Source organism: Theobroma cacao, chromosome 1 (genome assembly GCF_053813885.1).
Source record: "Theobroma cacao isolate CCN51 chromosome 1, ASM5381388v1, whole genome shotgun sequence".
NCBI classification, from domain to species: Eukaryota; Viridiplantae; Streptophyta; class Magnoliopsida; order Malvales; family Malvaceae; genus Theobroma; species Theobroma cacao.
Window position 1 is genome coordinate 22,486,157 of NC_142639.1, and position 72,089 is coordinate 22,558,245.

At 34.0% G+C, this 72,089-nt stretch overlaps 1 non-coding gene across 1 annotated transcript; it reads left to right on the plus strand.

Annotated features, from left to right (window-relative positions):
- Positions 1–16,169: 16,169 nt before the first annotated feature.
- On the plus strand, positions 16,170–16,276 carry LOC148764660 (small nucleolar RNA R71). Its single transcript, XR_016024391.1, has one exon. It is a non-coding gene; the product is annotated as a small nucleolar RNA R71 (small nucleolar RNA).
- The last annotated feature ends 55,813 nt before the right edge of the window (positions 16,277–72,089 follow it).

Sequence of the window (72,089 nt, forward strand, 5' to 3'; positions counted from 1 at the left end):
ATAATACATTTAACACGATTAACACGTTTAACACGATTAACACAATTAACACGTTTAACACGATTAACACGTTTAACACGATTAAATAAAAATATTTATAATTAAATATAATTTTATTATTTAAATTTAAAATCCATAGTTATAAAAATAATTATAACAAAAAAATAACAATAATAACATCATATATAATAAAATTTAATATAAATAACACACATCAAATTCATTATTATATATAAGGTTAAAATACACATCAAATAAGTATTAAAAATTATTTATATAAAGTTAAAATAGTTTTTAACTAGTGATGTTTAATAGGTTAATAAACGTGTCATGTATACACGTTTAAACACGTATACACATTTAAACACGATAACACGATTAAGTAAACGTGTTTAAACGTGTTTTAAACGTGTTTGTTGTGTCTGACACATTAAGACATGAAAATTTTCATGTCTTAACATGTCAGACATGATTAGACACGAAACACGTTAAGGGTAAACACAAAACCTGTTTAACCCGTGTCTTCTCGTGTCGTGTTAACGTGTCGTATCCAAAATTGCCAGATCTAACTACAATGTAATCTTCCCAACAATCACATTCCTTACAATTATCACTTTTCCATGTTATACCAAACATTGCAAAGTTATCTTCATAGCAATCACACTCCCAACAATCACATTCCTTGCAAAATACCAAACGCCACCTTAATTCGACAACTTGGCATTCAAGCCTAAATTAAGGAAAACATTTGGTAGAAATTTTGTACCAATCCCAAAGCAGCTGTTATTCAACTGGTAAGGGAATTTTATGATGGGTTTGGCTATGGATGGCATGCTCAAAAAACATAGCAGAAAAAAAATTATAACTTATAACTAAACAACCAAAACATGCCTCCACCCATGGATCACCTTGGTGATACTTAACACATAAAAGCACAAAATAAATTATTATTCTAAAAGTTAAATTGCTCCAGGTAATTTCGTAATTGCACTAGCACTCCCTGAAGCAATCCCGCGAACACCACAAGGAGCAAAAACCCTAGCTATCAGTTAAAATTCCACTACGCAAGTATACGTATCGAGTAGATATTATAATAGCAAGCAGAGTATCGATCCCTCAGGGAATTGATTTAAAATTACTAAGTACTAAAATTATAACAGCTTAATCTTATCCAAACAATCAAATTCGAATAACTAAATTAATTAACTAAATCTAATTAACCAAAATTTATACTAAAAAGAAAAATCAAAGCAACAATATAATTGGGTAAAAATCAAATCAAACAAGTCTAGGATTACAATATCCCTCACACTTCATCTAAATCTTACCTCTCTTACTTAACTTATTTCAATGGGTTGAATTGCTAACCTAGACTCCTAAATTATTTATAAGGGTCTCCCGACTCAACCTATAAAAATTTATATTTTAACCAAAACACCATATCCCTATATGAATTGAAATTAAAACAAACTCATTAAGTTCAGGCTCTAATTTGGCTACGTATGGCCTATAGGTATATCCCTATCCTATATGCAAATCAATTAATATGATCATATGCTATCCTAATTTTAGTCTACTCTAAACTCCCTCTCCCAAGTTTGTTTAGGTTCCTAGATCAATTTAATTGGTGGCCAAGTAATTAAAAGCATTAAGAACAAATTGAAATAAACAATTCAAATCCCATAAAAGATAAGTAAGAAAGAAATTAAAAATTTAGACTACATGTGAGTTCAATTACAAACCTAGAAAAAGAAAATTAACCACTCATAATTGCAAAAACAAATAACATTATAATAAATTTAACCATTGAAAGTAACAAGAAAATTAAAAGCCAAGGAAGAAAACCAAACAATAATTGCCGTCTTGATCTCCAAGTTTCAGCCTCAACTTCTAACTTCTTGAATCTCTCAAAAGTTATGTCCCATGTTGTTAAACATATCCTATTTATGCTAATAGACTTAACCTAAAGTTCTTTAAGTTGACCTAGGGTTTAATTGGGCTTAAAAGTGTAATAAAAGGCCCAAAAATCAATTATTAGTCTTTACAAATCTCCATTCCAGGCATAGTACGTCTAGCCATTTTTCGATGCGATTTTCTCTATCTTTGAGGCATAACTGGGCAAAGTGATCTTCATAAAAGTTATAACTATATCGCTTAGCTTTCCAATGGTACAAGAATCGTATCATTTGGAGTTCTGTAGCTTCAGATATGGCCAAAATACTGAAGCATATATACAAGCAGATTCTAGGTCTTTCAACACCTTACTTTCCAAAATTAAGCCCAATCACTTTTAATCCTACAAAAAATATAAAAACTAATAAATAATAACCAAAATAAAAAGAATAACATAAAATTAAAATAACTAACTTAAAAGTAACCTAATTATAAAAACAACTAAAAATAAATAAATTATAATTAAAAATTAAGGACTTAGATAATATTTCATAACAAAATTGGACTAAAATAATTCTATAAAATAGAATTATCACACCCCCAAACTTGAGATTTTGCTAGTCCTCTAGCAAAAGAAAATCACAAAAAGAAAACTGAATCAATAAAAAAAATCTTTGAACAAGAGATAGAAGTACCAAATCATGATTTTCCAATTTTTCCTCAAAAATTAACTCTAATTCAAGCATAAGGTAACATACAGCTAATCCTTAAATTCATGCATCAATTCAAGTGAAAACTTATTTTTCGAATGGACTTCTTGCGTGTGTGAATGTGTAATGCCTCGTACTTTGATATGGTGACTAATAAAGCTTATCGGACGCCAATTGAGGTTAATTATAATGTTTAGAAGTGATGAAAGATGAAAGGAATAGTTTGGGATAAAATATTTCGCACGCGAGGAAATAATAATAAAATCATAATATTTTTATCAGAAAAGAATTTGCTAAATAAAAAGTGATTCGAAAGTGAATTGAGGCATAATAAGGTATTTTGGGTACCAAGTAGACAAGAGAAAATTTTTAGAATAAAATAATATTAAAATATTAATATTTTATTCAATATCGAAGCATGAAGGAGGAGTATATGGTCAATCTAATTGGGGGAGAAGAGGAATGAGAAAATTTTGGAGAGCAATGACATTAATGGGGCCACATGTCTTTATTAAGTAAAGATAGTGCGGGTAAATAAATATTTTAAATATTATGGAGACACCGCGTTGGAGTACAAACTTTATACTTTATTTGTACATTTGTAGAAGAAGATAATAGAAGGAAATTGGAGTTAAATAAGTGTTGGGAGGACTAAATTAAAAAGGGAAGAAACTTGGAGGGTAAAACGATAATTTTACACAAAGTTTGGTCAAAGCTTCCAAAGAAAGCTTTGACTCTCATCCTTATCAGCCCAAAGCCGTCCTTATCTCCTCCAGCAAGATGTTTCTTCTTCATTCTTGAAGCTTCCAACACCATTCTCTCATTCTTCCATGGAAAGTTAATTTTTTTTCATTTTCTTTCCTTGTTTTCATTTCATTTCCTTTCTTTTCTTGCTTTTTTCTTCTCCCAACTCCTTGTGCACCAAAGTTACAACTTCTAACCCCAATTTCCAGCACTTCTAAACCCAAGGAGAGAGAAAGAAAAATCTCTCTTTCTTTCCTTTATTTTCTATTTCTACTTCACTTTCAACAACACTTAGATTTTTGGCTTCAAATATTCATTTTCAAGGTTGAAAGGTATATATTTCCAACTTTTGGAATTTTTGAATTTATGGTTATATTTTCAGATTTATTTCCTAATTTCTTCAAATCATTTTTCTTGGAAAGATTAGGTTTTCCATTGATTTTCATGCCTCCGAGCTCACCAAGGTAAAGAATCTTTACATTTGGAAATAGTTGGTATGATGGGTTTGAGAATTAGACTAGAAATTTAAGTTAAATGTTTGGTTAGAGGGTAGATTACCTAGTGTAAATTTATTAAAATTATTAGATTTAAATTTATGACTTAATTGAGGTTGTTATTGGTTATTGATAAATATAGGTTTTGATGGTATTTCGGGACTACTTGGATTAGAACCTTGTCAATGTTAATTTTTCCAAGTGAGTGAACTTGCATTAAAATGTTTTGGGATATACACATTTATGTTTGATTGAATCCCCTAAAACGTTTTATTGGTTTTTCTGCAAAAGCTTGCACGGGAACAAGCCTTTATGAAATGTTTTTATGTTATGAAATGGATAGTGTAATGAATTCATATGTTTCTGTATAATGTTGATATGTATATACTATGTCATAAATGGTACCATTGTATGACAAATGCAATCGTGCATGTGCGGGGTGAGTGTGCACTTGCCGGTGATGACGGTGGTGAGAGAGATGGATGGTGATACTGCTCGTGTGCATGATGTGGGGGGATGTACATGATGGCATTATCTGTGCACGATGTAGGGGGATGCATACGATGACTCCGACTATGTGCATGATGTGGGGGGATGCACATGAGCTGGGTGAGACACGATGACTTCGGCTATGTGCACGATGTGGGGGGATGCACATGAGCTAGGTGAGATGGGGTGTCCGACTATGTGCACGATGTGGGGGGATGCACATGAGCTGGGTGAGATGGGGTGTTTAGCTATGTGCATGATGTTGGGGGATGCACATGAGCTGGATGAGATGTGGTGGTATACTAATTGATATATGCTTAAGTATATGTATATGCAATAGAAAGATCATGATTATAATATGTGATTATATGGCATGATGAATCTTGAAAACTTCCCATTTACTTGTGAATTCATTTTATTACAGCGAGAAACATTCTGTTTATACTGCCTTGCTTGGATGATTGCTGAAAATTTCCTCTCTTTCCAATTTCATGTTGAATATGGTTCCTTCATCATTAAAGGATTTAATAACTAGGGGTTAAATGGAGGTATTTTTAATAAGAACTTGAACTAAGTTGCATTATTTTCAAACTTAAATGCATCATGATTTCTAAACTTTCCTTAACGTTGCTTGTTCCCTTCCTATGTTCACTCACTGAGTTTATACTCATGTTTTTAAACTTCATGTTTTAGGTTTTTTCTTCTGAGTCAAAGGTGATTGGATCCTAGGATGAGGTGTTCCTCCCCATCCATTGCTCGGTAGGTTTACCATGACATTAGATGTTAGCAACCGTGCCCAGAGTCACTCCGCTGATGGTCAAGGTCCAATTAGGTGTATATGAATACTTGATGTGAAATGTTAAGATTCATTTGTTAATCTATATATGTATATAATAGTTGTTGATGCCATTATGAATGTATGATTGGGTTTTGTGAGTTGTTTTCAATGGAACTATATTTGAACACTACGAATTTTGGATTTTAAAGAAACGTGGATCAATGTGTAAGATTATATAAATAGGCTTGCTTGGGCTAAGTGGGCTGAGCCCTTGGGCCCTTGCGCCGGTCATGGCTCAGAAATTGGGTTGTGATAGAATGCTCTCTTACAAGAATATCATGCAATTCGGATTAGTTTATGCCAAATCTAAGCATAGATTAGTACTAGGATCCCATAGGTTTGCTTTTCATCTCTCTCTCCACTAATGTAGATTAACACTTATTCAAGGATCAATAGGTCTTTATCAAGCTTGTAATGTATGGCTAGGGTCAAGGCATGATAAAGCATATATTTAGGCTCAAATTCACTCTAAGCACTTAATCAATCTAGAACATATAAAGAGCTTAAATTTTTTTTTTAATAGCACCCCCAAACTTGAAGTAAACTTTCCTTTGTACAACACATTTATTTCTTTTCTTTTTTTTTCAACCCCCAAACTTATTTTTAACAATTATAAACAAGGGGTAATTTTTGCTAACAATCATCACTTTTGTTTTTCTTTTCTTTTTTTTTTTACTTTTCTCCCTCAATTTATCTTTAAGCTCAAACAATTCCTTAGAAAGATTAAAATACTTAGAGGGTGAAAGGTTCAAATTGCTGGATTTAAATAGAAAGGCTAAGGCTAACATAATTGTGTAATTACAAAGAAAAGGTAAATTAGGCTCAAAAAGGATGACAAAGGATAAATATAACAAGGTAGGCTTAAAAAGGCTCAAACGATCCAAAGATAGCCTAGATCACTTCCTATCCTAAGTGTTATCTAAAATTTCACCTCGAGAGAGAATCAAACAAATTCTAGAATTCTTGACTTCACTATACTTTTTCATCAACATAAAATTTCTCTAAATTACACAAAAACTTTAAGTAAAAGAGTATAGTGCTCAAATTATTGGAAGTCACATTCTAAAATAAAGCTAACACAAGAATATCACATAAAATTAAATCATAACTATATGCTCCTCAAAATCTAAGAATCAAAAGATAATTAAAATATCATCCTAGGAATGGGACAATCATGAATGAGGCATAACTATCTCAATTTTTTTTTGAAACACAACAAAACATGCAAAGCACAAATAAAACATGCTAGATATATCTTAAAATAAAACTACTAAAAATACACTAACAAAATTCTAAACTACTCCCCCAAACTTGGAATGAACATTGTCCTCAATGTGATAAAAGAAAATAAAAGACAAGGGACAAGAATACTCCCTTTACTCCGAATCTGTAGTCTACAAGTCCTCTGCATCATCACCACCAAAATCATCTTCAAAGTCAGAATCCGTAGGTAACGAAGGAAAAGTAGACATATCCATCCCAATGGGTTCAGCATAGGCTCTCATAATCTGTTAAATCACCTGATTCTGCCTTTCCTGACGATCTAATTGATGATCAATGCGCTCCATCCATTGAGCAACACTATGTGTGGGCGCTGCTTGTGAAGGTGGAGGAGTGGCTTAGGAAGAACTACCAGCAACCGGTGCAGATTCCTTTAATCTCTTAAGAATGCCCATGGTGATAGGAATTTTTGCTTGTTGTAGCTCCTCTTTATCACTCCATTGCACACCAACTTTTGCACATAAAGCAATGATCAAGGAAAGAAAACCGATACCATCTCGTTTAGTGCGACCCGTATGTAGGATGGCATGAGAGATAACCTTACCAACATCAATGGATTTATGTGTGACAATGGCATAAATAAGCATTGCACGATCGCTCGTGACATCATTAATATGAGTGGATGGGAGTAATCGTGCCGCTACAAAGTGTAACCAAACTTTCAGCTCCTTTTTCATGGCACTTCGTTTGAATGAAACTAGCTCACCATGCGATGTCTTCCATTGGGCTCCCTCAACACACAGCGTCGAGATAATCTCATTGTAATCCTGATGATCACTCAAGTGCTGCCCATATTCATCATTTTCAATATTGGGGGTTCCAAAGAATTCATTGATAGCTTGGCTATGAAAAGGAACTTGTTTGCCACGAACAAACGCCACACCATCAACATGCTCAACCACATTCGCAAAAAACTCTCGGACTACAGGAATCACTGCTGCTTTAGGTTGGTCATTAAATCAATGCCAATATCTATCGCTAAGCATGTCATGAATCTCCTTGTAAGGTAGAATATGGATATCTATTCCTCATTCGGGAATTGGGACTTTGTTGATCAAGGATGTATGATATCGCGCAGAGGCTTTGGCAGATATGAACTTTGATCTATCAAAAGATCCACTGGAACTTGGTTTGGATCGTTTTGGAGCCATTCCTACAAAAGAAATTTAATTATCAAGACAAATCCAGAGGAAAACTATGCAAGTAGTATTGTGTGAACAAGCATGAAAATATGAAAGATTTACAAGCATGAGTTTCATTAGTTCTTGTCCAATGCAACAATTCAAATTCAAGATTTCCATTGACAATCTCACTTCTTAAGATGCAACATAAATTCCTTATGCCTCACAACATTAAGACAACTTTCTCATAATCATAATTTTCACAATGCCACAATCCAATGAAAATAAAATAGAATAAATCTATGACAATATACTCATCCAAAATTATTAGATATGGCATGTGTTGCCCCAACAATTTTAGCATTTATTTCTACTTGCTCATCCAAGCATCAAAAATTAAACAAACCCATCATTTACCCAAATCAACAAAGCATCTATCAATTATATTGGCAGCAAATAAAAATTCATGAATCCATTAGATAGGTAACAAAAAAAAAATTTTACACTCCAAGCATAAATCATGAGGAAGTAAGAAAACCCATTAACAAACATGCACAAAGGACTGATTCATCATGAAAAAATTATAAAATTTGTCATTAATACCAACCTCATCCTCTCTCTACACAAAACAAGTGAAAACTAAAAATTGGGAGGAGAGGAAGAGGGGTGTTTACCTTAAGAATGCAATGAGTGCAATGGTTTTAAGTGAAAATAGAAAACAAATCCAAGTAAAAATAAAATGCAAAAATTTTGAATGCAAAGAAAGAAGAAGAAGGCAGTAGAGTTGAAAGGGAATTAGGAATAGGGGAGGGTGTTTGGCAGCAGGAGAAGAAGAAAGTGAAAGGAGAGAAAAAAAAACAAAGGGTTTTTAAAGGGTTGGGGCTAGGCCCCGACCCAGCACCGCAGCCCTCATGCACTCAACTTTACTAGCCCGAAGCATCACATTTCTGGTTTGAGCATCGCGGTGCTCAAGCATTCTATTTGCTTGCTTATTATTCAGCACCGCGGCTCTCCCTTTGAAGACCGCGGCACTGAAACATTTTGTTTTAGTGGCTATTTTTAGCACTTTCCAAGGCCATGGCACTCAATTTGAGGGCCACGGCTTTGAAATTTTTTTTTGAAATTTTTTTTTTATTTTATTTTTGAATCCAATGACTTGCAAAAAGGAAAAAATACATTAAAAGAAATAAAGTAAAAAGCATGAACTAAAATAAAATAAAAACAAGGTTAAGGAAATTGGATTACCTCTTAAGAAGCTCTTCATTTATAGTATTCGGCTATATTGACTTGCATTCTAGGCTGTGTCAAGCAAGTGAATTGAGGACTTTTGACGATTAATTTCGCCTCCCCAATAATGTTTTAATCTTTGTCCATTAACTTTAAATTTTCGACCATCTGTCCCTCTGACTTTGATCGCTCCATGTGGGAATACCTCATTGACAATGAAAGGACCAGACCACCTTGATTTGAGCTTTCTCAAGAATAATTTCAAGTGAGAATTATAGAACAACACTACTGGTCGTGGCTCAAAGCTTATTTCCAATATCTTCTTATCATGCCATTGTTTTGTTTTCTCTTTGTAAAGTTTGGCATTCTCATAAACTTGAAGGTGAAATTCATCAATTTCATTTAGTTGCAACAACCTTTGCTCACCTGCTACTTTTAGATCAAAATTTAACTTCTTCATAGCCCAATAAGCATTGTGGTCAAGTTCCACCGGTAAGTGACAAGCTTTGCCAAAGATCAACTTATATGGAGACATACCAATTAGGGTCTTGTAAGCAATCCTATAAGCCCACAATGCATCATCTAATCTCTTTGAGCAATCTTTTCTTATGGGACATACGGTTTTCTCCAAAAACTTCTTGATTTCGCGATTCGATACTTCCGCTTGGCCATTAGTTTGAGCATGGTATGCAGTGGCAACCTTGTGTTTAACTCCATATTTTGCCAGAAGTGCATCAAAATACTTGTTGCAAAAATGACTTCCCTTATCACTAATAATTACCCTTGGAGTGACAAATCGAGTGAAAATATTCTTCTTGATGAAATTCATTACCACCTTCAAATCATTATGAGGAAAAGCTGCCGCTTCAACCCACTTGAAGACATAATCAACAGCAAGCAAAATGTATTTGTTGTTATATGAAGATATGAACGGACCCATGAAGTCAATACCCCATACATCAAAAATTTCTATCTCCATGATATTGTTTAGAGGCATCTCACGTCACCTTGAGATATTTCCCACCTTTTGGAGCTTGTCACAATGCAAAACAAAACTGTGAGCATCCTTAAATAATGTAAGCCAATACAAACCTGATTGGAGGACTTTAGTAACAGTCCTTCTTCTTTCACAATGTCCTCCATAATCTGAAGAATGGTAATGGTGAAGCACACTTTGAATCTCTTCTTCTGGGACACATTTTCTGAACATCTGGTCTTTACACTGTTTGAACAAGTATGGCTCATCCCAAAAATAAAATTTAACATCATGCAAAAATTTCTTTTCCTGATGAAAATTTAAATCAGAGGGAATAATATTGCTTACCAGATAATTCACAAAGTTGGCATACCAAGGAAGTGATTTCTTACCAACTTGAAGGATTTGTTCATCAGGAAAAGTCTCCTTGATTAAGGTTGAATCTTTACCTTGATCTTCAATCTCTAATCTTGAGAGGTGGTCTGCCACTTGATTTTCTATTCCTTTTCTGTCATGAATCTCTAGATCAAACTCTTGTAGCATGATAATCCACTTTATCAATCTTGATTTAGCATCCTTCTTAGCAATCAAATATTTGATAGTTGAATGGTCAGTGTACACTATCACCTTTGTCCCCACGAGATAGGAGCGAAATTTGTCAAAAGCAAAAACCACAGCTAAAAGCTCCGTTTCTAGTTGTGGTATAATTTTTCTGAGCCTCATTCAAAGTCTTGCTAGCATAATAGATGGAATGGAAGATTTTATCCTTTCTTTGTCCCAAAATAGCTCCCACCGTAAAATCACTCGCATCACACATCAATTCAAAAGGGAGAGTCCAATCGGGACTAATTATGATAGGTGCAGATATTAATCTTTTCTTCAATTCATCAAAAGAAACAAGAAATTCATTATCAAACTTAAATGGCACATCTTTCTCCAATAAATTGCAAAGTGGTTTAGAAATTTTTGAAAAGTCTTTAATAAATCTTCTATAAAAACCAGCATGATCAAGAAAACTTCTAATACCTTTGACATTTATTGGAGGTGGTAGTTTCTCGATTGCTTCAATTTTTGCTTTATCTACCTCAATGCCTCTACTAGAAATTTTGTGCCCAAGAACAATACCTTCTCACAGCATGAAGTGACATTTCTCCCAATTGAGCACCAAATTTGTTTCTTCATATCTTTTGAGTACCCTAGCAAGATTTAAAAGACAATCATCAAAATTATTTCCAAAGACAGAAAAATCATCCATAAATACCTCCAAACATTTTTCCACCATGTTTGTGAATATGGCTATCATGCATCTCTTAAAGGTGGCAAGTGCATTACATAATCCAAATGGCATTCTTCTAAAAGCAAATGTGCCATAAGGACATGTAAATGTAGTCTTTTCTTGATCTTCAAGAGCAATAGCAATTTGCTTATAACCAAAATAACCATCTAGAAAACAATAATATTCCTTACTAGCCAAGCGATCCAACATTTGATCAATGAATGGAAGAGGGAAGTGATCTTTCCTTATAGCTTTGTTGAGCTTGTGGTAGTCTATGCACACTCTCCATCTAGTCACAGTTCTTGTTGGAATGAGCTCATTATTGTCATTGGCCACCACAGTCATTCATCCTTTCTTAGGAACACATTGAACTCGACTTGCCCATGAGCTATCAGAGATAGGATAAATTATTCCGACATCCAACCACTTGATGATTTCCTTTTTGACCACTTCCTTCATGATGGGATTCAATCTTCTTTGCTGTTCAATTGTGGCTTTGTGATTTTCCTCAAGGAAAATTTTATGCATGCAAACAGAAAGGATAATTCCCTTAATATCAGCTATGGTCCACCCTATTGCTTTCTTGAATTCTCTAAGTGTCCTCAACAACTTCTCCTCTTGCATGTTAGTAAGAGCAGCAGAAATAATAACTGGAAGAGTAGAAGATTTTCTAAGAAAAGCATACCTCAAATGTGCAGGTAGAGGTTTGAGTTCCAAAGTAGGTGGCTCCTTAATGGAAGGCTTAGAAGCTAGCACCAAAGAAGTTGAAATATCTAAAGACTCAAATTGATGATTAGTTTTAAATCTGGAGTGAGCATTCAACAAATTTGAATATTCAATAAATTCATCATCATCCCTATCAGAGTTAGCAACTAAACATGCTTCAAGAGGATCATTGGGATTTTCTTCTAAGAAAACATCATGTGTAAAGTTATTTACCACACTCATAGAAAAACAGTCTTCATGTCACCACCCGAAACTCTCATCGGGCCCATGACAACTGCCGCGACGTCTCGATAAGCACTTATTACCCAGAATGCCGATCGGAACCCCGCAAGGCTTAGCATCAACTTCCGCATCTCCCTGGTGAGCGATAGTTATTAAATCTCACATTTCAAGAAATCATAAGTCATTTCCAAATCAAAACAATATAATATTATTTTCTAGCTCACAGGGGCATTTTCGTCATTTTCTTCGAAAATACCGAATCTCGCCAAAAACATGATGTGTGGGTGAAGAACACATGTTTCATAATTAAAGTAAATTTAGATGTCTAAAATAATTATTTGAAATGAAATTATAATTGTTTGAATAAAATACTTATATTTAATAAAATATTATATTTTCTAAATTAAAAAAAACATTATTTATAGAGAAATCCGTAAATAATTTCTGTAGTGTAAAAGCTAAATATATTCATACGTACTTTAAAGCAGATAACTGAAGTATAAAATTTCTTTTATAGTGACATGTGGGCCCCCAACTGACCAAGAAGGTGTAGGGCTACGAACCCTTACTTTCTAGGATGCAACTCCGAGATTAATTCTCGTCTTAATCAACTATCAACAAACTGTCCTGAGCTTGAAAAATGGATAGGAAGAGGGGTGAGATTTCATAATCCCAATGAGTAAACAGATACCATCTAAACCATCTAAAGTCGAGTAAATGGAGACAAGATATTTTGTTCCAGTATGTTTTTCATAACATCAATAATCAATTTACTCAAATAATCAACTTGGCTTATGTATTTCACAAAACTTGGCTCCTACCAAAATCATTCCCGGGGATGCCTTGGCCTAGGCATCTGATCGACACCGTCAAGGCTGGTCAGTGTAGTACACACATGAACATATTTTTACATTTGAAAATCTAGCCATGCCTTGGCGTTGGCTGAGTCTTACTCTCACTCGGTGGTCCATGTGAAGTGCACTCAAATCTTTAGCTCCAGAGACACCCTCCACACGGGTCTCCGATCGAGGTAAGGTATATCTGATTCTGTGCCCCCTCTCTTAGGCTGGTCCACAAAACCTCCACTGCAGGGATTATGGATTATTTTATCTACCACCTGATTTATAAAATATTTTTCTGCATGACATGGCAATTTATCGCAATCTAGCCTCTCAAGGCTGAATACATAGTATATATAATTTTGATACAAACACCGACTTTGCCATTCATGCTCACATATTGCTATAAGCCATATAATTTAAAACACAATTTATAACAAAAGCAGGCAGTCTCCAATTACTCTATTTTCAAAACCAGTATTCAATTTTCCAGAAAATTTATAAAATCATTTTATAAAATCACAATTTCTCCTAAAACATATCAATTTACCATTTAAACCCATTTTTCATAAAATCACACAATTGTATAAAACTACTCTAGATAATTAAGACGATAATAAGTTTACTTACTGTTCTAGGAGTCGATGTACTCCTAATCCTAGTCTTTAAGCACAATCTTTGTACTTTTACCAGTGTAATTTGCTCACCACCTATCCACAATGTACATACATAATTCACCACATTAATGCTTGACCATTATAAAATCAATTCAGGCTCGGTGTATATGCATGATATGATATGCAACTTATCCAACTACCGCTTAAATGCGGTACTGACCTAATTCGGCCTATTACCCGATTAAATGACAATTGTGTCCGATTTGGTTCCAAATTGCTCCATTTCATTTCTAATACCTCAATTCACCAACCATTATTCAAATAACACCAATTTAAGCATCAAAACGTTCCCATTTCTTCATGGAAAAATTCAGCCATTACAGTGCAATAACACCGTGATTTTTCCTACTTAATTTTCTCACCATTATTCATCATTTTCTAAGTCATTTCTCTTGAAATTCCTCACCTAGAGCTTGTTCTTCCTTTCTTTCCCTCTCTTCCTTGCTTGGCCTAATATTTGGAGAGTAATGGGCTAATTTATGCTGATTTTTAAGTTAAATAATAAAATATCCTAAGCTTAACACATGGCATTTTCTTATTGGTCCCTTTTTAAAACTTTAAAAATTTTAAACCTTTTATCTCCACCACATGATTAGTCAAAGGTCAAAAATGAGGATAAAGGAAGACCATGTGCTGGACAAATGTCCTGGTGGTGGAAAATTATAATTTTGCCACTAAGGTGGCAAAATTACCATTTTACCCCTATGCTCCAAAAATATCGAAATTACAACTTTTTCACTTATCAACCTCAAATTATACTCCAATGAGTCAAATGTGATCAATCTTGATCAAAATATTCTTCCAATATTCCAATTTTATCCTCAGGTGGCAAAATTACCAATTTGCCCCTAGATAGTGAAAATTTCGGTTTGACTCCAAATTGATCCTCGAACTCCGAATTACCATTTTGAGTCATCACTAGACCGTGAAACTCTTAATTTCACCTTAAAATTCCTATTTGAATTAATTTGAGGCTTAATCGACTTAATGATACCATTAGGGGCAATATCGTCTTTTAACGATTTTCTCAAACTTCCTAAATATCAACCATTCTATTGAACATGTAAATGACGTTGTAATTATTTTATAGATCAAGGTTTGACACTTCAGATGTCACAGGCAATTTTAAAGCTTTGAAAATATTAAATGTTACTTGTTGGTCTTGAACTCTCAAAGTGAGCTCACCTTTTTCAACATCAATTAAAGCCCTAGTAGTTGCTAAGAATGGCCTCCCAAGGATGATTGGAATTTGCCTATTTTCTTCCATGTCAAGAATTATGAAATCAACTAGAAAAATAAATTTATCTACCTTGACAAGAACATCTTCAATAATTCCCCTTGGGTACACATAAGAACGATTAGCCAATTGCAAAGTAACAGAAGTGGGTTTGCATTCCCCCAAACCAAGTTTCTCAAAAATTGACCAAGGCATTAAATTGATACTTGCACCTAAATCACTCAAAGCTTTTGCAAAAAATAAATTACCAATTACCAATTGTGCAAGGGATTGTGAAACTACCTGAATCTTTAAGTTTTGGTGGCAGTTTATTTTGGAGAATTGCACTACACTCTTCTGTAAGGGGGACAGTTTCAAACTCACCTAGCTTTCTCTTTTTGGAAAGAATGTCCTTCAAGAATTTGACATAGCTGGGCATTTGTTCCAAAGCTTTAGCAAAAAGGATATTTATGTGTAATTTCTTGAAGACATTGAGGAACTTTTGAAACTGTTTTCCAAGCGTTTGCTTTTGAAGCCTTTGGGGAAAAGGTGGTGGAGGATGGATGACTTGAGAAGCTCCTTGATTTTTAGCCTTGACATCTTCTTCCTGTTCGACTTCACTCTCTTTTTCACACATTCCTTCCTTATCAACATGTTCATTCTCAAGTTCAACTGTTTTTCATTCACCCCTTCAATCTCTTTTCCACTCGTTAAAGTGATTGCTTGGCATTGTTCCTTACCTTTAGGATTAATTTGTGTGTCACTAGGTAGGGAACCTTAAAGTTTATTGTTAATGGAATTTGCAAGCTGTCCCATTTGGGTTTCAAGATTTCTCAAGGATGCTCCAAAGCTTTGAATTATCACATCATTCTTTGATATATATTGCAAGAGAAGTTCTTCCACTTGGGACTTCTTTTCGGGAACTGGTGGTCTAACTTGTTGTTGAAAACCAGAGGCATATTGGGTTTTGGATTGGAAGGCCCTACATTGTTATTCCATGAAAATTTTGGATGGTTTCTCCAACCAGGATTATAAATATTGGAATATGGGTTGTTTTGCTGTCTATTGAAGTTCCACACAAACTGGATTGATTCATAATTATATGGACATTGATCATTTGAATGCCCATCCCCACACATCTCACAAACTACAAATGAATTTTAAACTGCATGGACTCCTAGTGTGTCAAATTTCTTGGACAATGCAGCCACTTGCGTAGCTAAGTTGCCAATTGCATCAATTTCATAGGCTTTAATAGCATTTCTCAAACCCAACGCTTCTGAAGGCCATTGATAATTATTTGAAGTCATCTCCTCTAACAAATTATAAGCATCAGCAACATTCTCACTCATCAATGCCCCATCAACAGCAGCATCAATTGTGGTTTTAATTGACCCAACCAGCCCATTGTAGAATGTCTGAACTTGCAACTAATCAGGAATCCCATGATGTGGACATCTTCGTAGTAGTTCTTTAAACCTCTCCCAAGCTTCATACAAGGATTCACCATCAAATTGTGTGAATGAGGTGATATCGTTCCTCAACTTTGCAGACGGAAAGAACTTTGCGAGAAACTTTTGAGCCAGGTCCTCCCATGTAGTGATAGACCCATTGGGCAGTGAATTAAACTAGCTTTTTGCTTTATCCCTCAGAGAGAATGGAAACAGTCTGAACCTAATAGCATCATCAGTTACTCCATTGCATTTAAAGGTATCACAAATCTCCAAGAAATTAACTAAATGAGCATTAGGATCATCACTAGGTAATCCACCAAATTGGACTGAAGACTAGATCATCTGAATGTAAGTTGGTTTAATTTTGAAATTATTTGCATTGATGGAAGGTCTCCTAATGCTTTGGTGCAAACCTTGCAATAGAGGAACAACATAATCTTGCAGTGCTCCATTTGCTTCGGGAACCAGATTAATGGCATTGTTGCCATTGTTATTGTTATCCTCAGCCATTGTTTGATTTAAAACTGCAACTTGCAAATTCTCCCTTTGACGTCTTCTAAAAGTTCTTTCTATCTCAAGATCTGAAGGAACAAGATTCAAGTTGTTTCTTCTTTGCATACAATGACCAAAGATATCTACAAGAAAACAAAATCTAAAATTAAAACAAGGAAAATAAAATTTCAAGTAAGACCAAATTGCTTGGTATTAGTATTAGAAAAATTTTAAAAAACAATTCCCCGGCAACAGCCCTAAAAACTTGTCAGTTAAAATTCCACTACGCAAGTATATGTATCGAGTAGATAGTATAATAGCAAGCAGAGTATCGATCCCTCAGAGAATTGATTTAAAATTTTACGTAGTACTAAAATTATAACAATTTAATCTTATCCAAACAATCAAATTCGAATAACTAAATTAATTAACTAAAACTAATTAACCAAAATTTATACTAAAAATAAAAATCAAAGCAACAATATAATTGGGTAAAAATCAAATCAAACAAGTCTAGAACTACAATATCCCTCACACTTCATCTAAATCTTACCTCTCTTACTTAACTTATTTCAATAGGTTGAATTGCTAACCTAGAGTCTTAAATTATTTATAAGGGTCTCCCGACTCAACCTATAAAAATACCTATTTTAACCAAAACACAATATGCTTATGTGAATTGAAATTAAAATAGACTCATTAAGTTCAGGCTCTAATCTAGCTACATATGGCCTATAGGTATATCCCTATCTTATATGCAAATCAATTAATATGATCATATGCTATCCCAATTTTAGTCTACTCTAAACTCCATTTCCCAAGTTTGTTTAGGTTCCTAGATCAATTTAATTGGTGGCCAAGCAATTAAAAGCATTAAGAACAAATTGAAATAAACAATTCAAATCCCATTAAAGATAAGTAAGAAAGAGATTAAAAATTTAGACTACATGTGAGTTAAATTGCAATCCTAGAAAAAGAAAATTAACCACTCATAATTGTAAAAACAAATAACATTATAATAAATTTAACCATTGAAAGTAACAAGAAAATTAAAAGCCAAAGAAGAAAACAAAACAATAATTGCCATCTTGATCTCCAAGTTTCAGCCTCAACTTCTAACTTCTTAAATCTCTCAAAAGTTGTGTCCAATGTTGTTAAACATATCCTATTTATACTAATAGACTTAACATAAAGTTCCTTAAATTGACCTAGGGTTTAATTGGGCTTAAAAGTGTAATAAAAGGCCCAAATGTCAATTATCAGCCTTTACAAATTTCTATTCCCAGCACCGTACATCCAGCTATTTTCTGACGTGATTTTCTCTATCTTTAAGGCAGAATTGGGCATAGTGATCTGCATAAAAGTTGTATCTCTGTCTCTTAGCTTTCTAATAGTAAAAGAATCGCATCATTTTTAGTTCTGTAGCTTGAGATATGGCCAAAATAGTGAAGTATATGCAATCAGATTCTGGGTTTTTAAGCACCTTACTTTCCAAAATTAAGCCCAATCACTTTTAATCCTACAAAAAATACAAAAACTAATAAATAATAACCAAAAAAAAAAGAACAACATAAAATTAAAATAACTAACTTAAAAGTAACATAATTATCAAAACAACTAAAAATAAGTAAATTATAATTGATATTTGAGGACGTAGCTAATATTTCATAACAAAATTGGACTAAAATAATTCTATAAAATAGAATTATCACTAGCCAATCAAGTGCTTGGCCTCCAACAGGAGTACACATGATTGCACTTGGACCTTCAACAAAGGAGGGAGTTTTTTAACTATACTTTGTGCTAGCAAAGAGGAAAACAATTGCCCTTTTCTTCTTTTCCACAATCTTTGCCGAACCTCTCTTGAAAATTGCTTCATAAGCAATTTTCTCTTTCACGCAAAGGGAATGGTGGCAAAGAAAATTAAGGCCTTTATATTAAAATCAAAATTAATTTCCTTTATATTTTTCAATCAAGGCCTTATAATTATAACTATTTATAATTATGTCTAAAACTTAATTAAACTCTTTTAATTCAGTTTATAGAAGTTAATTACCTAGCATGTGATTTAAGTCTAGCTTAAATCATCACTCTCCCAATTTAATTCAAATGCAATCATTGTATGTGACCATTAAGTTCCCAACATGTTGGCAACGGAATTGATCAATGACTTAATTGATTAATATAAATTTCAATCAATTAATTTATAATCAATTCCATAGACCAAGATTGGCATCTAGCAATGCATCATGGCCACCCAATTATTGGGAGAGTCAAAGGGTTCTTTGACAACCTTTCAGTGTACAGTCTATCAGTGTAATTCATTCCCTCATCATATATCCCAGAGATCATAAGAGCTTGATACAATGTCTACTCTTATTGACCTCTATATTTGTTCTTGCAATTATAGCATTAGCTTTATAGAGAGTTATAAAACCTTTTTCATAATCTCCATGTTGCCTTGGCCAAGGAATTCAATAAGCTAATTTTAACGAAGAGCTGATACGATATGTCCTCTAAACACTTGAGGTGATGATTCCTATCTTGACCACTCATTTGCCTTCACAAGCTTCATACTATACCCAAAAGCATCCTGTTTTGGCATCCTTGGTTAGGCACCCGTAGGGATGAAATCAAAGCATAGCACTCCACACATAAGACAACTTGGTGTCTCAAGTCTATGGAGTATTTACACAACTGACAAATGAGAAGTGTTACATAGACACTAGAGTGTATTACCAAATGCACTTCTTATGGTGGGTCATGTTCAGTGAACTTGCTCTCCTAAGCAAGCACCTATATTCTAGTTCCAAGTATCTCTATACTTCAATTTATGAAATCGATTACTTACTTCCAAAGTAAGGAACATAGAATATACTAGTCTCTAAGCATCATTAATGTCAAGTCTCAATGATACATTAACTAGGAACATTTTGAGATTATGCTTTGAAGCATAGGAATCTCATAACTGCAACCCATTACAGTTTCCTTGCAAGGCATATTAATCTCATGGACTTCATCCAATTAGACTTATAACTCATTATAATTGATGTATTATTGAATAAGGAAAACCTCAATCATTCAACATAAATGATACTGTTGCGTGATTGGAATCAAGCCTTAACCAATCCCAATTGGTTGCAAGGCTCATCCCAACATTTTATGCCAATTTACCTAAACATACTAATGGGTTTGTGTTTATGCGAGGAAAACAAATGTCATTCTCAAGCCAAGCCATCAATGATTTTTATGAAGTGTTCGACATTAAGAACGATGGCTATGGACAGTATTTGGCAAAACATCAAGATTGGGTTGAGACAATTTCTGTTCATTTTGAATAAGGGGCTTAGTGGAAAATTTCAAAAAATAAATCAGTTTATTTTAAAATGAATGTTCTGAAACAAATTGCTAAAGTGTGGTGGTACTTCGTGGCAGCAAAAATGCTCCCTTGCTTACATGTTAGCAATGTTACGAGGGACAAAGTCATTCTTTTCTATGTCATTGTGACAGGAAGGTCCATCAACATTGGCAAAGTGATAAACCATGCTATGCTACACATTACTAGCACAAAACGGGGTGGTTTATGGCTCTTGTCCTTAATCATTGCTTTATGCAAGAGAGTCGATGTCTAATGGGATTCTAGTAAAGAGTTGTTGCACTCCAAAATGCTAATTGATGTAGGACTGATCTTTTGCTACTCTCAGCCTTCATCTGCACCACGTATTCAATCTCCTCAGCCTAGACCTCAACCTTTAACATTTCCTCAAAGGCTCAAACAGCTGAACCTACGGTTCACCCAACAAGCATCTCATCAAGTCCAATTCAATCAACAGATTGAGCAGATGCTAAGAGCCTATGGTAGCTTAATAGGCGTGGACATAGACTCTTTTCCCATCTTATCAGATCCTTTTAAGAAACTAAGCGATAATGAGGTAGATGAAGATGAAGAGAGAGACTAAAGCTTCTTCGAAATCATCTATCTACCATAGAAGTATTTACTTTTTCTTTCTTTTTGTAACATTAAGGACAATGCTTGTGTTAAGATTGGGGGAGAGCTTATTTTCTGGTGGTAGATATTTTGTGGGAATTTAAGATTTATTTTTTAGTTGCAAGTTTATTAAGATAGTTATAATTTGCTTTTTATTATGCTTGTTTGAAAATCTTAGGATTTAGACTATTGAGTGCCAAACTTTTCAATGATTTCCTTATCCAATGATGAGAATTTAGTTGTCATGTATCTTTAGCTATTGGTGGATATGGATATTGTTTGGTTCATCCTAAATTCTTTTGTTTAGTATCATTGTTAAGATGGACTTCCACATATATTGAGCATTATATCTTTTGCTTTGAATTATTGTGCATATCTAGAGAAGGTTTATATTGATGTGAATTTTTAAGATTATGTCAAGAATTTTAGAATTTGCTTGATTCTCTCTCGAGGAGAAATCTTAGGCAATACTTAGTTAGGGAGATGATTTAGGCCATCTTTAGACCATTTGAGCCTTTCAAACCAACCTTGTTATATTTTATCCCTAATATACCCCTTTGAGCCTATTTTTGCTTTTTTTTTTGGTTCAATCACATAATAATTGAGCCTAGCCTTAAAATAAAATTTCCAATGTTGCAACCCTCACTCCTAAGCATATATATTGTTTAAAGAAATATATATTGAGCTAAATGCATAAGATAGAAAAAAGGTGAAGTTGTTCAAAATAAATCACCCCACTACCTACAATACATAGAAATAAGTTTGAGGGGTGTAAAATTGTGATGAAAAAAAAAGAAGAAAAAGAAAAAATAAGTTGTTGAACAAAAGAAAAGCTCAAAGTGAGAAGAAAGGGTGTATGTGGAGAATGAAAATAAAGCTCTATTTAAGTCCTAGAATGATTATGTGCTTAAAGTGAATTGAGCTAAATTATTATCCTTTATCCTACCTTGACCCTAGCCATACATTACAAGCATAATAAAGACCTATTGATCCCTGACTTAGTATTAGCCTACATTAGTGGCGAGAGAGATGAAAAGCAAACCTATGGAGTTCTAGTGCTAATTTTGTCACGACCCGGAACTCTCATCGAGCCCGCGACAACCGCCGCGACATCCCGATAAGCACTCATTACCCCGAATGCTGATCGAAACCCCGCAAGGCTTAGCATCAGCTTTTGCATCTCCCCAGTGGGCGACAATTATTAAATCTCACATTTCAAAAAAAATCATAAGTCATTTTCAAATCAAAAAAATAAAATATTACTTTTTGACTCACAAGGGCATTTTCATCATTTTTCTTCGAAAATACCGAAACTTGCCAAAAACATGGTGTAAAAGCTAAACATATTCATACATATTTTAAATTAAATAACTGAAGAATAAAATTACTTTTACAGTGACACGTGGGCCCCCAACTGACTAAGAAAATGTAGGGTTACGAACCCTTACTTTCTCAGATGCAACTCCGAGATTAATTCTCGTCTTAATCAACTATCAACAAATTGTCCTGAGCCTGAAAAATGGATAGGAAGAAGGGGTGAGATTATAAAATCCCAGTGAGCAGACAGACATCATCAAAATAATCTAAAGCCAAGTAATAGGAGACAATTAAAATAATTCATCCCAACCCATATAAATAATTGGATTTCATCCAATTACTCAACATGGCTTATGCACCTTTCAAAAAGTTGGCCCTTGCCAAAAATCTATTCTCGGGGATACCCCGCGAAGGCATCTTACCGAGACTACCAAGGCTGTTTATTGTCACACACACAAACACATTTCACCTCTAACAACACAGCCGTTCCTCGGCATTGGTTGAGTCCCAGTTTCACGTGGTGGCCAACGTGAAGTGTACTCAAATCCTACCTCAGGAGTTATCCTACGCGCCTCTCCAATCGAGGTAAGCTCAATAATTGGGAACCGTGCCCCTCTAATTAGGCTGGCCCACGAAACCCCCGTCACTGCAGTGCCCACTTTATAATCCACCAACCAATAAAATCACAATAGTATGACATGGCTCACTTAACACACAGTTCACATATTCTTAAAATCATAAAAATAACCAGTCATACCCACATTTATCATAAGCCATTTAATGTAAAATCATAGATAAACAACACAATCATAGTATAGGTCTCCAATTACTCTATTTTTGAAATCATTATTAAGTTTGCAAAAATTTTATAAAATTATTTTATAAAATCTCATTTTCCCATAAAACACAATAATTTTCCAATTAAACCATTTTTCCATAAAATCACACAATTAAATAAATCTACTCTAGATAATTAAGATGATAGTAAGTTTACTCACTGTTCTAGGAGTCGATATACTCCTATTTTCAGTCCGCGGGTACAGTCCTTTACCCGTATCTAATGGCTCACCACCTAGCCATAATCCATGGCACATATTTCAATTAAATTGTGTCTAACAGTCATAAGCTATTTCAGGCTCGATATATATGCATGATATGAAATGAAAAATGCATAGGTAGCCATCTAGACCCGGTATTCACCTAAGTCGATTTTTATTCCAATAAATTGGCCAATGCGTCCAATTTCACTCCAACTTTCTCCATTTCTTTTCCAATCCCTCAATTCACCAAGTACAACTAATTAACACACGATTAGGTAAATTTATCTTCACTTTTCTTCTTGGAACTTTCGACCATTGAAGGTTCATGGGGAAAATGGATTCTTTTCTTGTTGTTTTGTTTCTAAACATGTTTAACTAACTCTAAACACCAACATAACTCAAAATCAAACAATTCCAACATCTTTCTCTCTCCATACCCATTTTGACCAGCCATAATTTCATCATGAAAACATGTAATTTAACCATGGAAATTAAGGAAAAATGCATGGGTAAGGTAAATCACTAGCAAAATCAAAGAAATTTTACCTTGACTTGATCAAATCCTTGAATTCCAACACTTTCTCTTTGATTTTTCCCACCTAGGGTTTGTTTTTCCTTGGTTTCTCTTCTCTTCTGGTTTGGCTGATCACTATGGGAGAAATAGGCTGATTTTTTGCCTTTTTATAAAGAAATAATAAAATAATAAAAACATGACACATGGCATTTCTTTATTGGCTCAAATTTTAAATATTTGACTTTTAATTCTTTAATTCTCCACCACACATTTCTCATGTTTATCCATTTCCATGATGAATAAAATCCCTTGGTCTTGACAAGTGTCGGGGGTGAAAATTTACCGATTTGCCCCCGGGGTGGCAAAATTACCATTTCACCCTTATACTCCAAATTATACCGAAATTAAAATTTTTCACTTCTAAACTTCAAATCATACTCCAATACTTAAATCATACTCCAATAAGTCAAATGAACCAAAAACAATCTTTTCTAAAAATTTCCATTTTGTCTCCAAGTGGCAAATGACCATTTTACCCCTAGATAGTGAAAATTTTGATTTGACTCCAAATTGATCCTTGAACTCCGAATTACCATTTTGAGTCATCCATGAACTGTGAAACTCTTAATTTCACCTTAAAATTCCTATTTGAACTAGTTCGAGGCTTAATCGACTCAATGGTACCATTAGGGGCAATATCGTCTTTTAACGATTCCTTGAACTTTCTAAATCTTCAAACATTCTATTGAGCATGTAAATGACATCGTAATTATTTTATAGAATAGGGTTTGACAACACTACCCCCCTTAAAATAAAATTTTATCCTCAAAATTTCACTTATCGAACTCCAAGAAAAGATAGGGGTATTAGCTTTTATCCAATGTTCAACATCTCATGTCATCTCCTTCGTTTGAGCAGTCTTCCACAATCCTTTAACTATTGAGATGTTCTTTTCGTTGCTCTACCTACATCGCTCATTATACATGAAATTTAAATCTTGAACCACTCAGGATCATTCTTCACTTTAGTTACCCATAGTACTAATCCCTACACATGTGGGGTTGCACTTTCATTCTCATCAATGCCTCAAAGATTCATCTTTCATGTCTTATGCATTTTTGAACTCCAATTTCCACAATACATTAAGAAAATTCCATAGCGATATTCTACATAAACTCATTTATTATATTATTCTTAAAAGCTTTATTTACACTCTCAGCACCTAGTATTTACATCTCTTATCATTATCTTACATTCCCACCTAACTTTTCATTCACTTTCTCTAGGTTAAACTCGTGCTTCATCTTCCATTACTGCAAAAACTTTTGTTGACGCACGAGTCTGTGGTCTAGAAGGTGGGTATACTGGGGTGCTACTCTCCACATCAGGCCGGATAACTACTCCCTGCCTCGGTTGTGGTCCAGAGGAATCTCTCATCTGCAAGTCCGTACGAGCTAATGAAGATAGAGTAGCTACAATGGCTTGTCCTAACTGTGGACAATTAGTTTTAAAGTGACCCGTTTGGCCACAATGAAAACATCGCAAAGGCCCCTAACACACCCCGCCATGAAATCTTCCACATTCTCTGCATCTGTTAGAACCTCCGGAACTCTTTTCAAAAGTAGTCACTGCAGATCCGCTGAATCTCGGAGGCCTTTACTGCATTTGTGAAAATGATGGTCGAGAGGATGTTACCGAAACAAAAGGAGCACTTTTTGAAATAAATGAGCCTTTGCTCCTTTTTAGTGGCTACTGGAGGACATATTCGGATTTTTCCTCTTTGCCAACTCAACTCACATTCTCCTATTTTCATTTGCGAGCTACTCAGCTCTTAAGGCCATTTGTACTACCTCTTTATGGGGCTCCCTACCTGTCATAGTCATTCGCTCTCTTATCTCATTGCGGAGCCCTTCCTCGAAATAATCGGCCTGATCCTGTTCAATCCTTACTAAATCAGGCACATAAGACAATAGCTCGTTAAATTGAGTCTCATACTCCTCTACAGTTAAATTCTCTTGCTTCAAACTCAGAAATTCTCTCTTCTTCTCTTTTTGATGGAAATGGGTATAATATTGACTATCAAATTCCCTCAGAAAGTCAAACCAAGTTAGGAGAATAGTGGAACGAGACTTCACCGAATTTCACCATGTACGGGTTCTCTTCTCCAGTAACCTCGTAGCCACTATCAGCTTCATCTCATCCTCCAATCTCATATCGGAGAGTGTCTTCGAAACCTGATTAATCCAGTCCTTCGCTGTCGTGGCGTCCAACTCACCCACAAAGGACACTCAACCCAGTTGTCTAGCCTTCTTCAGCTTTTTAGAAATAGAGACATCATGTGCCAATGGAACTGAAGGAGTAACTGGTGGCACTATAGGTGGGACCTGACTAGTCTGAGCTTGACTAGACATTGCGGTAAAGAAGGCTACCATTACCTGAATTACCTCAGGAGACATGGGAGGAATGCTAGTAGGTGGCGGAGGAATCTCGACCGGTTCAGCAGCAAGTGCCGCTCGAAAAGGGGACGCAGTCGATTCCTCTCCTCTAAGGTCTGGCTGACCCTGCCTAAGACGACCTCTGCCCCTCTTAGCTGATCTAGTAAGGAGTGGGCGCTCACGTCGAGGAGGCATGATAATCTAAAAAGGAAACGAGGCAAGTTTAGGTAATCTCATACTCTACATACATGCAACTTTACCTAACCCAACTTAACTTAACCTAGTTTAACTCAACCCGGAGCCACGTAGTGTCAGTGTGAACTCTTAAAATAACTATAAAAACCAAAAACTTAAAAACCATGCTTTGTTCACTAAAAGCTCTGATACCATTAAAATTATCACAACCCAAAACTCCCATCGAGCCCGTGACAACCGTCGCGACGTCTCGATAGGCACTTATTACCCTGAATGCCAATCGAAAACCCGCAAGGCTTATCATCAGCTTCTGCATCTCCCCAGTGAGCGACAGTTATTAAATCTCACATTTCAAAAAAAATCATAACTCATTTTCAAATCAAAAAAATAAAATATTACTTTCTGGCTCACAGGGGCATTTTTGTCATTTTTCTTCAAAAATATCGAAACTCGCCAAAAACATGGTGTAAAAGCTAAATATATTCATACATATTTTAAATTAAATAACTGAAGAATAAAATTAATTTTATAGTGACACGTGGGCCCCCAACTGACTAAGAAAATGTAGGGTTACGAACCCTTACTTTCTAAGATGCAACTCCGAGATTAATTCTCGTCTTAATCAACTATCAACAAATTGTCCTGAGCCTGAAAAATGGATAGAAAGAAGGGGTGAGATTATAAAATCTCAGTGAGTAGACAGACATCATCAAAATAATCTAAAGCCGAGTAATAGGAGACAATTAAAATCATTCATCCTAACCCATATAAATAATTGGATTTCATCCAATTACTCAACATGGCTTATGCACCTTTCAAAAAGTTGGCCCTTGCCAAAAATCTATTCTTGGGGATACCCCGCGAAGGCATCTTACCGAGACTTCCAAGGTTGTTAATTTTCACACACACAAACACATTTCACCTCTGACAACACAACCGTTCCTCGGCGTTGGCTGAGTCCCAGTTTCATATGGTGGCCAGCGTGAAGTGTACTCAAATCCTACCTCGGGAGTTATCCTACGCGCCTCTCCCATCAAGGTAAGCTCAATAATTGGGAACCGTACCCCTCTAATTAGGCTGGCCCGCGAAACCCCCGTCACTGCAGTGCCCACTTTATAATCCACCAACCAATAAAATCACAATAGTATGACATGGCTCACTTAACACACAGTTCACATATTCTTAAAATCATAAAAATAACCAGTCATACCCACATTTATCATAAGCCATTTAATGTAAAATCATAGATAAACAACACAATCATAGTATAGGTCTCCAATTACTCTATTTTTGAAATCATTATTAAGTTTGCAAAAATTTTATAAAATTATTTTATAAAATCTCATTTTCCCATAAAACACAATAATTTTCCAATTAAACCATTTTTTCATAAAATCACACAATTAAATAAATCTACTCTAGATAATTAAGACGATAGTAAGTTTACTCGCTGTTCTAGGAGTCGATATACTCCTATTTTCAGTCTGCGGGTACAGTCTTTTACCCGTATCTACTGGCTCACCACCTAGCCATAATCCATGGCACATATTTTAATTAAATTGTGTCTAACAGTCATAAGCTATTTCAGGCTCGATATATATGCATGATATGAAATGAAAAATGCACAAGTAGCCATCTAGACCCGGTATTGACCTAAGTCGATTTTTCATCCAATAAATTGGCCAATGCGTCCAATTTCACTCCAACTTTCTCCATTTCTTTTCCAATCCCTCAATTCACCAAGTACAACTAATTAACACACGATTAGGTAAATTTATCTTCACTTTCTTCTTGGAACTTTCGGCCATTGAAGGTTCATGGGGAAAATGGATTCTTTTCTTGTTGTTTTGTTTCTAAACATGTTTAACTAACTCTAAACACCAACATAACTCAAAATCAAACAATTCCAACATCTTTACCCATTTTGACCAGCCATAATTTCATCATGAAAACATGTAATTTAACCATGGAAATTAAGGAAAAATGCATGGGTAAGGTAAATCACTAGCAAAATCAAAGAAATTTTACCTTTGCTTGATCAAATCCTTGAATTCCAACACTTTCTCTTTGATTTTTCCCACCTAGGGTTTGTTCTTCCTTGGTTTCTCTTCTCTTCTGGTTTGGCTGATCACTATGGGAGAAATAGGCTGATTTTTTGCCTTTTTATAAAGAAATAATAAAATAATAAAAACATGACACATGGCATTTCTTTATTGGCTCAAATTTTAAATATTTGACTTTTAATTCTTTAATTCTCCACCACACATTTCTCATGTTTATCCATTTCCATGATGAATAAAATCTCTTGGTCTTGACAAGTGTGGGGGGTGAAAATTTACCGATTTGCCCCTGGGGTGGCAAAATTACCATTTCACTCTTATACTCCAAATTATACCAGAATTAAAATTTTTCACTTCTAAACTTCAAATCATACTCCAATACTTAAATCATACTCTAATATGTCAAATGGACCAAAAAAAATATTTTCTAAAAATTCTCATTTTGTCCCCAAGTGGCAAATGACCATTTTACCCCTGGATAGTGAAAATTTCGGTTTGACTCCAAATTGATCCTTGAACTCCAAATTACCATTTTGAGTCATCCATGAACTGTGAAACTCTTAATTTCACCTTAAAATTCCTATTTGAACGAGTTCGAGGCTTAATCGACTCAATGGTACCATTAGGGGCAATATCGTCTTTTAACGATTCCTCAAACTTTCTAAATCTGTAAACATTCTATTGAGCATGTAAATGACGTCGTAATTAGTTTATAGAACAGGGTTTGACAAATTTGAAATTGTGCATTGACATAAACTCATCCGGATAAGTATGATGTTCTTTGTAAAAGATTTCACTCACATGAAAATCCATTTGAAAATGTATTTGCAATTGAATTGGAACATGAATTTGAATGATGGTTATATTTTGCCTTGAGTTAGAGATTTATAGATACACTTGATAACACTATGATATAGAGTTATTTGGGCTTAATTTTGATAGTAATTTAGCTTAGTTCTTGTAGTAATACATGAAAATTAGTAGATTTTATTTAATTATTTTAAATTAGTTAATTTAGGTTAGTCAATCTAATCTTAGTTAATTTTATACTTAATTTGGTGTTAATGTGGTTAAGAAAGGTTGTTATTGATTTATTGGCACTTTTGTAGGTATTTGATGAAAGAAGAATTTTAGTGGAAGAAGAAGAGCAATTTCAAGGTGCAGACTTCCACTGCATATGTTTTGGTATTTTGGCCATAACTCTCTCTAAAGAACTCCAAATGAGATTATTCTTAGACCATTGAAAACATAGGAGAAAAACATACAACTTTCATGTTTAACAGGTTGTCCAGTTCGGCTTGAAAGGTGGTCAAAATTCTTGTTGAAGTTAATACACTATAGCAGTCCTAAAGCAATTACGATTTCTATTAATTAATTGGGCAAGGCTGCGACTCACGTAGTTTGATGAGGAAATCCTAATTGAAATTGACTTCTTTCTCCACCCAACTCGACCTAACTTCAAAGTCCTATGAAAACAACCTTTTAGAGGACTTTTAGAAAAGAGAACAAAAAAATACTAGATTGATAGCTGAAAGTCAAGCCACAAAGTTATCGAAGCTAAGAAGAATTCGAAAGATCCAAGGAGATTTGCAGATCAAGAATAATTCTTGAGTTTTTTAATCTTTTTGTTATTCTCTTATTTTTTGGTTTTGTTTTTAATGTTTAAACTTTATTCAATGATGATGTGTAACTTGATGGGGAACTAATTCATTAATCTAAGATTATGATTAAACTCAATATGTAGTCTGAATTATTTATATCTCCTTTACTTATGTTTGATAGATTTAAGTTGTTTAATTTATTTTGTTCTTAATGCTTTTAGTTGATTGGCCACCAATTAAATTGAATTGGAAACCTAGGTTAAACTTTGACAAAGGAGATTTAGGTAAACCTTGAATAAAATAGTGTATGATCGAATGCACTTAGTTGATTTGGTGGTTTGATTTGTATATAGGGTAGACATACACCTATAAGCCATATGTAGCTGAAATTATAGCACAAACTTAATGAATCTTTCTTCAATTTAATTTGCATAGACATATAGTAAATTAATTGGGAGAAGTATTTTTATGAGAAACTCGATAGAGGCTTATAAATAATTTAGGACTCTAGGTTAGCAACTTAATCCATTAAACTGAGTTAAGAGAGAGAGACAATATTTAGATGAAGTATTGAGGGATATCATAATCTTAGGTCTTGTAATAACTAAAAGTAATTTTGCTGACATGTTAGTTTTAGCTATAGGTTTATTAGTTTCAACCTTTCCTTTAATTTTAATTGTTTAGATAAAATTAGGGTGTGTTAATTTTAGTAGTTAATAGTAAGGATTACAATTCTCTGTGGGACCGACATTCTGCTCATCTCTATATTATCTTTGCAAAATGTATGCTTGCATGGGTAGAAAATTAAACAACAATATTTTTTAGGAAATTATGGAGATCATTGGTTTGGTGTTATTTGTTCTAGTTAGTTTCTTTCTTCAAGTTGCTTTCATTATTTAAATTTCTTTCACTTTTGTTTAGTCTTTCTTTTATGTTTTGCTCAAGGACTAGCAAAATCTTAAGTTTGGGGGTGTGATAACTCTATTTTATAGAGTTATTTGATCTGAATTTCTATTTTATTTTGTCTGAGTTCTTGAGATTTAATTTAAGTATTAGGAGTTTTTTGTCATCTATTTTATTTAATTTAATTATATCGGGTTCAATTGAGCTAAGTTATTTTATGATGTTTTATTTTAATTTCAGTTATTATTTAAGTCAAGTTTTATGGTTTCATAGTTGTGCTTTGGAAAAAGGGCCCATTTAGTGAAGGAAAAACATGTGAGGTGTAGACTTTATTTGCACATGTTTTAGTATTTGGAGAATATCTTTCACTACAAAAGTTTAATTGATATAATTCTTGAACCTTTGGAAAGATAATAAGCAGATGTACAGCTTTTATGTTTACTGTTTTCCAATTTTAGCCCGAAAGATGGTCAATGATCTTATTAAAGTCAAAGTAGTATAGTAGAGTCTGAACAAGCAATAAAGAGCTTTGAGTGATGCGGCCAGCATGGAATAAACACCGTGGTGCCCTGATTGGTAAAGACACCTCATGGTGTGTATGAGCCTTGGCACTGTGGCACCTAACAGAAGACATTGAAAAAAAGTATATGTTGCTTAGAGTCGCAGCGCCCAAGCAAGGATGGCTACGGTGCCCAATGAAGAAAAGAGACTTTGAGAGCTATTTGACTTCTAGTTAGTGTTGGACTTAAGCCCTATTTAATTTCCTTTCGAGAAGCACAAAATAAAAAGAGAACAATTAAGCTAGGATTTTCTGAAGAAAAAAGTCCATTAAAAGTAGCAAGGAAGCAAGAAAATCAAGGAAGATTGCTGATAAAAAACGTTATAAATATTAGAGTTCTTTCTTTTAATCTTTTTACTTTTTGTTTCGTTTTAATGTTTATACTTTTTTGAATGATTTTTACATACAGTATGTCGAACTAAGTTTTTAATCTATAATTGCAATTGAACCCAATGCATAGTCTAAGTTTTTAACATTCTTTCTTGCTTATGATTGATAATGTTTGAGTTGTTTATTTCAATCATATTCTTAATGTATCTATTTGACTGGCCACCAATTAGATTGATTTGCAGGAACTTCATTAAAACTAGGGCAATCAAAGAATTTCCCACATGAGATGGTTGCATTTTTAATCTTTTTAAACCTATCACTATGGGGCTTGTTTGTAAACTGAGAGTTTGAAGGATTACCTTTCCCAATGGAAATTCTTGTTGTTGTAGATCCTTTTCTCTTTACCCTTGTCAGCAACCTTGTTGATGAGAATTGTTCTAACCATTGATTTTGAGATTGGTGAAGACTTAGGGTTTCTCGAGTTAACTAGGGATTGAAGAGAACACAAATAGATTTCAAAGGATCTAGGTGTTTGGGGTTTGGATTTCCTAGTATGTGGGTTTTCTAAAGAACTGAAGAGTTTTTAAGGGAGGGTTTTGTAATCGATTAGGCCATGTTTTAAGTGGGAGGTTTTCCCGTACCTCCCACTTCTCATTTTTTTTATTAAAATTTCCCACACGTCCATTTTCTCATTATCTAAGGTGCTTTAATTGGTTAGAGCAAGCCTTAGCCGATTAAAGTGTTTTTGACTTAAAACCTTTCTAATGATCAGACTTACATTAACTGGTTAAGCAAATTTTTAACTGATTAATACCTCAATAACTTAGGTTAAGCGCCTTCACTCAGAATTGCTTTAATTAATTAAAGAAGTCCTTAACCGATTAATATAAAATCTTTAACTAATTTGAACATTTTCTAATCAATTAAAACAAGAAATAAACACAATCATCATGCTATACATCATTAAAAAATGTTCAATTCAGCTCAATCGGAGTTCATTTACATCTAGCATTCCTAATTTTCTCCTAATTCTACAAAATTGATATTCACTTAATGGTTTTGTTAATATATTTGCTAATTGATGCAAGGTAATTACAAATTCTATTTTAACATCTCTCTTAAGCACATGATCTCTAATGAAATGATGTCTAATTTCAATGTGCTTAGTCCTAAAATGTTGGACAGGATTTTTAGAGATATTTATGGCACTCATGTTGTCACAATAAATAGGAACTTTATGCATAGACATTCCAAAATCATTTAGTTGTTGCCCAATCCATAATACTTGTGCACAACAACTGCCTAGTGAAATATATTCAGCTTCAGTAGTTAATAGAGCAACTGAATTTAGTTTCTTGCAAGACCAAGACACAAGCATGTTTCCAAGGAATTGACAAGTACCACTAGTGCTTTTTGGATCGATTTTCTTGCTAGCAAAATCAATAATGGAATAGCCAAAAAGATTAAAAGATGATCCTTTTGGATACCATAGGCCTAACCCTTAAGTATCCAAGAGATATCTAAACATCCACTTCATTGCAGTCAAATGTGATTTCTTGGGACATGATTGGAATCTTGTACATAAGCAAACACTAAACAAAATATCAAGTCTACCTACAGCTAAATAAAGAAGTGAGTCAATCATACCTTTATAGAGTTTTTGGTCCACATTTTTTCCTTTATCATCTTTGTTAAGCTTTGTGGAAGGAATCATAAAGGTTCTAATTGGTTTCATATTCATTCCACCAAATTTCTTCAACATTTCTTTGGTATATTTTTCTTGGTTGATGAATATTCCATCGTCATATTACTTGATTTATAGACTAAGGAAAAATTTTAATTCTCTCATCATGCTCATTTTAAATTCACCCTACATTTCCTTAGCAAAATTCAACCTTTCATTAGTAGCACCAAACATTATATCACCAATATATATTTGAACTACAATCAAATTAGTTTCATTTTTCATAATGAAAAGAGTATTATCTACACTCCCCCTAGAGTATAGTTTTTCAATTAAGAAATTTGAAAGTCTTTCATACCAAGCTCTAGGAGCTTGTTTCAATCCATATAAGGCATTATGCAGTTTATACACATGATGAATTTTATCAAAGACTTTAAAATCAAGAGACTACTCAACATACACTTCTTCTTGTATAAAGCCATTAAGAAATGTACATTCGACATCCATTTGAAATAGTTTAAAATTCATGTAGCATGCATAACCAAGTAAAAGTCTAATTGCTTCTAATCTAGTTAGAGGAGCAAAGGTTTCATCATAATCAATATCTTCTTCTTGATTGTAGCCTTGAGCAACTAAACTTGCTATGTTCCTTACCATATTTCCCAACTCATCCATCTTGTTTTTAAATACCCATTTTGTACCAACAATTGGATGGTTGGTTGACCTTGGAACTAAGGTTCAAATCTTGTTTCAAATTACCCAAGTTCCTCTTCCATGGCAATCATCCAACTCTCTTCCTTTTCAACTTCCTCAAAGTTCATTGGCTTCACTTATGATATGAATGCAAGATATTCATAGGTTTCTCTTAATCCTCTTCTTATTTTAACACCTTTCAAGGGATCACCAATGATTTGTTCTTGAGAATGATTTCCTACCAATCTCTAGCTTCTAGGAAGATCATTGTGTTGTTCCTTAGTTCTTTGCAAGTTCTCTAGTGGTGGTTTTTCCTCATATTTCTCCTTTGAGCTCTCTCCATCATCTTCTTTGTTGTCCAAGCTCATCTTCTCCATTTTCTACTCAATATCATCTGCATCATCATCATCAAACACTACCTTTCTTTATGCAGCATTAATCTCATCAAAAACAATATGAATTGACTCTTTTATAACTAGAGTTCTTTTATTAAACGTTCTATATGCTTTCAAATTCAATGCATAACCTAAGAAAATAGCCTTATCACTCTTAGCATCAAACTTTCCCAAGGTGTGTTTTCCATTATTCAAAACAAAATATTTGCATCCAAAACTCCTTAAGTATATTTGCATCCAAAACTCCTTAAGTGTGAAATGTTTGGTTTTCTTCTTTTGTAAAGCTCATAAGGGGTTCTAGAAATCATGGCTCTAATGGAAACTTTATTAAAAATGTAAGCTACAGTGTTCATGTTTTAGCCGAAAAATATTTTGGCAAGTTGTTTTCACAAATCATTGTTCTTGCCATTTCTTTTAAAGTCCTATTTTTTTTTTCAACAACTCCATTTTGTTATGGGGTTTTAGAAGCTGAAAATTTGTGGTCAAAATCATTTTATTTGAAAATTTTTTCAAAATTATCACTTTCAAATTCACCACCATCATCACTTCTAACACTAGCAATGGTAAGACCCTTTTCATTTTTCACTATTTTACAATGTTTAACAAAAGTGGGCAATGCATCATTTTTATGAGCAAAGAAATATGCCCATGTATATCTAGAGTAATCATCCACAATAACAAAGCCATATGACTTGCCTCCTAGACTAGCAACAGTGATTGGTACAAACAAGTCAACATGCAATAGTTCAAGTAGCCTAGAAGTTGATATAATTTTCTTAAATTTAAATGAACTTTTAACATGTTTCCCAGATTGACATATGTCAAAAACCTTGTCATTTTCAAAGGATATCTTTGGAAGTCCAATGACTAGGTCCTTTCTTAAAAGTTTTGAAATAGCGTGCATACTAGCATGTTCTAATCTTTTATACCACAACCAACTATCACATATATCATTGGCCATAGGACATGATTCACAATTAGGCTCAATTTCATCAAGAAAGATAACATCCATGTTTTAATTCTTTTGCCAATGAATGGAACTTTGTTAGTGTCAACATCAATAACTTGACATCCATGGGAATCAAAGCAAACTCTAAAGCCTTTATCACAAAGTTGACTAATGCTTAGCAAATTATGTCTTAGACCTTTAACAAATAAGACATGTTTGATTTGAGCTTAAGAGATGTTGCCAATGGTTCCAATTACTTGGATAAACTTTGGACTCATCACCGAAGGAAACACTACCACTCTTCTTCCTATCAAGATTTGTAAATAAACTTTCATTACCAGTCATGTGTCTTGAGCAACCACTATCCAAGTACCAAGGCCATCTTTCCTTTGGTCAAGCTTCAAAACATTTGTCCTTTTGTCCTTGCTCAACCTACAAAACAAATTTTCAAAGTACCCATACTTGATGGTTCCTTGGGAGTTAGCTAGCACATGAGATCCCTTAAGCACCCAAACCAAGTTGGTTTTAGGAAGGCTACTTCCATCATGATAACAAATATAGGATAAATGATCTTTCTTGCCACACAAGTAGGAATGTTGAGAAGATGCAATATTTTTCTTTCTAAACATTGTAATTCTCTTTGATTTTTCTTCATTTCTTAATTTTAGCTTTGATTTCTCTTCCATTGAAGCTTTAAGAGCAACATTTTCATCAACTACCTTTTGCAAGGCTATATTTTTTATCCCTAGTTCCAAATTCAAGAGTTCAAAATCAATTTTAAAATGTTCAAGTTCAATTTCAAACATATTCTTTTCATAAAAAATAAAGTTATACGAATGCTTGATTTTTTCTAATTAATCATCTAACGCTATGGCTTTCTTCCTAATAGTTTTATATTTTAGTGCCCATTTTTCAAATTCAGCATATAAGCAATCATACTCCTCTTGAAGTTCATCATAAGAAATATCACAAGAGTTAGATGTTACCTCAATTTCTTCTTCTTTTTCCATTAAGCAAAAATTTGCACTTTCTTCCAATTTTTCTTTTTCTTCTTTTGAACTTGAAGATTCATTGTCAGACCATGTTGCTTTTTTTGATGTCTTCATTTTCTTTGAAGATTCTACCTTAAGTAATGGAAATTCATATCTGAACTGTCCCAATTTTTTACATTCGAAGAATACCATTTCATCATTTTTGTTGAGATCACCCTTGTGCTTGTTTTTCCAAGAAAAACCTTGACCATTATTGTAATTCTTTCTTCTAAACCTTCTATCTTTTTATCCCATGAGCTTTCTAAATCTTCTAGCCATCATGGCTGTAACTGTTAGAATAAGCCCTACAAGCCAATTTGTGGTTGTATGGGAATTGCAATTTTGAGATATTCATGTATGACATTTTGTTATTCATAATAACATTGAGGTAGTTCTTTATCCATAAGTTTGTACTTTAATTACTTTTTGTACTTATGTAGATAAAGCCCATGGAACTATAAATGCCTTGCAATGGAATTGTATTGGGATACAATTATGAGATCCTTATGCATTAAATCATTGTTCCTAAAAGTTCCTGATCATTGTATTATTGAGACAGGGCATTAATAATGCTCAAAGATTGGCACATGTTATGTTCTTTACTTGTGAAGTAAGCAATCGTTCTCATTGGTTGAAGTATAGAGATACTTGGAACTAGCATGTGGGCGTTTTCCATGGGAGAGCGAGTTCACTGAACATGACCCACCATGAAAAGTGTATTTGGTACCTCACTCAAGTGTCTATGTAATACTTCTTATGTGTCAGTTGTGTAACTACTCCATAGACTTGAGACACCAGGTTGTCTTGTATGTGGAGTACTATGCTTTGATTTCATACTTATGGGTGCTTAATCAAGGATGCCAAAACAGGATGTTTTTTTAGTATAGTATGAAGCATATGAAGGCAAATGAGTGGTCAAGATAGGAATCATCACCCCAAGTGATTCGAGGGGAAATATCTCATTAGTTCTTGGTTGACATTAGCTTAATGAAATCCTTGGCCAAGGTGATTATGAGATTATGAAATGAGTTTCATAAGTCTCCATAAAGCTAATGATCTAACTGCAAGAACAAATATAGAGATCAATAAGAGTAGGCACTGCACCAAGCTCTTATCATCTTCGGGATATACGATGAGCGAATGAATTACATTGAAAAACTATACACTGAAAGGTTGTCAAAGAATCCTTTGACTCTCCTAACAATTAGGTGGCCATGATGCATTGCTAGATGTCAATCATGGTCTATGGAATTGAATTAGTTAATTTAAAATTAAATATGATTCATTTAAATTAATTAATTAATAATATTATAATTCAATTCCATTACCAACATGTTAGGAACCTAATGGGTCACACACAAAGGTTGCAATTTGGATTAAATTGAGAGTGTGATGATTTAAGTTAGACTTAAATCAAAGTCTAAGTTTTAACTGCTAAGGACATAATTAAAAGAGTTTAATTTAGTATTGGTTAAATATTATAATTGTTATAATATTAAGGACTTATTTTGTAAATTTTAATAAGTTAAACCTAGATATAAATATCAAGTTATAGCCACTCTTTATTTCTAAGAGGAGAAGGAAACACAAAAAAAGGATTTTTCTCTTGAGTGCTGCCACTCTTGAGAAGTTTATTTTTTTTTTTTTTTGAAAAACTTCTCCGTTGATTCTTTGCTAGAAATCAAATAAGAAAAGAGACAAATCGTTGTCCACTAACTAGCACATGCCCGTGGCATAAAGCTCTCTCCTAGGGAAGGATCCATTGCAATCGTGTGTGCATCATTGGAGGCCAAGCAATTGAGTGGCTGGGATTCTTTCACAGCAATGGTGTTCATGTTTTGTCACCAAAAGGAATCCATTTGATTAAGATATCACTTTGAAAGGTACATTCTTTTTCTGATTTTATGTGGTGCATAACTTTGCATTAAACAACCAAGGTGATCCAAAGGTAGGAGGCATGGTTTTTATTTTTATTTCAATTTTTTTATTCCGCTGCGTTGATGCTCAAATCATGTCGTTCCTAGAAGTGGTATCAGAGCCTCCCTTCGCTTGTTTTAATGCAAAGGTATGTCTTGTTGTTGTTAATACTATGTTCGACATAGATGTGAAAATTCGGGTATCAAATGGTGAGTTCAATTTTACATAATTCTGTTTTGAAATTGTTTGATATTTCTAAACAGTTTTATTTTGTAAAATTTTATATTCTTATTAATGAACATTAAACATGTTTTAATGTCAAGAATTTGCAGATTAAAGTTTGCATAAGATGCACAAAAATTAGAAAAGGAATTCGGGTTCATGGAGGAATTGAGATATTGCTATTAAGGGCAGATTTTGATTCTGTCCAGGTTTGGTTTTTGCACCATTTCAGCCAGCAAATGAGTCCTAAAAATTCTCAAAATTTGCAGAAATGACGTTAAGTTGATGTCCTTTGAAAATGTTTCAAATGTGGCTGAAAACCAATACCACAAAGTGTGCATGAAGCCTTGAAACCATGACTAGTCGCTGCTGCCAATAGCAGACTTTGAGTCACGATTTTGCTTGTTTTTAGCAGGCAAAAGGCATCCAGAATTGAGGCTAATGATGATGAAAGAGGTTTCATACCTTAGCTGATTGGAGGATTAAGATAAGGATAAAATCCCAAAATTTTATGCCACTTTAATGGCCAAGAAACGTGGTCAATAAAATTGCTGCAAGCAGTTTTTTTTTTTTTGAATGCCACTGTTTTGGCATTTTGAATTGCTTTATCTTGCATCTTAATTTGATGCAATTTAAAAATCAATTGATTGTCAAATATTTTATCGAAGTAGTTCCATAAAATCAGCGTATCAAAATGGATTTTGAAAGTTTCCAAAAAAAAGGAATTTGATTCCTACAAAATATGGAAATTATTTTAATCAATTGATAAATTAAAATAATTTGACATATTAAATTTAAGAATTGGTTTCCTAATTTTATTGAAGTCAAATTTATTTTAAAATCTTCCATAAATTAAGGAATTAGATTCCCATATATTGTGGGAGTCTAAGAATAAATAGGCAATTTAAAATAAGAGGAATATCTCCATAATATTAGCTATAGAATTCGGATTTGACAATTGGATAAATGAAGATTTTATTGTCTTAAAATTACCAAATGAGATTAGGTGATTTAAGACATAAAATCTTTAACATCTGATTGCTAAAGGATAATGTTAAATATTTGAACAAAGCAAATTAAAATTGTTTTAATTTGTAATAAATCCTATCCTAATAAGATTAGAATATGGATAAAGGTTATTTATATTCATTAGTAAGGACTTCTATATATGGAAATTGTTTCTTTATATATGGAAATAAATTTATATTCAAAAATTTGAAATTAAGTTAATTCAAAAGTTGAATTTAACTAATTTCAAATAAATCATGTGATTAACAATTTGAACAAGACATAGATTTAATTTTATGTTCATGTGGATGAATGAATATGGATGATTGTGGACTAGGACCAATGTGATTGTGGATGCATGGTTAAATTTTATCGTGGTATTTATTTATTAAATAAGGTCTACACACCCTGCCTTTCTCTCAATTTTCTGGAATTGTAAAATTCTTTCCTCACCTAACTCCCCTCGAATGTACCACAAGGTTTCTTTAGTAAAATGTAATTAGTTACATATAAGTGTAGAATTAGGATTAGTTTGGAAGTTATTTTACAATTTGAAGATGAAGACTTAAAGGCGCCATGAAGATACAAGGAGGAAGATTACAATATGTTGTATGTTATCCCCTAAGTTTGACCAAGCTAATTTCCTTCGATGGCTCAAGGAAATTAGTATAGATAAAGTCCATAATCATCCAAAGTAGTATACATGAGATAGATTTATTTATGCAATTAATAAATACTATGCATTCAAAGATGAGACCTTAACTAAGTTAAAAATAAGAAAATCTCTCGGTAAATATTGAGTCACATGCCACGTATGATTAAGTTGCCTTCCACCATATAGCAAGATGACTTGGCTGCTCTTTTAATCGAAGACTTGTTGAGCACACTCAAGGTCAGACTTTTACACGAGTATGTTTGAGCTATTGGTGGGTCTTACTCAACTAGTTTCATAAAATTCGGATGCTTGGAAACTTGATTATTACGAAAACTAGAGGCAATGGCTAGGCAAAACATATATGATATATTTAGGCAATGTGTTGTCACCTAGCTGATCTAGAAGTTGTATAGAGATATAATTGGTAAGCTCAGTTACCTACCTAATCCAGCTATCATGGTTTGTTGAGCACACTCAACGTAATGATTGGAATGGATAAGTATCTTAGCCCACTAAGAAAATCCTTGTATAGATCTCTCGAGGTGATATGGAGGGTTATCATCTTGAAGAAAATAGTGGGAGCAATCAATTTAAGATTTACTATCTCATCTTAATTGATTATAATACATGATCACTCATAAACGTTCTTTAAATGTCGAGGTTGTTAGAATGCAAATACACATTACTTTGCACGGCATACTTGATGTCATCATGAAATTCGAGCCAAAATGTTTGGACTGGTATATCAAGTTGAGAAATGTTCTCAAATATCTATTTAGAATAAATGTTATTAAGGAATATATCCTTGCCTTCTTGACAAGGTCAAAGAATGAGAAACTTGTAGAAGTTTCACCTTTGACCATGTATATGATTGAAGTAAATCTATCTACTATTGATTCGTCATCGTGGGTATTAGATACTGGATGTGGGTCACACTTATGTAATGACATGAAGGTGCTAGCAATGAGTAAGATTAACGAAAGGAGAGGTGGTCCTAAGAGTAGGAAATGGAGCAAAGGTTGCTGTATCGGTTGTAGGGACAGTTACCATACCTTTACCTTCTAGGTTGATCTTGGAATTAAGAGACTACTACTATGTTCCTTCCATATCTCAAAATATCATATCTGTGTCATACTTGGCATTATATGATGATATGAAATTTTGCATTAAGGGCAATTGTTGTTCTTTCTCAAAGGGAGAGATACATTATGGTGCAGGGACACATTCGAACGGTCTCTATATTCTTGATCCTAAGAGACCCATACTCAATATAGAGGTCAAGAAAGCAAAGAAAGATGATCCAAAACTATCCTACATTTGGCTCCGTAGGCTTAGACACATCAATGAGACTCACTTAACCAAGTTACACAAACAAGGTTACATTGAATCTTTTAAATATGAATCTTATGGAACATGTTAATGTTGTCTCCTTGGTAAGATGACCAAGTCGCCTTTCACTAAAAAGAGTGAGTAAGCTGGGGTGTTACTAGGACTTGTACATTCAGATGTATGTGGTCCTATGAATACTAGTGCTAGAGGAGGATACTTCAACTTCATCACCTTCACAGATGACCATTCTCGCTATGGTTATGTATATTTGATGAAATATAAAACTGAATCCTTTGACAAGTTCAAAGAATATAGAATGGAGGTTAAGAAACAAACTGGGAAGAGTATTCTTACTCTTAGATCTGATCGAGGAGGAGAATATCTTAGTTAAGAGTTTCAGGATTATCTTAAAGAGAATGGAATTCTCACACAATGGACTCCTCCAGGGACTCCACAACACAATGGGGTGTCTAAGAGAAGGAATCGAACATTATTGGACATGATTCGATCCATGATGAGTTATGTAGATCTTCCTATATCTTTCTAGGGATATGCCCTAGAAACTGCTACTCACATATTGAACTAGTTTCCTACCAAATCAATTTATAAGACACCATATCAGATATGGAGTGGGAAAAGGCCCAACTTGTCTTATACTAGGATTTGGGGATGTACTGCTTATGTGAAGCGTAAAATGTCTGATAAGCTAAAAACGAGATCAGACAAATGTAAATTTGTGAGATGTCCTAAAGAAACACACGAATATTATTTCTATCAAGCCCGACTCTACAATATGTTTATTATGCCATTCTTACATAAGAATGCATGTTTGCTTACTTTGGTACCTCAAAAATTGTTAAAGGACTGCAATGTACCAAATGGTACAATTAAGTTGAATTAAGCCTCGAACTAGTCCAAATAGAGATTTTAAGATGAAATTAAGAATTTTAAAACCCCAGAATGACTTAAAATGGTGATTCGGAGTTCAAGGACCGATTTGGAGTCAAATTAGAATTTTCATGATCTAGGGGCAAAATGGTCATTTTTCTACCCAAGGTTAAGATGTGAGTATTGGATGAAATGTTTGACTAAGATTGATCATTTGGAGTATAATTTGAGTTTGAGAAGTGAAAAATTTTAATTTCGATATTTTTTCGAGCATAAGGGCAAAATAGTCATTTTGCCACCCTAGGGGCAAAATTATAATTTCACACCACCCAACACTTGTCCAGCACATGGATTTTACCCAATATTATCATGGATAATTGAGAAAATTTATATTGTGGAGAGAGATTGCTTAATGAGTAAGTATGACACATGGATCAATGGAATTGTGACACAAGGTAAATTTTTGTCCATTTAATATTTTCCTTTAGAAAGCCAATTTGAACTCTTCCACATTCATTCTTATGGCCAGCCATACCAAGAACAAAGGAAGAAAAGAAGAACAAAAAACCCTAGAGTGAAAATTCAAGAGAAAATTGGTGGATTTCAAGTAATCAAGCCATCAAGGTGAAATTTCTTAACTCTAGCTTATGATCTATCTTTCCTATGCATTATTTTGCATTTTCCATGGTTGAATCATAAGATATCATGAAGGATAGTGTGCTGATCAAACCCTAGGAGAGAGAATTTGATGATGATTTAGATAGATTTTTAAGATATATAGATGTTTTTAGTTGTTTATGGTGTTAAGTGTAAGAATTAAGCTTGAAATTCACATATTCCTCATGAGTTCATCATTGGCCGAATCTTCCTTGTAGAGTGTTGATGGTGTATTTGATTTTATTTCAAGTGAATTGGTTAGGAAATGATGAATTATGGTGAGAAAATCAAGTAGGAAAAATCATAGTGTTGATGCACCCACCATGGCCGAATTTTCCAAGAGAAAATGTGGGGATGATTTTACCATATTTCTAGTTGTTTAACTTGTGTTTGATGGTTTGGAGAATTGGAAGAAAAATGGAATTATTGGAGTTGAATTGGACATATTGGCCAATTAATCGAGTGATAGATCGAATTAGGCCAATATTGTTTTATTTAGGTACACAATTGAATTTGTGCAGAACACCGTGTTTAAACGATAATCCGAACAATTTACATCCCATTTCATGCATTAGTATAAAGCCTAAATTGGTTTTATAACAATTTAGCACAAATGTAGTAAATGGCTTATTGTGCATTATGTCTAGGTGGTGAGCATTCTGGCAAAAGTAAAGAGATAGTACTTGAGGATCAAGAATCGGAGTACTCGGAACTCGATTTCCATTACAATGAGTAACCTTATTATCGTCTTAATTATCTAAACTAGTTTTTATTTGTTTTTTTAATTTGATAGAAAAATGAGTTTAAATGGTAAATCTTTATGTTTTATAAACAAAATGTGATTAAATGAAATGATTTTATAAAATTGTCTTGAAATTGAAAGATGGTTTTGAAAATAGAGTAATTGGAGACTAATTGTTGTGTTATAAATCATGGTTTGAATTGAATGGCTTATGATAATATTGGCATGAATGGTTGAATTGGTAAATATGCTAAAAATGTATGAATTATTGATTTGCCTTGAAAGGCTGTAAAATAAAATAATTACCATGTCATGCTGTTGAATTTTATTGAATTGGTGGGTTATAAATTGGTCGTTGCAGTGGATAGGTTCCGCGGACCAGCCTATTAGAGGGGCACGGTAACCCTATTATATTCATACCTCAATATGAGAGGCGCGATTGGATAACTCCTAAGGTTAAAACTTTAGAGTTCACTTCACGCCAAACCACCACATGAGGGTGAACTTAGCCAACGCCAAGGAACGGCTATGTTTTCAAAATAAAAAATATAATTTATGCATACATGACTTTTTAACAGCCTTGGCGGACTCGGTTGGGATAGCCCCAAGCTAAGGTATCCCTGAGAACTGAATATGAGAATGATTTTGGCACGAGCCAAACTTTTCAGGAAATCATAAGCCTCGTTGTTTATTTTGGTGAAATGAATCTATTTTATCTTATTAAAATGAGTTCGAAATGCTGAGAATCATTTTTATGCTAATCTATTTTATTTGTCTCCATTTACTCAGCTTTAGATATTTTAGATAGTATTTGTTTACTCACTGGGATTATATAATCTCACCACCCTCATTTCCTCCCATTTCAAGCTCAGGATAGTCGGTAGATAGCTCATTTTGTTGAAGGCTATAGTTGGACCTGCATCTTCAAAAACTGTAGGTTTACCGCTTTTGATACTTTTGGTCGTTCGTGGGCCCACATGTCACTGTAAATTAAATTTTATACTTTAGTTATCTGTATTACAGTATGTATGAATTTATTTAGCTTTTACGCTATAAAAATTATTTACTAGTAACTCTATAAATATTGTTTTATAAAAAAATAGAATATTTTATTAAATTTTTTTATTATATTCAAATAGTTATAATTTCACTTTAAATGAATGTTTTAGATATCTAAACTTATTTTTTTATTATGGAATATGTGTTTTCCACTTGCATACTACATTTTTAGTTGGTTTCGAGATTTTTGAGGAAAAATGACCAAAATGCCCCTGTGAGACAGAAATCATTTTTTTATTGATTTAAGTTGGAAATAGCTTAAAATCTTTTAGAACATGATATTTGGCAATGGTTACTCACAAGGGAAATGAGAAACTGATATTAAAGCCTTGCGGGATTTCGTTGACTTTTTGGGTAATAAGTGTCGATCAAGACACCTCGGCGGTTGTCACGGGCTCGAAGGGAGTACCGGATCGTGACAATTTCTATAATCCCACTGAGCAAAAGGTGTTTGTCTTAAGGCATGCCACTTTCCTTAAGAAAAAGTTCTTAAATGAAAGGGCTAGTGAGAGTAAAGTTGTACTCGAAGAAGTTCGAGACGCACAAATTGACATTCCATTGGAACTTGAACCGGAGATTGGGACATCTAATATACAATCACAATCTCAAAAGGCACAACCACTCAAAAGGTCTAGTAGAATACGCCAAGCTCCAAAGAGATATGGATTTCTCTTGGAAAGGAACGTATTGCCCATAAATGATGAGCCTACAACCTATGAGGAGGTGATGTTGGACATCAATTCTAAGAAATGGCCAAAAGCCATGAAATCTGAAATGGATGCCATGGATACCAACCAAGTATGGACTTTGGGGGATCCACCTAAAAGGATAAAACCCATTGGGTGCAAGTGGGTCTTTAAGAGAAAGACTGATGTAGATGGCAAGGTGCAAACCTTTAAAGCTAAACTAGTAGCAAAAGGTTATAAACAAAGACAAGGTATTAACTTTGAAGAAACCTTTTCACCAGCTGCTATGCTTAAATCCATTAGGATTTCACTTGCAATTGCTGCACACCATGATTATGAAATAAGGCAAATGGATGTAAAAATTACATTCCTTAATGGAAACTTGCAAGAGGAAGTGTACATGACACAACCTGAAGGTTTTATATCCAATGCTAATGCTAATAAGGTGTGCAAGCTTCAAAAGTCCATTTATGGACTTAAGCAAGCTTCTCAAAGTTGGAACATTCGTTTTGATGAAGTTGTAAAAGGGTTTGTGTGAGATCTCGACCTCTAGAGACTCATAACTAAAAGTAGACGCGATAACACGAACTAGGGATAATTTCATCATTTCTCCTAGTGAGCCCCTGAAAGTAGTTTTCTAATGTTATTAAGGTCCAAGTAAGCCTAAGGAATGAATGAATGAGGGTAAGATAAGAAGAAGATAGAAATAACGATAATTTTCACGATAGGGGTAAAACGGTCATTTTGCATCTCAAGTTGAAATTTTAAATTTTCATGAACCCAAGCATTTCTAGACCCTTATGGACCTTGTCTCAGTGTCAAAGAAGTAAACAAATTATATAAAGGCAATGGAAAGGCAAAATGACCTTGTTAAGGGCATTTTGGTAATTTCATGAGAAAATGGATAAACATAAAGCATAAATATCTAAGTTTCTAGGAGGTTCTTCAAATTTCTAGCACTTCTTCTTCTTCTTCTTCTTTCTTTTCCCACATTTTTGCACCCCCCATGGAAGCTTGCTTTGAAACTTCCATATATTTTCTCGAGTTAACCCTAATTTTCATGTTTTTGTGCACCCTTTCACAAAGTTCTTTGTGCTTTTTCACTTTTTCACCATAAAACCCTCAAAAACCTTTCCTTATTACACTCTCTCACTAGCTGGACGTTCTAGAGAGAGAGAGACTTTCCACATTTGTTTGGAAGCTATTGGAAGAGAATTCAGCTACAAAGAAACCCTAAGGTGAGTGATGAACTAGGCTTGGTTTTAAGTTGTTGATAATGGCTAGTAATTGGGATTATGAGCTGTTTTATTGTTGAGGTTGTTTATTCATTTTAGTGTGATTAAAGTAGTGCAAGGAATAGCCATTTGATATAGTTGGAAGCCAATTAGGAATGACTAGTAGAACTTGAATTAGAAACTAGCTTTTAGAGTGATATTAATGTAAATTGGATTGGTTGTGATGTTTTTGTGTGTGATAGGTTCCAATGAGGCCCCATAAGCCCATTTGAACATTAGTGGAGGTTAGAGTCGATTAGAGGTTCAATAATACTAGTGAGTGAACTTGCATTTCAAAATTGTTTTGGAAAATAGAATTGTGTTGAGATGAATTATTTGCATGATTTTATCCAACTTTTCATCAAAAATGGGTGTTTGGGAGCAAGCCCTTGATAAATGCTTTGATGTTGTAAAAGGTGTGAATTGTGTAAAGAGGATGAATTCATGTGCTCTTATACATATTTGAATGTATGTTGTGCAATGATAAATAATGTTGTATGATGATAATGAGGGGTGCGAGTAGGGAGTGCACACATGATGACATTGAAATGTGCGAGTAGGGAGTGAACATATGGTGGTATTGCCTTGTGCGTGTAGGGAGTGCACAAGAGCTGAGGAAGGCGGGGTGGTGTAGGTGTTATATATGATTATATTTATAGATATGTGATAGAATGTGTGTGATTGTAAAATGTGATTGTATGGCATGATGAATCTTGAGAATTTTCCATTTACTTGCAAATTGATTTTATTGCAGCACCAAATGGATTTTTAGTGCAAAGGAGGTCCTTTTTACATTTAGGTGCCCTGCTTCTCACAGCAGCGAGAAACATTCTATTTTGGCCACCAGCAACTCGCTGCAGCGAGAAACTCTCAGGTTTTAGTGTAGTATTCCTATTTTATTGAATATTTTGACCACCTTCTTTTCATAACTGAGCAAAGTCGTAAACATGAAAGTTGTATCCCTACCTCTTGTCTTTCTAATGGTCCAAAAATCAGGTCAATTGGACTTCAGTAATGGGAGATATCCTAGAAAAACCGAAACATATGGAAACTAAGACTGTTTCTCGCTACAGCGAGAAACTTGTTGTCCTGCTTGCTACCTTGCTTGATTTTGACATATTTTCACCCATTTAACTTCATGGATTGATCATGGGTTTTTGAAACACTATGAGGTTATTAATCAAAGTTTAAAATGAGGGGCTTTTAGTAAGAAATTAACTCAATTGCATTGTTTTTGAAATAAGTGCATCATGTTTTCTAAAACATTCTTTGTTGTTGCTTGTTCCCTTCTTATGTTCACTCACTGAGTTTGTACTCACTGTTTTGAATTTCATGTTTTCAGATCAGGAGGTAGTTGGAACCTAGGTCAAGGTGTCCACATAGTTTCGTCTCCTTGGTAGGTATTTTGGCATTTAGTAGCCGCACCTTCACTGTGGTCACTTTACTGGAAGTCAAGAGTCATTTTGTTTATGAATACGTTCATGTGATGTAAAGTACTAAGATACGTGTCTTAGACAAAATATATATATTTAACTATTAATGCCACCATGAGTTGAAATGTTAACATCATTTTGGGTTTATATTAATGCAATTCTTGATTGCTGTAGCCCATTATTAAAGTGATTATAAGTTGGACTTATGAAAGGTGACTTGAGAATAGTTGATGGAATGTTGAGCAAGATTATATAATAGGCTTGCTTAGTCTTGGTGGGCTATGCCCATTGGGCCCATGCCCTAGTCATGGCCCAAAAATTGGGTCGTGACAGTTTGATTTCATAAAAAATGAGGATGAACCATGTGTCTATAAAAAGGTTAGTGGGAGTGCCATAATTTTCCTAGTGTTATATGTTGATGACATATTGCTCATAGGAAATGATATACTATTGCTGCAATCTACAAAGATTTGGCTGTCCAAACAATTCTCCATGAAGGACTTGGGAAAAGCAACTTACATTCTAGGAATAAAGATCTATAGAGATTGATCTAAAAGGTTGCTAGGTATTTCCTAATCCACATACGTAGAGAAGGTGCTAAAGAGGTTTAGCATGATGGAGTCCAAGAAGGGACACTTGCCTATGTCACAAGGCATTTATCTCTTGAAGGACACATGTTCAAAGAATCAAGAAGAGAGAGATTGCATGAATAAGATCCCATATGCTTCAACAATAGGATCAATCATGTATGCGATGCTTTGCACTAAACCAGATGTATCTTACGCTTTGAGTGTCATGAGTAGATACCAAGCTAATCCTGATGAAAGGCACTAGATAGCTGTGAAAAACATCTTGAAGTATTTACGAAGAACTGAAGATGTATTTCTAGTTTATGGAGGAGGTAAACTCCAAGTTAGGGGTTATACGGATGCAAGCTTTCAAACTGACAAAGATGATATGTAAAACTCGACCCTATAAACACATGTCATGACATACATGCACTTAGTAGCATGTTATTATGCTAGGAAAGTCCCTAAGAATAGACGAAAGTCGGTGTTGTACCTAACGGTACACTTGAGTTGATTTAACCTTGAACTAGTTCAAGTAGGAATCGTAGGATGAAATTTAATATTTTACAATCGAGAAATGACTAAAAATGATTGTTTAGAGTTCGAGGGTTCATTTGGGGAAAAATTGAAAATTTTGATGTTCAAGGGCAAAATCGTCATTTTGTCACTTAAGATAACAATTTGATCATTGAGTGAAATTTTTGACCAATATTAACTATTTGGAGTATAATTTAATGATAGGAAGTGAAAAAGTTTAATTCCGGAGATTTTTGGAGTGTAGGGGCAAAATAGTAATTTTGCCACCCGCGAATAAAATTTGAGATTTTGAGAGAATTTAGATCAAATTTGACAAATTGGAGAATGGTATGAGTATAAGGGAAGAAAAATATGTCTATGGGCAATTTTTCAGTTTTTAGGGCAAAAATGTAATTTTTGACTTTTATTGGGGCAAAAGTGTAAATTTCAAAAATACTCCACCAAGACTTTGGATAAGTCTGAGAATTTTATCTAAACTATAGATATGTGGGACAAGTGTATGGTGAAAATTTGGAAACAAATGGATGGCTAGAATTTAAGGAATTAATAAAATATTAAAAAAATGAATAAAATAATATTATATTATTTTAGCCTTTAAAAGGGTCAAAATTTTCAGAATTCTCATCTTCTTCAAGCTGTCCAAACCAGGAGAGAAAATGGGGAAAATAAATAAGAACCCTAGCTGAAAAATTTGGGGAAAATCAAGAGAAATCAAGAAATCAAGTATTAAAAAGGTAAATTTCATTGATTTTCCTTGTGATTTTCATTACCCATGTATTTTTTCTCATTTCCATGCAAAATTAGAAAGTGGGTATGGACACCCATGCTGGCCAAACCTCCATGGATGAGTTTTGAGCTTGAGTTTTGGTTGATTTTAATTGAATTAAGTGATTTTAGTTAGGTTATATTGAAATATAGCAAAAATAAGCTAGAGAAATAATTTTCTCCCATTGAAACCCATTATGCCGAATTTTCTAGGGGAATATTGGCTGCTGATCTTGATGTTTATTTGAGGAATTATGATGAATAATGATGAATTATGAGCCTAGAAAAGTAATGGGAATTTTCAAAGCAAAAATATGAATTTTTACCCATTAGGGGTATTTTCGTAATTTACTATCGAGACTGATAATTTGCACCACACTAAGGGACATTAAGTCAATTTGGGTGCAATTGAGGTATAGAAACTGAAAAAAATTAATTTGGAGTTTAAATGGAGCGCATTAGCAATTTATCGGGTAAAGTCCCAAAAATAGGTTAATACCGTGTTTAAACCGTTTTAGGCTATTGCATTTCATACCATCCATTAGCATAGGATTTAAGTCAGTTACATAGTGATTTAGCATCAATGTGGTGAATTGTGTAATTTTTGCAATGTGTCTAGGAGGAGAGCCTTCCGATAAAGGTAAGGAAATCGTACTCGACGAACAATGATCGGGGCACCTAGAAAGTATTTAATTTGTACAAACGGTGAGTAAACCTATTATTATTGTAAATTATCTAGAGTTTATTTTTAAATGCTCTTCATGTATTTTATGAAACGAAAATGAGATTAAAATGAGACTTTTGATGTTTTAGAAATAAATGTGACAAATAAATATATTGTGTTGATTATTAGAAATAAGAAACTTTTGATCATGAAATTCAGTAATTGGAAGCTGCCAATTGTCTTGAAAAATATATTTTTCTATGAATGGCTTATGATATATGAGTATATGTGGCTATATTTTATAATTGCATTGGGAATTTATATAAGTTGTCTTTTACTATGCAAGCTGGGTAAATAAATAAAAGCCACGTTATATTGTCGAAATTTTATTAAAATTGGTGGGTTTAGTCACTACAGTGACGAGTTTTCGTGGACTGCCTATTAGAGGGGTACGATAAACCCAATTATATAGTTACTCCGGTTGTAGAGGCGAGGAGGGTAACTCCCGAGGTAGTGTTAGAGCTCACTTCACGTCGAACCCCCACGTGAATGTGTAACTCGGCCAACGCCAAGGAACGGCTTGTTTTCAAAACTAACATGTGTTTAACATGTAAATATCTTAACAACCTTGGCGGACTCGGTTAGATGCCTCGGCTAAGGTATCCCCGAGGATTAGTTTTTGGCTTGAGCTCTATTTTTAATAAAAGTCATAAGCCTTAACAACTGTTTTGGTAAATTACAAATATTTTATGGTTTAAGAAATAAATTGAAAACCTTATGAAATGGTTTGTGATTTGTTGTTTAAACTAGCCTCCATTTTACTCGCCTTTATATATTTATAATAATATTTGTTTACTCATTGGGATTGCAAAATCTCACCCACCTCCTTTCCATATATTTCAGGCCTGTGATAGCTTGTAGATACCTGATTTTGTCGAGGATTCCAGTTGACCCCTTTATCTCACAGACAGTAGGTTACTATCACCAACACTTGGTGTATTTATGGGCCACTTGTCATTGTAATTATTATTGTACATTATAACTTTGTAAATTATTGTATGTATGAATTTATTTTACTTACACGTGTTTCTATAAATATTGTTTTCTATAAAAATGTTATATTTTAATCAATATTTTGAATAGTAATATTTGTCTATAAATCCTTTTAAAATAATTTTGTCTTTTGATTTACTTGAGCCGAAAATGATTGCTCACAAGAAAGGCAAGAAACTGATACATAAGCCTTGCGGGGTTCCAATTGACATTTTGGGTAATGAATGTAAATCGGGACGTCGTGGCGGTTATCATGGGCCCGAGGGAGGTTTCGGGTCATGACATGATAGCAAGTCGCAAAGTGGATATGTGCTCACACTCAATGGAGGTGCAGTGAGTTGGAAAAGTTCCAAACAAGAGACGACTGCAGATTCTACAATCGAGGCAGCAAAAGAGGCAATTTGGATTAAGAAGTTCATTACTGAACTAAATGTGGTTCCTAGCATTGTTGATCCAATACCTTTGTATTGTGATTACAATGGAGCCATTGCACAAGCAAAGGAACCAAGGTCTCATAAAAAATCCAAACATGTATTGCGGCGTTACCATGTGATCAGGGAGATCATTGGAAGAGGAGACATTGGCATAGAGCGTATACCCACTAAAGATAATATTATTGATCCTCTCACTAAAGCATTGTGCTAGCAAAGGCATAATCATCATGTTGAGAACATTGGCATTAGATACATAGGCGATTGGCTTTAGTGCTAGTGGGAGATTGTTAGTATAAGCCCTACAAGCCAATCTGTGGTCGTATAGGAATTGCAATTTTAAAATATTCATGTATGACATTTTGTTATTCATAATAACATTGAGGTAGTTCTTTATCCATAAGTTTGTAATTTAATTACTTTTTGTACTTATATAGATAAAACCCATGGAACTATATATGCCTTGCAATGGAATTGTATTGGAATGCAATTATGAGATCCTTATGAACTAAATCATTGTTCCTAAAAGTTCCTGATCATTGTATTATTGAGACAAGGCATCAATAATACTCAAAGATTAGCACATGTTATGTTCTTTACTTGTGAAGTAAGTAATTGTTCTCATTGGTTGAAGTATAGAGATACTTGGAACTAGCATGTGGGTGCTTGCCACGGGAGAGCGAGTTCACTGAACATGACCCGCCATGAGAAGTGCACTTGGTACCTCACTCAAATGTCTATGTAATACTTCTTATGTGTCAGTTGTGTAACTACTCCCTAGACTTGAGACACCAGGTTGTCTTGTATGTGGAGTACTATGCTTTGATTTCATCCTTATGGGTGCTTAATCAAGGATGCCAAAACAAGATGTTTTTGAGTATAGTATGAAGCATATGAAGGCAAATGAGTGGTCAAGATAGGAATCATCACCCCAAGTGATTCGAGGGGAACTATCTCATTAGTTCTTGGTTGACATTAGCTTAATCAAATCCTTGGCCAAGGTGATTAGGAGATTATGAAATGAGTTTCATAAGTCTCCATAAAGCTAATGATCTAACTGCAAGAACAAATATGGAGATCAATAAGAGTAGACACTGCACCAACCTCTTATCATCTTCGGGATATATGATGAGGGAATGAATTACACTGAAAAACTATACACTGAAAGGTTGTCAAAGAATCCTTTAACTCTCCTAGCAATTTGGTAGCCATGATGCATTGCTAGATGCCAATCATGGTCTATCGAATTGAATTAGTTAATTTAAAATTAAATATGATTCATTTAAATTAATTAATTAATAATATTATAATTCAATTCCATTGCCAACATGTTAGGAACCTAATGGGTCCCACACAAAGGTTGTAATTTGGATTAAATTGAGAGTGTGATGATTTAAGTTAGACTTAAATCAAATTCTAAGTTTTAACTACTAAGGACCTAATTAAAAGAGTTTAATTAGGTATTGGTTAAATAATATAATTATTATAATATTAAGAACTTATTTTGTAAATTTTAATAAGTTAAACCTAGATATAAATATCAGGTTATAGCCACTTTTTTTTTCTAAGAGGAGAAGGAAACAAAAAAACAGGATTTTTGTCTTGAGTGCTGCCACTCTTGAGAAGTTTATTTTTTTTTATTTTGAAAAACTTCTCCTTTAATTCTTTGCTAATAAGAAAAGAGGACAAATCATTGTCCACTTGCTAGCACAAGCCCATGGCATATAGCTCTCTTCTTAAGAAGGATCCATTGTAATCGTGTGCTTATCATTGGAGGCCAAGCAATTGAGCAGCTGGGATTCTTTCACACCAAAGGTGTTCATGTTTTGTCACCAAAAGAAATCCATTTGATTACGATATCACTTGGAAAGGTACATTCTTTTTCTGATTTTATGTGGTACATAAATTTGCATTAAACAACCAAGGTGATACAAAAGTAGGAGGCATAGTTTTTATTTTTATTTTAATGTTTTTTATTCCGCTGTGTTGATGCTCAAATCATGCCATTCCTAACAGTAATGACCTTCTCCCTGATCGTTATCGGAGTCCGAGACTTGCAAGTGAGACCGCCAAATTTTGAACAAGCCTTAGTTAAGATTCCTGTTACTTAGTTCGGATATTTTATTGCGTATACGAGTCGACTTGTAATGATACTGCTGATTACTTAAATCGAATAAAAGGTTGTCATTAAGACATAGCGACTAAATAACCATTGTCCAATTCTAGTAAATATTAAGACAAATTCAAACACACTTAATATTCATTACACAAACTTAAGGTTTTAGCAATAAATCACAGATAAACTAATAATTTTTACAAGTCTAATTGTTTTACACAATACGACCCTTATGCAGCGGAGCGACTCGGAGTGGAAGTCTAAGAGATGCCTTTACCTATGTCGCAGCGAATCAAAATATGCTAGGGCAATGCACTTGAGCTGATCACTTATCTGCAAAAGGAAGATGAAGGGGGTGAGTCTCTCATACTCAGTGATCATCGGCTCCATGAGCAGGGCGTAGATGGGAAACAAGCCAAGGATAGGAAGTTTGAACATTAAAAACATGTGAATATATATAAACAATTTAAAATCAATGCAACATTTGTGCATTATATGTAAACCCAAAAGTTGTGTTGCAAAATAATCACTTCAAGTCATATAATAAAACCAGTGCAAGTAAAAGATTTCTGCTGTCGAAATCATTTGTTGTCCTTTACTTAAAATCAGGCTAACATAAGCACGCATGCTCCTGTAAACTCAAGCAATATCGATGCTTATACACAAGTTTATAAACGATCTCATCCTCGAGATGTTAAACACAAATCCATCGTATAAATAACAGAACTGCAAAAAAACTCATATTTCTCACCATGCGAATGAATACATGTTTGATAACCCAAAGAGATATCACTCTCAAGTAGGTGATAGAAATAAAGAACTCATGGACCCGCTTCCATGTAATAACATCCAGGAGCTCCGTTCCATTGGATTCCCACAGCCATGGTAGTCTCAATGATGTTGGCCGACATCGGAGAAATCAAGTGATCGCAACCACGTATGACAACTTGTGGCCTAACCAAGTATATACATCACAGACCGTGGCCCTAGCCATGTCTAACAGCCCGTCGGTAGCCCAAAGGTTCTCTAGCTAGAGCTCACTTGTGCACAAGGGTCACACTTTTTTGATGTGACATCTAACCTAATCTCGAATCTCCCGATTTGATAAAACCATTTAAAAATCAAGTTGGGTTCTCAAAAACTGATTTCAAATCCATTTCAAAAGTACCAATATGGTAACATGATAAAACCTCTTTTTGTAAAACTTTGCAATATAAAACCTTTGCATGAGGTTTAAATATCAAATTAGTATGGTGAATATGTAATTTATTCATGAATGCACATCACACAACCAATAAGGCACATTTTGATGTAAACCGCGTTAAAGAGCTTGTTTCCTGATTTTAAAAACCCTTTACATATATAACTTATATATATATATATATATATATATATATATTCAAAACAATTTCAAACATCATGGCATACACAATTGCCTAGCATTTCTACCAGCTCATGCTTTCTACAATAACAGTTTATAAATCTTTCACGAATAATAGTATATAAAACATCATTCTATAGAGATTACGAAATCTTTTGAAATAGGCACCCCCTACTCACCTTACAATAGCTGGACACTACGTTGCTATCGATTCGGATGTGTATCTGGCTAATTCTACTCGCCGGTCACCCGTTACCTCTTCTGGCATGCTACCACCAAAAACTTTCCTTATTTATACACTTCCTAGCAAGAATTCAAACCCACTACACTTAATTGTACTCATATACGGGCAGCACATCAATCAACAAATCCTCAACCTAATTTCATAGTTTTCATCAGCATTATTCACAATCATTAAACATATAATCCACATACTTTCAACCAACCAAAGCTAACACAACACAATGTAGTCACATTGCATGCTTACCTTTTGGTTTTAGCTTGAATTCTACATATAGTTCACAATTTCCTCACATCCTCAGTCACCATTGCTGCCACAAGCATAGACAATTAATACACATCTCATTTCTCCTTTCTACTTGTGATTTCAAGACTAAAACACTTACCCATTGCTTATCTAGCTCAAAATCACCATGCATTCCAAGATCCACCTACATACATGCATTCGGTTCTTGAGTCCTTTAAGATTCTTGCTACCACAAGCAAAATCCCACATTACAATTGGTTTACAAGGCATGCATTCAAACAAAATGAAAATATTTTACCTTCTTACCTTGGATTCACTAAGCCGAACCACCAATGTCTTCTTGAAGCTCCCAAAATGGTGTGTGTGGGGAGAAAAACCTGTGAGACCCCAACCTCTATAGGCTTGTAACTAAGCATAGATGTAATAATACGAGCTAGGGGTAATTTTGTCATTTTCTCTAATAAGCTTCCAGAAGAAAGTTTTATGATATTTTAAAGTCAAAATGGGTATAAAACTGCATAAATGATGTGTGCTGGTGAAAACACGAAGAAAACTAAAAGTTTCCACAATTTTCATAACAAGGGCAAAATGGTAATTTTTCACCTCGGGTTAAAATTTTAAGTTTTAATGAACCCAAACATGTCTAGACCATTATGGACCTTGTCCCAGTATTAAAAGAGCAAAAAGATTGCATAAAAGATTGGAGGAGAGTAAGTTAATTGGTGGAAGGGCATTTTCGTAATTTTATGGGAATGGATAAGTTGGCTTATAAATATCTTGAAATTTCTAGCACTTTCTTGAATTTGCAGCAGCTAGTCTTCTTTTTCCCTTCTCCTCTCTCACGTTTCTTCAATTTCTCCATGGGAGTTTTCTTCAAGCTTCCATAACTCTCTCTATAGCTCTAATTTTCATGCTTTTGGTGTACTCTTCCATAAACCTTTGTGCTATTTCATCCTCTCACTTTAAAACCCTTGATAAATCTCATTTTTGCACTTTCTCTCACTAGTTGGACGTTCTAGAGAGAGAAATAGAGAATTATCCCATTGATTTGGAAGCAATTGGAAAAGAATTTGACTATAAAGGAGTCTTAGGGTAAGTGATGAATTAAGCTTGGTTTTTAGTTGCAGAAAATGGCTAGTAATTGGGATTTATGAGCTGTTTATTGTTGATTATGTTCATTACTTTTAGTGATTAAGATAGTGAATATAGATGGCCATTTAATGTGGCAATTGAAAGATAGTTTAAAGATAGCTTTTAGGGGTCATAGTATGTAAATTGACCTATTGCTTATGCTAATGTGATCCTAGGTTCTAAGGAAACCCCATCATCTCATTTGGACAATTAGAGGAATTGGAGTCATCAAAGGCTCTATAATCAATTGGTGAGTGGACTGCCTATCAAAATTGTTTTGGGAATATGACTATTTTGAACAAAGTGTTTGAATGATTTTATACAACTTTTCTCAAAAATGAATGCCTTGGGAACAAGCTCTTGAGAAATGGTTTATGTTATGATATGTGGTTATTATGGATTTCTATGTCGCTGCATTATGTTGATATACATTTATGCTTGAATATAATGTTTTGTAATTATATTAACTCGGCTATGTGCGAGTAGGGAGTACGCATAAGCCAAGGATGACCCGGTTATGTGCGAGTAGGGAGTGCGCATAACCGATGATGACCCAGCCATGTGCGAGTAGGGACTGTGCATGAGCTGGTGATGATGATGATGGGATGGTATGCATGATAGTGATGGGTATATGTATATGTATACATACGTAAACATGTGTGTTATAATACATTTATGAGTTATGTATATGGATGTAATGTATGTGAAATTCGGTATGTTAAACTTTGGGAAGTTATGTATTTCTTATTAGTTTTGAACATTTCAAGCAAGGTGGTTTTCTTTGGGAGAAAAGGAAATTTTCGTTTGGTGCCCTGTATTTCGCTGCAGCGAGAATGCCTTTCCACTGCAGCGATAACCTCTCGGGTTTAAGGACCTTCACTAGAACTGGTTCTCGCTGCAGCGAGATAGTCACTGTAGCTTCTTGCTGCAGTGAAATACATTCTCGCTGCAACGAAAAACTCTTTGTTTCATTAGCGAAATTTCGCTGCAGCGAGAAACCTTTTGTTTCTGGATTACAATTTTGTCGTAGTGAGAAAAAATCTCGCTGCAGAGAAAAACCTTCTGTTTTGGTCTCCTATCTTGTCCAATTGCTGCCCTATCTTTCACTTCTTTACTACCATATCAGAGCATGGACTTCCTACATTAAGGATTAAATGAGTTAAGTTTAAAGGGAGGAGGTTTAGTGAGAAACCCTCGGTCGGCTAATAACCAAATCCCAACGTCGTTGCAGCGAAAAGGCATTCTCGCTGCAGCTACGCTACAGTGAGAATGCCTTTCCGTTGTAGCCAAGATTCGTTGTCATATTTGAGTTGCTTACGTACCATTGAAGCTTTCATTCTTCAAATGGTTCGTTGTGTATGGATTCATGATTTTCAAATGATCAATCAATTAAGGGCTTGGTGAGGGGTTTTTAGTAAGAATAGAAACAAATTGCATTGTTTTGAAAAAGAATGCATCATGATTTCATTAAAGATTCCTTACGATATGCTTGTTCCCTTTCTTGTTCACTCACTGGGTTTATATTCACCATTTTCAACTTCATGTTTTCAGATCACGAGGCAACCGGTAACTAGATGAGGTGTCCTTATAGACTTATACACATCTTTTGGTAGGTGTCTTAACATTCAGTAGCTGTACATTCGTCCGAGTCCCTCCGTTGGAAGTCAAGTATTATTTTGTTGTGTATAGACGAACCTAATGTAATTGTTAGGATACATGTTGTAAACAAATGTATATACACTTGTTTAGTATGCCAATATAAGATGGCAATGTTCAATAATATTTTGATTCTAAGTTTTGAAAAATGACTTAGCAGTTTATGATGGAATGATGAACACGTCAGACTAATAGGCTTGCTTGGGCTTAGTGGACTACGTCCATTGGGCCCATGCTCCGGTCATGGCCCAAAATTTGGGTCGTGACAAAACCTCTCGACTTTTCTCCAACTCCTTCAAAGCTGAGCCTCTCTTTTAGCTTTCCTTCTTTCTCCCTTCTCTTGTCTCCTTTCTTTCTTTCTCTTTTCTTTTTTCTTTGAAGCCGATTCTCTTTCTTTCATTCCCCTCAACTTCTCCTCTCCTCTCGAGTGGAAACTTCACAAAGCCACCACCTCTTCATTTCTCTTCCAAATGGGCAGACCTTTCAAGGCAAAAGCCTTCAAAAGGCTTTCATCTCTCATTTTTCTCGTACATGGGCGGATGGCCCAAGAAAATGGCAACATTTCATTTCATCCCAATTCACATTTCATTCATCTCTTTTGATTTCCACTTGTCATTCCCTCATTCGGCCACTTTATTATCCAATAATGTTTCATGCACATTTCCTTTACCAATAGCCTTTGCCATCCCATGAACCAATAAGGCTTCATGCATTTTTCCACTCTTGAATCCCATTTGACCTCCCTTAAACCCTATAAGATTTCATGCAACTAAATTATTCTTTCTTTTTCTTCACATGATGGGGGTTTCACATATTCCCCACTAACTTCTCCTTTTTGCATGCTATAATTTGCATGTAACCGTGAATTCACATGTACATCTCATATCCCACATAATCGAACTATCCTTGGTTAGTAAATTCCCATTTAACTTCAAATGTTGAAATTACACATAAGTCCTTAAACTTTTTCTTATTTACCATGTGCCCCTCCAAACTTTTCATCCTTTACAATTTGGTACTTACAACATTTCTTTAACTCCAATTTCCTCCTATTTTCCTTCCCTTACACTTGTGCAAATAAAATATTAAATTTGCACTTTGCCAAGGTATCACTATAATATTTAAATTTATACTTACTCGTTTTTGATCTATTTAATAAAGGCATGCGAGCCCCACTAACGTCGTTTTTCTTCAAAATTCTTTTTTACTTCTTCTCCCCCACTTAGATTAGTCATATAATCCTCCTCCATGACTAATCTTAACAATAGATAAAATATTAATATTTTAATATTATTTTATTCTAAAATATTTTTTCACTTGTTACCGCTACTTGGCACTTAAATTTATGTCAATTGACCCTTTGTCATATCGATAAGGTCTTATTAGCTCCTATATGAGGGTATGGGGTGTTACAATGGCTTATCCTTCATCATTTTCACTTGACAAATTTTTTAATTCTTCCTCAAGTGTGCGAATATTAAGTGTAAGATTTTTCTTTCTCTCCTTGGCTTCTTTCTTTTTCTCCTCTTTTTCTTCTTTCATTTCAAGTTCATGTGTGAGGAATGAGCCACAGATTTCATCAAGAGTAACCACATTAAGTTCCTTAGCCTATCGGATGGCAATGACTTTGGGTTTCCAACATCTTGGGAGGCATCTAAGTAATCTTTTTATTAACTCATGTTCAAGGATGGTTTTGCCAAGTTGATTGAGCTTATTTGTAATGTTGGTGAACCTATCAAACATGTAGAGATATCTTCACTTGGTTCTATTTTGAACATTTCATAGTTATGGGTAGGTATGGTTATTTTGGACTCCTTAACTTGAGAACTCCTTTCATAGATGACTCTAAGTTTTTCCCAAATTTCCTTAACTATGGTATAGCTAAAGATTTTATTGAATTCAATGAGAGTCAATGCATAATGAAGGGTGTTAACGGCTTTGAAATTGGTTTGAACCTTTTTTACTTCAATTCAGTCCACTTAGCTCTTAGTTTGAGGATTCTCTCACTTGTGACAACACTAGGTGAGGTAGGAATATTAGGTCCTCATGTGATTACATCCCATGTTTCATAATCAAGGGCTCTAATATAGATAGACATTATAGTGCTCCAATAAGCATAATTTGATCCATCAAATAAAGGAAGCCTATTTATGGATTGACCTTTTGTCACGACCCGGAACCTCCCTCGGGCCCATGACAACCGCCACAACGTCTCGATTGACACTCATTACCCGGAATACGAATCGAAACCCCGCAAGGCTTACGTATCAGTTTCTTGCCTTTCTTGTGAGCAATCGTTGTTAAACATTCCGTTTTAAATAATTACCAGTCATTTTTGGCTCATAAAATACATAAAGAGCATTTAAAAATAAACTCTAGATAATTTACAATAATAATAGGTTTACTCACAGTTTGTATAAATTAAATGCTTTCTAGGTGTCCCGATCACTGTTCGTCCGGTACGACTTCCTTGCCTTTACCGGAAGGCTCTCCTCCTAAACACATTGCAAAAATTACACAATTCACCACATTGATGCTAAATCACTATATAATTGACTTAAATCCTATACTAATGCATGGTATGAAATGCAATAGCCTAAAACGGCTTAAACGTGGTATTAACCTATTTTTGGCACTTTACCCGATAAATTACTAACGCACTCCATTTTAGCTCTAAATTGTCCCATTTTCTCTCCAACATTTCTAACCATTAAATATCAGCCAATAACCCTCTAAGATCACCAAAATCAACTCACTTTCCTCCTTGGAAAATTCGGTCAAAAATGAGACATTACCTCTGTTAATTTTCCATTTTGTTTTTCTATCACATTTAACCATTTTTCATATTTTTCTCTTCATTTCTCTTAGAATAAAAATCAGTTCATCATCATTGTACATCATTGAATATTCGGCCAAGGGTGGGTATTGTGAGAATTTCATGCTTTCTTGCCCTATTTGATTTCTATACACATTTAACTAACTAAAACTACCAATTTAACTAGGAATCAAAACATAAAAATTTCAAAATCCTTCCCCTTGAAATTCGGCCAGCCCTTGGTATCACTTTTTGATCTCTCTCCTCAAGCATGCTAAATGGAAACAAAGACATAGGAAAGGTAGAAATCAAGCTAAAGTCGAAAAATCTTACCATTAGACACGTAAACGGACAAAAAACGCGAATTCCCCTTTGAATTTTCTAGTTTTCCTTTGGTTTTTCTCTTTTCTTCCTTTCCTCTCTATTTTCTCTCTTATTTTCTCCTTATGGCCGACCATCACCAAATGTGGGGTTTAAATAGGCTGATTTTCTTTTAAAATAATATTAAATCATTAAAAAGTGTCATGTAAACCTTTTCCATTGGCCCGTTTTTTTTAAAATTTCATCCTTTAAACTTTAATTTTTTTTTACTACTTAAAATACCATAGTTATTCATACCAAAAATAAATAAATCCTATGATTTTGACAAGTTTTGGGTGGTAAAAATTACGATTTTACCTCGCGGCGACAAAATTATCGTTTTGCCCTTATGTTCTGAAAATTACCGAAATTGAAATTTTTCACTTCCTATCATTAAATTATACTCCAAATAGTTAATCTTGGTCAAAAATTTCACTCCATGATCAAATTATTATCTTAGGTGGCAAAATGATGATTTTGCCCTTAAACATCAAAATTTTCAATTTTTCCCCAAATGAACTTTCGAACTCCGAACAATCATTTTTAGTCATTCCTGGACTGTAAAATATTAAATTTGATCCTACGATTTCTATTTGAACTAGTTCGAGGTTAAATCAACTCAAGTGTACCGTTAGGTACAATACCGAGTTTTGTCTATTCTTAGGGGCTTTCCTAGCGTAATAACATGTTACTCAGTGCATGTATGTCATGACATATGTTTATAGGGTCGGGTTTTACACCTTTAGCAACAACAGACTTTGTAAAGCCATTTGGATCTTCTTTAAGAATGTTAAGTCTTAATTCTAAGGGTTTAGCTCTAATACCACTTGTTGGTCATGTTAGAGTGCTAATGGGGGTGAATAACACTAAAATTTTAAGGTTAGTCTCTTGAGCTTGTAGAGTTCTTAATCAACTAGAAGAAGGAAGATTTAAAAGTTGTTGGAGTTAAAAGACACCAAGTAAAGAAAGGTAGAGAGAAAAGGCTAATACATAAGTATTTATAGTGGTTCGGTCCCATTGACCTACATCCATTTCCTTGATCTCCTAATCAAGGATTTTTAATCCAATTTCACTAAACTAGTGGAATTAATAACTTCCACCAAGCTTTTACAAAGTGAACTTCTAACTCAAGCTCTAATCCCTTACAATAAGTTCTATAGTGCTTCCCACACTCTAATTTGCCAAGAAATGAAAAGAAAAAAAAGTATACGTAATCACCTTTACTGATCTAGAAAGAAAACAATCAAGTTCAAACACTTTTACAAGAATAGGAATGAAACAGCAGTGTGAGAGTGGGCTCTTTGTCTTTTCCCTCAAAATGTGATCTTAGTAGGTTCTCTAACCTTTCTTTGACCGTTGGAAGTTCCTTTTATACTTAAGGAGTTAGATTTGCTATTAAGGACAATTTCTAACTGTTAGGAACAACTTTGATGCCATTCTAGCCATTATTTTGTTCTCTAGCATTTAAATTCAAATATGCAAATAATGTTCCGTTAACTGGTTAAAGGCATGCTCTAACCAATTAAACCTTCTGTGACTTGCACTGTCTGGTAGCTCTATTCACTATGTTAACTGATTAGAGGAAACTCTAGCTGATTAAAAACTTTATGTTATCAATCTTCTCCAACTATCAATCTTCCTTTAGTTGATTAGCCCTCCCTTTAATTGATTGAGGCTTCACTTCCTTCAACCTCAATCGAATAAATCAACTTTAACCAATTAAATATTCTTCGAATTTGAGTTTCTCCATTTTGGCTCTCTTCAATGGTCAACCTTATTTCAAATTTGGATTTTGGAACTTGAAAGTACTTAAGGTTTTATGCTTTAATCGATTAACCAAATTCCTTAACTGATTAGCATGCCTCTATTTTTAGCTTCTAGTACTTTCTTAATCAGTTAAGCCTGGTGCTAACTGATTAAGGCTTTTCTGTCTTGCTTTTATATAGTACTCAGTCATGCCTTAACTAGTTAAGGCTCCACGTTAATTAGTTAATGAGGTTCTGTTTTCACTAAACCTTTTCTTTTTTCCCACTATAACTAATTAACCCAATTTTCAAGTGGACTTGCCTTTAATCATGAATTTTATTAGGGGAATTAACTTTATCCTGCACACTCAAGTAGTGAAGTTAGACATTAATAAGTAAGGAATATTTTGTTATCATAAAAAACATATGGAGTTAACAGTCCTTAGTAGTTAAAACTTAGAATTTGATTTAAGTCTAACTTAAATCATCACACTTTTAATTTAATCCAAATTGCAATATTCATGTGTAACCCATTAGGTTCCTAACATGTTGACAATGGAATTCAATTATTTTTTTATTAATTAATTAATTTAAATGAATCATATTCAATTTTAAATTAACTAATTTAATTCCATAGATTAAGATTAGTATCTAGCAATGCATCATGGCCACCCAATTATTAGAAGAGTAACAATTGACCTAATAGTAACTGGGTACACTTATTCAAATTTTCAGCTTGATATTGATTCAAGGAAATCAACATCAGTATCTATTTTCACCTTGAGGGGAGGAGCCATTGTATGGAAGAGTGTAAAGCAATCTTGTATTGCTAACTCTACCATGGAGGCAGAGTATGTTGCAGCTTGTGAAACTATAAAGAAATGTGTTGGCTCCATAAGTTTCTTATGGACCTTGTGTTGTCAATTTTGCACACGTACGTATACGTATTGAGCAAGTAATATAGATAGTAAGTCTAGATTATCGTTCCCACAAAGATTTGTTTCTAAAGTTTCACAAAGTACTAAAATTATATAACAAATTAATCTTATTTAAGTTAACCAAAAAATTGAAAAGCTAATCAAAGACAAAATAAAAAATGAACAATCAATTAACCAGCAAAAACTAAATATGTTGAGAAAAGCTGTAGATTAAAAACCTTGGATCAAGGGTTCATTCAACATTTCATCTAGTATCGGCTTTTCTTGTTATTTATCTTTCCTAAGTGATTTTACTAACCTAGAATCCAAAGCTATGGACAAGTCTCCATCGAGATGCTTGTACAAATACTTAACTTAATCAATTTACTATATGTCTATAGGAATCAATTAAATTTAGTTCATTAAGAAAATGTCCTAATTTAGCTATGTATGGCAATTGGCGTATGTCTAGCCAAATGGTGAATTAGATCACCTAAGTGACTTGAACATACACTATTCAAATCTTAGTCCAACCTAAAATCTCTATGTCGAGTTTGAATTAGATTCACAAACCAATTAATTATTGATCAGGCATTAAGAATAGATTCGAATAAGTAAAATGATACCTATTCATGATAAATAACAAAAAAACTAGTATTCAGACTACTTCTTGAAATCCACCATAATCCTAAATAAGCAAATTAGTTCATAATATCTAAATAAAACACTATCCAAAGAAATTTAGCCATCAATTCAAAACAAGAAAATAAGAATAACACAAAAAGAGAGAAATAAACTAATATCAAAGCTTGGTTAATTGTAAATCCCTCTCAATTGCATTTGAATTCTTGCTTGATTCTTAGCTACAATTCCCTAGAAAAGTTGCTGCCATCTCCCTCTTTGGATACTTTCAAAAAGTCCTTTAAATATGTGCAAGATGCCCTACTTTCCAATTTCAGGTCAAAATTTTTAATTTTGGAAACTGAGGTTGTGCCGAGGCGTTGTGACAAGCTTTGTTAGCGTTGCAGCACTATGCTCTCGGCCTTTAGTATGATGCACCCATCCAACCCAGCACTGTGGCCACAAGCTTCTAGAGCTGCGGTGGTGGTCTCTTCAAGGTCGTGACCTTAAGTGACTCAGCGTCGTAACCTCAACCAGCATGCTGCCTTATGTGCAGTCTGCATCTATCTATCATCTATGGATGTAATGTTTCCTTGATCTAGTCCAAACTAGGTAAAGTGGTAAACATGAAAGTTGTAGCCCATTCTCTTAGCTTTCCAATGAATGAAAAATCACATTAATTGGACTTCTGCAACTTAAGTTGTCTTGAAATTACTACAACATGTGCGAGTGACAGCTTCACCATACTTATGCTATTATAACTCAATTTCACCTTGCTCATCACATATCCTGCACAAAAACCATGAGAGAAATGGACATTAACTCTTCTTAAAGTAAATTAAAAACAAAATAAAATAAAATTAAACTAAAACAACTTAATTTAACTATTCAACATGTAATCTAACTTACATTAGAAAAACACCTAAAATGCTAAAATCTGAACCTAAAACTAAAAGGTCTAGCTACTAAAGCTCCCACAATTTGTCAAAAATAACTCTATATAATAGTGTCATCACACTTCCAAACTTAAGATTTTGTTAGTCCTTGAGCAAAATAAAAAATAACAAATGCAATAACTTATACATGAAAACATTTAACTAGAGTTCAATTGCACCTTTTCATTAATTACGTTTAATATCCTTATTAGTTCCTCCATATTCATAACTCTAATCAACATACAAATATTATTCAAGCTCATGTCTCAATTCAAATGCAAGCTTATCATTAAGTGGATTTCTCTGTGTGTGTACAATCTTCTCACCTAAACATTGTACAATCCGGATAAGTTTATATTCATGCAAATTCAAATTAGTAATTAATTTCATAAGTTTACTTTTCATCTCTCTTTCCACTAATGTAGACTAACACTAAATCAAATATCAATAGGACTTTAAGTAGCTTGTAATGTATGGCTAGGATCAAAGTGAGATATGGGACAATGTATGGCTCAAATCATCCTAAGCACATAGCCACTCTATGACCTATGAAGAGATTTAATCTTCCTTCACCTAGTATACCCATTTTCATCAAGACTTTTCTTTCGTTCATCACTTCATCCTTTTTCTTCTTCTTTCTTTCTTTTTTTCTTTTTTTCAATTTGACACCCCCAAACTTATTTTTTTTTATTGGGTAGTGAGATGGATACAATCATATTTTGAACTTTTCTTCATTTTTCATCTTGACTACCTTTTTCACTTATGTAGCTCATAACAGTTCCTAAATTGATTTATCCACTTAGGAATGAGGGATACAAAAAATTGTTGGAAATATTAATAGAGTACTTTTCTTAAATGGGCTCCATGCATAAGGCGTTTATGAGAATAGGCCTCCCCATAATTTTAACTGTTTTTAGCCAAGAGAAACAAAATTTGGACAAAATTGTCCTTAATGAATCTTACCCATTCGTTAGGCTCCGCGTGTCAACCCAAAACCTATTTACGGGTCAAGTATGTTAATATGGTCCATAACTCCTCAGTTTTCTTCAACAGTGCATACATCTCCTCAGAAGCAATTCTGTCAAAAGCATTCCTAGACAGTTCAACTTTCAAGTATTTTCGCTGCAACGACTTCTCCCCTGTTGCTGCCGGAGTCCAAGACTTCTAGAAAAGACCCGCCAAGTCTCAAATAAGCCTATCTAGAATTTGCTCATTAATCCACTACATTCATAACCATATAATATTGATACTTTCAGATACTAAATTGAACCATAAATATAAAAATCAATACAAACTTTTTCCTTTTATTTGTAAGTATATGCATTAAAATCTATAATCTCCAAATTAATGCTTATATAAAAATTTAGAATTCGTTTATAACTTAATAAATAAAATTCTACGACTTGACCTCTAACAGCAGAGTGACTCGGAATAAAATGTTAGCAGATGCCTTTACTTATTCACGGTGGACCGAACGCGTCACTGACTACTCGCTAGGATAATCCCTATCTGCAAAAATGGAAATAAAGGAGTGTGAATCTCATAGACTCAGTGACAATGATCGACTCAGCAAGTAGGATGTAGATGGGAAACAAGCAAACGATAGATCAATTGAATATAAAAATGCAAGATTATAAGAGCAATTCGTTTCAAGCGAGGGTTTGTGCCTTACATAAAAATCGAGAATTTCTTATAAAATATAAATAATCGAGGTAATAAAATTTTCTGCATGAAAATATATTAATAATCATTTTCGAATCAAATCAATAAAATTTAACAAGCTCTCGCGAAACCAAATAATATTTAAAATCATGCACAAATCATAACTCGCCCCATATGCGAGGAATTACAGATTCATTTCACAGATAAACAAATAGGGGAGCTGCAAAAAACCGTTTAATTCCTTTTTCACCATGCAGAGAAATATAATTCATAATATTAAAACTTATTTCAACTCATATAAAACCATTACATTTTTGTCAAAAATAAACAACATGGCTTATGACTTTATTAAAAACTTGGCTTGTGCCAAAATCATTCTCATACTCGGTTGTCAGGGATACTTTGGCCTGGGGCTATCCCAATCGAATCCGCCAAGGCTGTTAAAAAGTCATGTACGCATAAATCATATTTTTATTTTGAAAACATAGTCATTCCTTGGCATTGGCTGAGTTCACCCTCACGTGGTGGTTTGGTGTGAAGTGAACTCTAAAGTTTTAACTTCAGGAGTTATCCAACCGCGTCTCTCATACTGAGGTATGAATATAATAGGGTTACCGTGCCCCTCTAATAGGCTGGTCCACGGAACTCGTCCACTGTAGCGACCAATTATAACCCACCAATTCAATAAAATTCAACAGCATGACATGGCAATTATTTTATTTTACAGCCTATCAAGGCAAATCAACAGTTCATACTTTTTCAACACATTTACCAAATCCAACCATTCATGCCAATATTATCATAAGCCATTCAATTCAAAATACAATTTATAACACAACAAGTAGCAATCTCCAATTACTCTTGAATTTCTTGGTTAAAATGAAATCACCTTTTAAAAGAATTCAAATTTGATCTTCAAGGGGATATTTTAAATCTTTCTCAAAATATCAGTCCCCACATCACGTTAAAACTCTCTTTTCGTAAAATGTTCATTGTAAATATTTGCATAATATTTTGTATCAAAATAGCATGTTGAATATGTAATAAACTTCATGAATGCACACCACACAAACAATAAGGCACAATTTCCTTTGATGTAAATCTTTTCGAAAAGCTTGTTTCCCAGTTTAAAACACTTTACGTCTAATATATATATATATATTTCAAATGATTTCTAAAAATAACTTACACCCAAAATTCCTTAAAATTCTATCAATGCATGCTTTTCATAAATTTTGCACTTTACGTAAAATATACGTACATGTATATATACAAAATTTTTAAAATTAACACCTCTTACTCACCTCATAATAATGGGATATTACTTCACTATTGATTCGTACGCGTATATAATTATTCCTATTTGTCGGTCACATACTTCGTTCGGCACGCCTCCACGACAAACTTTCCTAGCAACAATTTAAACTTAGTATACTTAATCACACATTTGTATGGGTAGCAACTTAATTAAAAATTCCTTAAGCAACTTGCATATTTTTCATTCAAAATATGCACAATATTAAACTACCGATAAATCTTAAAATATAACATTAACTTACCATTGGGCCTTTTTCATTTCTTTATGACCTTTGGGCCCTCTCCACGGGCTTCTTTATTTTTCCAATTTGGGCTAAGCCCATTTATTTTTATTTCCTATTGGGCCATGTTCACTTATTTTCTATTGGGTCATGCCCATTTATTTTTTTATTTCTTTTCTTTTTTTTTTCCTCCTCCGGTGGCAGCACTTTCAACTCTCTTTTCCTCAAAAATTTAGCAACACCAAGTTGCCTTTTCTCCCTCAAATTGGCAGAACAATGCTGTCCAATTTTCTTGCACAAATTGGTAGCAAACAGCTCCAATTTTTCTGCACAAATTGGCAGCAAACAACTCAAATTTTCTGAAGCCAAAATCAGCCATAAAAACCTCAAAAATTTCAACAATTAACCTAAAAAAAAATCATCTTTCTTACCTCAAAATTTTCAACTTTTTCTTCCTCCAAAAATTGTAGCAAAAAGCTCTCTTTTCCTCTCTCAAAGTGCAGCAAAATAGTGCCAAGAAAATAGCAAAATTTTCATTCCTTTTCTCTTCCTCTCCCACGGTTTTTCTTTCCTCTTCATAACCGACTTCTCTCTTCTTTTTTTCTTCTTCACTTAATCGACTTAACTTTTCTTTACTTTCTTTATTCTTTTGTTCAACCGGCCCCCACCTTACATTTCTTCTTACTTTCTTCTTTTTATTTTCTTTTCATTTCTTTACTCCATCTCACTTGGCCGGGTACCCACTCCACTTAGTTCCAAATTTATTATTATTCCAAATGCCTTTGAATATTCTTCATTCCCATCCAAACCACATCATTCCCATCCTTTTTATTTCCTTATTATTTTATTATTTATTTATTTTATTCTTTCCAAATAATGCAATTTACATGTAATTCCTCAACTTCATTTTATTTGATACACCTCTCTCAAATTTTCATATTTTAAAATTAATTCTTTCGACACGTGTAAAAATTTTAATTTCCTTCTATCTTCCTTTTCTTACACGTGTATAATCAAAATATCGAGATCGCATTTCAACGCGGTGTCACCATAATATTTAAATATTTACTTACCCACGTTAGCTCAATTTAATAAAATCACGCCGACACAATTATCGTCGTTTTCCTTCAAAATTCTTCTTTACTTTTTCTCCCCCACTTAAATTAGTCATATTCCATTTTTCATGACTAATTTTGACAACATATAAAATATTAATATTTTAATATTATTTTATTAAATAAAATATTATTTTATTTCAAAATTTTTCACTTGCCTTTTTTGGTCTCGAAACACATCATTACATCTCGATTTACTTCCAAATCATCCTTTAGCTTACTAATTCCCCTTCAACGAAAATATTATTATTTAATGGTTGTTTCTGCACGCGCGAAGTGTTTTATTCTAGAACGTTCCTTTCATCATTTGTCGCTCTTTAGCACGTAAATTCACATTAAACGATCATTCGTTTGATTAATAAGGTCTTATTTGTGTCGAACGAGGGTGCGAGGTATTACAATCTCCCCCACTTAAAAATAAATTCGTCCTCGAATTCTAACCAACATACTATCAAGCCCTACTCTACAATATGTTTATTATGCTATTCTTACATAAGAATACATGTTTGCTTACTTGGGTACCTTGGAAATTGTTAAAGGACGATATTGTACCAAATGGTACAATTAAGTTGATTTAAGCCTCAAACTATTCCAAATAGAGATTTTAAGATGAAATTAAGAATTTAAAAACCCTAGAATGACTTAAAATGGTGATTTGGAGTTCAAGGACCGATTTTGAGTCAAATTGGAATTTTCATGACCTAGGGGCAAAATGGTCATTTTGCCACCCAAGGTTAAAATTGGAATGTTGGAAGAATTTTTTGATCAAGATTGACTATTTAGAACATAATTTGAGTCTGAAAACTGAAGAATTTTAATTTCAGCATTTTTTCGAGCATAGGGGCAAAATAGTCATTTTGCCACCCCAAGGGCAAAATTGTAATTTTACATCACCCAACACTTGTCCAGCACATGGATTTTACCCAATATTATCATGGATAATTGAGAAAATTTAAGTGGTGGAGAGAGATTGCTTAATGGGTAAGAATGACACATGGACCAATGGAATGGTGACATGTGTCAAATTTTCATTCATTTAATATTTGGCTTAAAAATCAGCACAAAATCAGCCCATTTCTCTTCATATGACCGGCCAAAGCAAGAACAAAGGAAGAAAAGAAAGAACAAGAACCCTAGGGTGAAAATTCAAGAGAAAATTTGGTGAATTTCAAGTAATCAAGCAATCAAAGGTAAAATTTCTTGATTTTGACTTTTGATCTACCTTTCCCATGCATTCTTTTGCATTTTCCATGGTTGAATCACATGATTTCATGATGGGTATCTTGCTGGCTGAACACTTAGAGAGAGGTTTTGATGCTTGATTTGGTTAGATTTCAATGTATTTTAGTGAT